This window comes from Schistocerca piceifrons, chromosome 3, assembly GCF_021461385.2.
Source record: "Schistocerca piceifrons isolate TAMUIC-IGC-003096 chromosome 3, iqSchPice1.1, whole genome shotgun sequence".
NCBI classification, from domain to species: Eukaryota; Metazoa; Arthropoda; class Insecta; order Orthoptera; family Acrididae; genus Schistocerca; species Schistocerca piceifrons.
In genome coordinates, this window is record NC_060140.1 from 16,224,126 (window position 1) to 16,296,214 (window position 72,089).

Sequence of the window (72,089 nt, forward strand, 5' to 3'; positions counted from 1 at the left end):
ATAGAATGTAAGAGGAGGTAGTCGTCTTGTACTTAAGTCGGCATTGTGCCTTTTGTATTTAATTCCGACGCAATATCTGTATTTCATCTACAGTAAGAAGGTCGAAGTGATATAGTAAATCTGAAGTGAGGCATCGGAATCTAAAACAGGTCTCACAGGAAAGATTCAACACATTGACAGTAAGAAGGGTCAGTCCTCTTATACTTCAGTCTGCATTGAGCGTTTTGTATTTAATTCCGATGCAATCTCTGTGTTTATCGTCAATAAAAACGTCCAAGGTATGCAGTAAACCTGAAGAGAAGCATCGGAATCTAAGTCTCGTCTCTCAGGAAAGGTTCAAAACATAGACAGTAAGAAGTGTCAGCCATCTTGTACTTAAGTCGGCATTGTTCCTTTTGTATTTAATTCCGATGCAATTTCTGTGTTTCATCGTCAATTACAAGGTCCATGGGACACAGTAAACCTGAAGACAAGCATCGGAATCTAAAACTGGTCTCACAGGAGAGGTTCAAACATTGACAGTAAGAAGAGTCAGCCTTCTTGTTCTTAAGTCGGCATTGTGCCTTTTGTATTTAGTTCCAGGCAATTTCTGTGTTTCATCATCAATACGTGGGTCCAACGGATAGAGTAAACCTGAAGTGAAGCATCAAAATCTAAAACGGGTTTCACAGGAAAAGTTCAAATCAAAGACAGTAAGAAGAGTCAGTCTTCTTGTACTTAAGTCGGCGTTTTGCCTTTTGTATTTAATTGCGATGCAGTTTCTGTGTTTCATCGTCAATAAGAAGGTCCAAGTGATTCAGTAAACCTAAAGTGAAGCATCGCAATCTAAAACTGGTCTTACAGGAATGGTTCTAAAAATAGACAGTAAGTAGCGTCAGTCTTCTTGTACTTAAGTCGGCATTGTGCCTTTTGTATGTAATTCCGATACAATTTCTGTGTTTCATCGTCAATAAGAAGGTCCAAGGGACATAGTAAATCTGAAGTGAGGCATCCGAATCAAAAACAGGTCTCACAGGAAGGTTAAAAACATAGACAATAGGAAGAGTCAGTCTTCTTATACTTAGGTCGGCATTGTGCCTTTGTATTTAATTCCGATGCAGTTTTTGTGTTTCATCGTCAATAAGAATGTGCAACGGATACAGAAAAAATGAGGTGAAGCATCGATATCTTAAACTGGTCTGTTAGGAACGACTCAATTCATAGAATGTAAAAAGTGTTAGTCCTCTTGTACTTAAGTCGGCATTGTGCATTTTGTATTTAATTCCGATGCAAGGTCTGTGCTTCATCGCCAATACGAAGGTCCAAGCGATACAGTAAACCTGAAGCCAAGCATCGGAAACTAAGACTGGTCTCACAGGAAAAGTTCAAAACGTAGACAGTAAGAAGAGCCAGTCATCTTGTTCTTAAGTCGGCATTGTGCTTTTGTATTTAATTCCGATTCAAAGTCTGTGTCTCATCGTCAATTAGAAGGGCCAAGGGATACAGTAATCCTGAAGACAAGCATCGGAAACTAAAACCGGTCTCACAGGAGAGGTTCAAAACTTAGACAGTAAGAAGAGTCAGTCTTCTTGTACTTAAGTCGGCATTGTGGGTTTTGTATTTAATTTCGATGCAATATCTGGGTTTCATCGTCAAGAAGAAGGTCCAAGTGATACAGTAACCCTGAAGTGAAGCATCAGAATCTAAAACTGGTCTCACAGGGAAGGTTCGAAACATAGACAGTAAGAAGAGTCAGTCTTCTTGTACTTAAGTCGGCATTGTGGGTTTTGTATTTAATTTCGATGCAATATCTGGGTTTCATCGTCAAGAAGAAGGTCCAAGTGATACAGTAACCCTGAAGTGAAGTATCGGAAACTAAAACTGGTCTCACAGGTAAGGTTCAAAACATAGACAGCAAGAAGAGCCAGTCTTCTTGTTCTTAAGTCAGCATTCTGCCTTTTGTATTGAATTCCTACTCAATTTCTGTGTTTCATCGTCCATAAGAAGGTCCAAGGGATACAGTAAACCTGAAGTGAAGCATCGCAATCTATAACTAGTCTCACAGGAAAGGTTGAAAACATAGACAGTAAGAAGAGTCAGTCAACTTGTACTTAAATCGGCATTGTGCCTTTTGTATTTAATTCCGATGCAATTTCTGTGTTTCATCGTCTATAAGAAATCCCAGGGGATACGGTGAACCTGAGGTGAAGCATCGGAATCTAAAACTGGTCTCACTGGAAAGGATCAAAGCATAGACAGTAAGAAGAGTCAGTCTTCTTGTACTTAAGTCCGCATTGTGCCTTTGCAATAACTCCGATGCAATTCCTGTGTATCATCGTCAATAAGAAGGGCCAAGGGATACAGTAAACCTGAGGTGAAGCATCGGAATCTAAAACAGGTCTCACAGGAAATGTTCAAAACATATACAGTTCGAAGGGACACACTTCTTGTACTTAAGTTGGCATTGTGCCTTAATTCCGATGCAATTTCTGTGTTTTATCGTTAATAAGAAGGTCTAAGGGATACAGTGAAGCTGAAGTGAGGCACCGTTATCTAAACTGGTCTCAAAGGAAGGGCTCCAATCATAGAATGTAAGAATAGTAAGTCTTCTTGTACTTAAGTCTCCATTGTTGCTTTTGTACTTATTTCCGAGGCAATTTCTGTGTTTGTTCGTCAATATGTAGGTACATGGGATCATTAAACCAGAAGTGAAGAATCGGATCTAAAACTGGTCTCACAGGAAACGTTCAAAGCATAAACAGTATGAAGAGTCAGACCTCTTGTACTGAATTTGGCATTGTGCCTTTTGTATTTAATTCCCATGTAATTTCTGTGTTTCATCATCAATAAGATGGTCCAAGGAATACAGTAAACCTGAAGTGAAGTATCGGAATCTAAACTGGTCTCACAGGAAAGGTTCAAAACGTAGACAGTAAGGAGTGTCAGTTTTCATGTACATAAGTCGGCATTGTGCCTTTTGTATTTAATTCCGACCCAAATCCTGTGTTTCATCGTCAATAAGAAGGTCCAAGAGATACAGTAAACCTGAAGTGAAGTATCGGAATCTAAAACTGGTCTCACAGGAAAGGTTCAAAACATAGACAGTAAGTACTGTTAGTTTTCTTGTACTTAAGTCGGCATTGTGCCATTTGTATTTATTTCCTCTTCAATTTCTGTGTTTCGTCGTCCATAAGAAGGTCCAAGGTATACAATAAACCTGAAGTGAAGCGTCGGAATCTAAAACTGGTCTCACAGGAAAGGTTCAAATCATAGACAATAACTAGAGTCAGTCTTCTTGTACTTAAGTCGGCGATTTGCCTTTTGTATTTAAATCCGGTGCAATTTCTGTGTTTCATCGCCAATAAGAAGGTCCAAGCGATACAGTAAACCTGAAGTGAAGCATCGGAATCTAAAACTAGACTCTCAGGAAACGTTCAAAACTTAGACAGTAAGAAGAGTCGGTCTTCTTGTACTTAGGTCGTCATTGTGCCTTTTGTATTTAAGTCCCATGCAATTTCTGTGTTTCATCGCCATAAGAAGTTCCAAGGGATACAGTAAACCTGACATGAAGCATCGGAATGTAAAACTGGTCTCGCAGGAAAGGTTCAATTCATAGACGGTAAGTAGAGTCAGACATCTTGTACTTAAGTCGACATTGTATCTTTTGTATTTAATTCCGATGCAGTTTCTTTGTTTCTTCGTCAATAAGAAGGTCCAAGGGAGACAGTAAACCTGAAATGAAGCATCGGAATTTTAAACTGGTCTCACAGAACCGGTTCAAAACATAGACAGTAAGAAGAGTCACTCTTCTTGTACTTCAGTCGGCATTGAGCGTTTTGTATTTAATTACGGTGTAATTGCTGCGTTTCATCGTCAGTAAGTAGGTCCAAGGGATGCAGTAAGCCTGAAGAGAAGCATCGGAATCTAAGACCGGTCCCACAGGAAAGGTTCAAAACATGGACAGTAAGAAGAGTCAGTCATCTTGTACTTAAGTCCGCATCGTGCCATTTGTATTTAATTCCGATGAAATTTCTGTGATTCATCGTCTATAAGAAGGTCCAAGGAATGCAGTAAACCTGAAGAGAAGCCTCGGAATCTAAGACTGGTCTCACAGGAAAGGTTCAAAACAAAGACAGTAAGAAGAGTCAGTCTTCTTATACTTAATTCGGCAATGTGACTTTGTATTTAATTCCGATGCAATTTCTGTGATTCATCGTCTATAAGAAGGTCCAAGGGATACAAGAAAACCTGAGGTGAAGCATCGATTTGTAAAAGTGGTCTGACTGGGAATGTTTAAATCATACATTGTAAAGAGTGATAGTCCTCTTGTACTTTACACGGCATTTTGCCTTTTCTATTTATTTCCGATGCAATTTCTGTGTTTCATCATCAATAAGAAGGTCCATGGGATACAGTAAACCTAAAGTGAAGCATCGGAATCTAAAACTGGCTTAACAGGAAAGGCACAAAGCATAGACAGTAAGAAGACCCCGTCTTCTTGTACTTAAGCCAGCATTGTACCTTTTGTATTTCATTCCAATGCAATTTCTGTGTTTCATCGTCAATAAGACGGTCAAAGGGATACAGTAAACCTCGAGTGAAGCATCGGAATCTAAAACTGGTATCACAGGAAAGATTCAAAACATAGACAGTAAGAAGTGTGAGTCTTCTTGTACTTAAGTCGGCATTGTGCCTTTTGTATTTAATTGCGGTGCAATTTCTGGGTATCATCGTCAATAAGAAAGTCCAGGGGATACAGTAAACCTGAGGTAAAGCATCGGAATCTAAAACTGGTGTCACAGGAAAGGTTCAAATCATAGACAGTAAGGAGAGTCAGTCTTCTTGTACTTAAGTCGGCACTGTGCCTTTCGTATATAATTCATATTCAATTTCTGTGTGTCATCGTCCATAAGAACGTCCAAGAGATACAGTAAACCTGAAGTGAAGCAACGGAATCTAAAACTAGTCTCACAGGAAAGGTTCATATCATAGACAGTAAGAAGAGGCAGTCTTCTTGTACTTAAGTCGGCGTTTTACCTTTTGTATTTAATTCCGATGCAATTTCTGTGTTTCATCGTCAATAAGAAGGTCCAAGGGATACAGTAAACCTGAAGAGAAGCATCGGAGTCTTGAACTAGTCTCACAGGAAAGGTTCAAAACATATACAATTAGGAGGGTCAGTTTTCTTGAACATATGTCGGTATTGTGGCTTTGTATTTATTTACGATGCAATTTCAGGGTTCCATCGTCAATAAGAACGTCCAAGGGATACAGTAAACCTGAAGTGAAGCATCGCAATCTAAATCTGGTCTCACAGGAATGGTTCAAAGCATAGACAGTAAGTAGTGCCAGTTTTCTTGCACTTAAGTCGGCATTGTGCCTTTTGTATTCAATTTCGATGCAATTTCTGTGTTTCATCGTCAATTAGAAGGTCCAAGGGAAACAGTAAACCTGAGGTGAGCATCGATATCTAAAACTGGTCTCACAGGAAAGGCTCAAAACATAGAATGTAAGAAGAGTTAGTCCTCTTGTACTTAAGTCGGCATTGTTCCTTTTGTATTTAATTCCGATGCATATCTGTGTTTCGTCGTGAATAAGAAGTTGCAAGGGATGCAGTAAAGCTGAAGAGAAGCATCGGAATCTAAGACTGGTCTCACATTAAAGGTTCAAACAAAGACAGTAAGGAGAGTCACTCAACTTGCACTTAAGTCGGCATTGTGCCTTTTGTATTTAATTCCGATGCAATTTCTGTGTTTCATCGTCAATAAGAAGGTCCAAGGTATACATTACACCTAAAGTTAAGCATCGCTATCTAAAACTAGTCTCACAGGAAAGGTTCAAATCATAGACAGTACGAAGAGTCAGTCATCTTGTTCTTAAGTCGGCATTGTGCCTTTCGTATTTAATTCCGATGCAAATTCTGTGTTTAATCGACAATAAGGAGGTCCAGGGGATACAGTGAACCTCAAGTGAAGCATCGGAATCTAAAACTGGTCTCACAGGAAAGGTTCAAACATAGACAGTAAGAAGAGTCAGTCTGCTTGTACTTAAGTCGGCATAGTGCGTTTTGTAATTAATTCCAATGCAATTTCTGTGTTACATCGTCAATAAGAAGGTCCAAGTGATAAAGCAAACCTGAGGTGAAGCATCGATATCTAAAACTGGTCTGACAGAAAAGGTTCATATAATAGAATGTAAGAGGAGCTAGCCCTCTTGGACTTAAGTCGGCATTCGCCTTCTGTATTTAATTCCGATGCAATTGCTGTGTTTCATCGTCAATAAGAAGGTCCAAAGGATACAGTAAACCTGAAGTGAATCATCGGAATCTAAAAATGGTCTCACAGGATAGCTTCAAAATATAGACTGTAAGAAGAGTGAGTCGTCTTGTACTTAAGTGGGCATTGTGCGTTTTGTATTTACTTCCGATGCAATTTCTGTGTTTCATCCTCAATAAGAAGGTCCAAGTGATATAGTAAATCTGAAGTGAGGCATCGGAATCTAAAACAGGTCTCACAGGACGTTTCAAATCATAGACAGTAAGAAGAGTCAGTCTTCTTGTACTTAAGTCGCCATTGTGCCTTTGTATATAATTCCGATGCAATTTCTGTATTTCATCGTCAATAAGCATGTGCAACGGATACAGTAAACCTGAAGTGAAGCATCGATAACTAAAACTGGTCTCTTAGCAAAGGCGCAAATCATAGAATGTAAGATGTGTTAGTCCACTTGTACTTATATCGGCATTGTGCCTTTGGATTTAATTCCGATGCAAGGTGTGTGTTTCATCGCCAATAACAAAGTCCAAGCGATACAGTAAACCTGAGGTGAAAACTGGTCTCTTAGGAAAGGCGCAAATCATTAGATGTAAGAAGTGGTAGACCTCATGAACTTATATCGGCATTGTTCCTTTTGTATTTAATTCCGATGCAATTTCTGTGTTTCATCGTCAATTACATAGTCCAAGGTATACAGTAAACCTGAAGAAGTGCATCGGAATCTAAAACTGGTCTCACAGGAGAGGTTCAAAACATAGACAGTAAGAAGAGTCAGTCCTCTTGTACTTAAGTGGGCATTGTGCGTTTTGTATTTAATTCCGATGCAATATCTGTGTTTCTTCGTCAATAAGAATGTCCAAGGGATACAGTCAACCTGAAGTGAGGCATCGTAATCTAAAACTGGTCTTACAGGAATGGTTCAAAACATAGACAGTAAGTACAGTCAGTCTTCTTGTACTTAAGTCGGCATTGTGCCATTTGTATGTAATTCCGATGCAATTTCTGTGTTTCATCGTCAATACGTAGGTCCAAGGGAAATAGTAAATCTGAAGTGAGGCATCAGAATCTAAAACTGGTCTCACAGGAAGGTTCAAAACATTGACAGTAAGAAGAGTCAGTCATCTTATACTTAAGTCGCCATTGTGCCTTTGTATTTAATTCCGATGCAAATTTTGTGTTTCATCGTCAATAAGAATGTGCAACGGATACAGTAAAAATGAGGTGAAGCATCGATATCTAAAACTGGTCTCTTAGGAAAGGCTCAAAACATAGAATGTAAAAAGTGTTAGTGCTCTTGTACTTAAGACGGCATTGTGCCATTTGTATTTCGTTCCGAAGCATTTTCATTGTTTCGTCGTCAATACGAAGGTCGAAGGGATACAGTAAACCTGAAGAGAGGCATCGGAATCTAAAACTGGTCTCACAGGAAAGGTACAAAACATAGACAGTAAGAAGAGTCAGTCATCTTGTACTTAAGTCCGCATTGTGCCTTTTGATTTTATTTCCGATGCAATTTCTGTGTTTCATTGTCACTAAGAAGGTCCAAGGGATATAGTAAAATTGAAGTGAAGCATTGGAATCTAAAACTGGTCTCACAGGAAAGGTTCAAAACATAGACAGTAAGAAGAGTCAGTCATCTTGTACTTAAGTCCGCATTGTGCCTTTGCATATAATTCCGATCCAATTGCTGTGTATCATCGTCAATAAGTAGGGCCAAGGGATACAGTAAACCTGAGGTGAAGCATCGGAATCTAAAACAGGTCTCACAGGTAATGTTCAAAATAAATACAGTTCGAAGGGACACTCTTCTTGTACTTAAGTTGGCATTGTGCCTTTTGTATTTAATTGCGGTGCAATTTCTGTGTTTCATCGTCAATAAGAAGGTCCAAGGGATACAGTAAACCTGAAGTGAGGCATCGATATTTAAACTGGTCTCAAAGGAAAGGCTCAAATCATAGAATGTACGAATAGGAAGTCTTCTTGTACTTAAGTCTGCATTGTGGCTTTTGTGTTTATTTCCGATGCAATTTCTGTGTTTGTTCGTCAATAGGTAGGTACATGGGATACAGTAAACCTGAATTGAATAATCGGTATCTAAAACTGGTCTCGCAGGAAAGGTTCAATTCATAGACGGTAAGTAGAGTCAGACATCTCGTACTTAAGTTGGCATTGAATCTTTTGTATTTAATTCCAATGCAATTTCTGTGTTTCATCGTCAATAAGAAGGTCCGAGGGATACAGTTACCCTGATGTGAAGCATCAGAATTTTAAAACTGGTGTCACAGGAAATGTTCAAAGCATAGGCAGAAAGAAGAGTCAGTCTTCTTGTGCTTAAGTCGGCATTGTGCCTTACGTATTTAATTCCGATGCAATATCTGTGTATCATCGTCAATATGAAGGGCCAAGGGATACAGTAAACTGAGGTGAAGCATCGGAATCTAAAACTGGTCTCACAGGTCAGGTTCAAAACATAGACAGTAAGAAGAGTCAGTCTTCTTGTACTTAAGTCGGCATTCCGCCTTTTGTAATTAATTCCAATTCAATTTCTGTGTCTCATCGTCAATAAGAAGGTCCAAGGGATACAGTGAACCTAAAGAGAAATATCGGAACCTAAACCTGGTCCCACAGGAAAGGTCCCAATCTTAGACAGTAAGAAGAGTCAGTGTTCTTGTACTTAAGTTGGCATTGTGCCTTTTGTATTTAATTCCGGTGCAATTTCTGTGTTTCATCGTCAATAAGAATGTTCGAGGGATAAGGTAAACCTGAGGTGAAGAATCGATATCTAAAACTGGTCTCACAGGAAAGGCTCAGAACATAGACAGTAAGAAGAGCCCGTCTTCTTGTGCTTATGTCGGCATTGTGCCTTTTGGATTTAATTCCGATTCAATATGTGTGTTTCATCGTCAATAAGAAGGTCTAAGGGTTAGAGTAAACCTGAAGTGTAGCATCGGATTTTAAAACTGGTCCCACTGGAAAGGTTCAAATAACAGACAGTAAGAAGAGTCAGACCCCTTGTACTTAAGTATGCATTGTGCGTTTTGTATTTAATTCCAATGCAATTTCTGTGTTACATCGCCAATAAGAAGGTCCAAGGGATACAGCAAACCAGAGGTGAAGCATCGATATCTAAAACTGGTCTCACAGAAAAGGTTCAAATCATGGAATGCCAGAAGAGTTAGTCCTCTTGTACTTTGTCGGCTTTGTATCCTTTGTATTTAATTCCGATGCAAATTCAGTGTTTCATCGTCAATAAGAAGGTCCAAGGGATACAGTAAACCTGAAGTGAATCATCGGAATCTAAAAGTTGTCTCACAGGAAAGGTTCAAAGCTTAGACAGTAAGAAGAGTCAGTCCTCATGTACTTAAGTGGGCATTGTGCGTTTTGTATTTAATTCCGATGCAATTTCTGTGTTTCTTCGTCAATAAGAATGTCCAAGGGATACAGTCAACCTGAAGTGAGGCATCGTAATCTAAAACTGGTCTTACAGGAATGGTTCAAAACGTAGACAGTAAGTAGAGTCAGTCTTCTTGTACTTAAGTCGGCATTGTGCCTTTTGTATGTAATTCCGATGAAAGTTCTGTGTTTCATCGTCAATACGTAGGTCCAAGGGAAATAGTAAATCTGAAGTGAGGCATCAGAATCTAAAACTGGTCTCACAGGAAGGTTCGAAACATAGACAGTAAGAAGAGTCAGTCTTCTTATCCTTAAGACGGCATTATGCCTTTGTGTTTAATTCCGATGCAATTTCTTTGTTTCATCGTCAATAAGAATGTACAACGGAAACAGTAAACCAGAGGTGAAGCTTCGATATCTAAAACTGGTCTCTTAGGAAAGGCTCAAATCATAGAATTCTGTGTTAGTGCTCTTGTACTTAAGACGGCATTGTGCCATTTGTGTTTCATTCCGAAGCAATTTCAGTGTTTCATCGTCAATACAAAGGTCGAAGGGATACAGTAAACCTGAAGAGAGGCATCGGAATTTAAAACTAGTCTCACACGACAGGTACAAAACATAGACAGTAAGCAGAGTCAGTCTTCTTGTACTTAAGTCGGCATTGTGAATTTTGTATTTACTTCTGATGTAATATCTGTGTTTCATCGTCAATAAGAAGTACCAAGGGATACAGTAAACCTGAGGCGAAGCATCGGATTCTAAAACAGGTCTCACAGGAAATGTTCATAACATATTCATTTCGAAGGGACACTCTTCTTGTACTTAAGTTGGCATTGTGCCTTTTGTATTTAATTCCGATGCAATTTCTGTGTTTCATCGTCAATAAGAATGTCCAAGGGATACAGTAAACCTGAAGTGAGTCATCGATATTTAAACTGGTCTCAAAGGAAAGGCTCAAATCATAGAATGTAAGAATAGTAAGTCTTCTTGTACTTAAGTCTGCATTGTGACTTTTGTATTTATTTCCGATGCAATTTCTGTGTTTGTTCGTCAATAAGTAGGTACATGGGATACAGTAAACCTGAAGTGAAGTATCGGAATCTAAAACTGGTGTCACAGGAAAGGTTCAAAGCATAGACAGTAAGAAGAGTCCGACCTCTTGCACTGTGGTTGGCATTGTGCCTTTTGTATTTAATTCCGATGCAATTTCTGTGTTTCATCGTCAATAAGAAGGTCCAAGGGATACAGTGAACCTGAAGTGAAGTATCGGAATCTAAACTGGTCTCACAGGAAAGGTTCAAAACATAGACAGTAAGTATTGTCAGTTTTCTTGTACTTAAGTCGGCATTGTGCCTTTTGTATTTAATTCCGGTCTAATTTCTGTGTTTCATCGTCAATTAGAAGGTCCAAGGGATACAATAAACCTGAAGTGAAGCATCGGAATCTAAAACTGGTCTCACAGGAAAGGTTCAAATGATAGACAGTAACTAGAGTCAGTCTTCTTGTACTTAAGTCGGCGATTTTTCTATTTGTGTTTAATGTCGATGCAATTTCTGGGTTTCATCGTCAATAAGAAGGTCCGAGGGATACAGTAAACCTTTTGTGAAGTATCGGAATCTAAAAGGTGTCTCACAGGATAGGTTCAAAACATAGACAGTACGTAGTGTCAGTTTGCTTGTACTTAAGTCGGCATTGTGCCTTTTGTATTAAATTCCTATCCGATTTCTGTGTTTCATAGTGAATAAGAAAATCCAACGCATACGGTAAACCTGAAGTGAAGCATCCAAATCTAAAATTGGTCTCACAGGAAAGGTTCCGAACGGAGCCAGTAAGAAGAGTGGGTCTTCTTGCACGTAAGTCGGCACTGTGCCTTTTGTATTTATTTCTGATGCAACTTTTGTGTTTCATCGTCAATAATAAGGTCCTAGGGATACAGTATACCTGAAGAGAAGCATCGAAATCTAAAACTGGTCTCACAGGAAAGGTTCAAAACATCGACAGAGAGAAGAGTCAGTCTCCTTGTCCTTAAGATGGCATTGTGCCATTTGTATTTAATTCCGATGCAAATTCTGTGTTTCATCGTCAACAAGAAGGTCCAAGGGAAACAGTAAACCTGAAGAGAAGCAACGGATACTAAAACTGGTCTCACAGGAAAGGTACAAACGATAGACTGTAAGAAGGGTCAGTCTTCTTGTACTTCAGTAGGCATAATGCCTTTTGTATTTAATTCCGATGCAATTTCTGTGTTTCATTGTCAATAAGAAGGTTCAAGGGATACAGTAAACCTGAAGTGAAGCTTCGGAATCTAAAACTGGTCTCACAGGAAAGGTTCAAAACACAGACAGAGAGAAGAGTCAGTCTTCTTGTTCTTAAGTTGGCATTGTGCCATTTGTATTTAATTCCGATGCAATTTCTGTGTTTCATCGTCAATAAGAAAGTCCAAGGGATACGGCAAACCTGAGGTGAAGCATCGATATCTAAAACTGGTTTAACAGGAACGGCTCAAATCATAGAATGTAGTCAGAATTAGTCCTTTTGTTCGTAAGTCGGCATTGTGCCTTTTGTATTTAATTCCGATTCAATTTCTGTGTTTCATCACCAATAAGATGGTCCAAGGGATACATTAAACCTGAAGTGAAGCATAGGAAAGTAAAACTCGTCTCACAGTCAAGGTTCAAAACATAGACAGTAACAAGAGTCAGTCTTCATGTACTTAAGCCCGCATTGTGCCTTTTGTATTTAATTCCGATGCAATCTCTGTGTTTCATCGTCAATAAGAAGGTCCAAGGGATACAGTAAACCTGATGTGAAGCATCGGAATCCAAAACTGGTCTCACAGGAAGGTTCAAATAAGAGACAGAAAAAAGATTCAGTCTTCTTGTACTTAATTCCAAATTGTGCCCTTTTTATTTATTTCCGATGCAAGTTCTGTGTTTCGTCGTCAATAAGAAGGTCCAAGGGATACAGTGAACCAGAAGTGAAGCATCGAAATCTAAATCTGGTTTCGAAAGAAAGGAATAAACCATAGACAGTAAGAAGAATCAGTCTTCTTGTAGTGAAGTCGGCATTGTGCCTTTTGTATTTAATCCGATATAATTTAGGTGTTTCATCGTCAATAAGAAGGTCCAAGGGATAAAGTAATCCTGAAGTGAAGCATCGGATTCTAAAACTGTTTTCACAGGAAATTTTCAGAACAGAGATAGTAAGAAGAGTCAGTCTTCATGTACTTACGTCCGCATTGTGCCTTTTGTATTTAATTCCGATGCAATTTATGTGTTTCATCGTCAATAAGAAGGTCCAAGAGATACAGTAAACCTGAAGTGAAGCATCGGAATCTAAAACTGGTCTCACAGTAAAGGTTGAAAGCATAGACAGTATGAAGAGCCGGTCTTCTTGTACTTAAGTCGGCATTGTGCCTTTTGTATTTAATTCCTATTCAATTTCTGTGTTTCATCATAAATAAGAAGGTCCAAGGGATACATTAAACTTGAAGTGAAGCATCGGAATCTAAAACTGGTGTCACAGGAAATTTTAAAAGCATACACAGTAAGAAGAGTCAGTCTTCATGTACTTAAATCGGCATTGAGCCTTTTGAATTTCATTTCAATGCAATTTCCGGGTTTCATCGCCAATAAGAAGGTCCAAGGGATACAGTAAACCTGAAGTGAAGCTCCCGAATCTAAAACTGCTCTCACATTAAAGGTTCAAACTTCGACGTTAAGAAGAGTCACTCTTCATGTACTTAAGTCGGCATTCTGCCTTTTGTATTTCATTTCGATGCAATTTCTGTGCTTGATCGTCAATATGAAGGTCCAAGGGATACAGTAAAGCTGAAGTGAAGCATCAGAACCTAAAACTGGTCCCATTGGAAGGTTCAAAACAGAGACTGATACAAGATTCAGTCTTTTTGTCCTTAAGTTGGCATTGTGCCATTTGTATCAAAAATCACGATGCAAATTCTGTGTTTCATCGTCAATAACAAGGTCTAAGGGAAACAGTAAACCTGAAGAGAAGCAACGGAAACTAAAACTGGTCTCACGGGAAAGGTACAAACGATAGACAGTAAGAAGGGTCAGTCTTCTTGTACTTAAGTAGGCATAATGCCTTTTGTATTTAATTCCGATGCAATTTCTGTGTTTCATCGTCAATAAGAAGGTTCAAGGGATACAGTAAACCTGAAGTGAAGCTTCGGAATCTAAATCTGGTCTCACAGGAAAGGTTCAAAGCACAAACACTAAGAAGAGTCGGTCTTGTTTTACTTAAGTCAGCATTGTGCCTTTTGTATTTAATTCTGATGCAATTTCTGTGTTTCATCGTCAATATGAAAGTCCAAGGGATACGGCAAACCTGAGGTGAAGCATCGATATCTAAAACTGGTTTAACAGGAACGGCTCAAATCATAGAATGTAGTCAGAGTTAGTCGTTTTGTTCGTAAGTCGGCATTGTGCCTTTTGTATTTAATTTCGATTCAATTTCTGTGTTTCATCGTCAATAAGATGGTCCAAGGGATACATTAAACCTGAAGTGAAGCATAGGAAAGTAAAACTGGTCTCACAGGCAAAGGTTCAAAACATAGACAGTAAGAAGAGTCAGCCTTCATGTACTTAAGTCCGCATTGTGCCTTTTGTATTTAATTCCGATGCAATCTCTGTGTTTCATCGTCAATAAGAAGGTCCAAGGGATACAGTAAACCTGAAGTGTAGCATCGGATTGTAAAACTGTTCTCACAGGAAAGGTTCAGAACAGAGACAGTAAGAAGAGTCAGTCTTCAAGTACTTAAGTCCGCATTGTGCCTTTTGTATTTAACTCTGATGCAATTTCTGTGTTTCATCGGCAATAAGAACGTCCAAGGGATAGAGTAAAATTGAAGTGAAGAATCGAAATCTAAAACTGGTCTCACAGGGAAGATTCAAAACATAGACAGAGAAAAGAGTCAGTCTTCTTGTTCTTAAGTGGGCATTGTGCCATTTGTATTTAATTCCGATGCAATTTCTGTGTTTCATCGTCAATAAGAAGGTCCAAGGGATAGAGTAAACCTGAAGTGAAGCATCGGAATCTAAAACTGGTCTCACAGGATAGGTTCAAATATAGACGTTAAGAAGAGTCAGTCTTCATGTACTTAAGTCGGCATTGTGCCTTTTGTATTTCATTTCTTTGCAATATCTGTGTTTCATCGTCAATAAGAAGGCCCAAGTGATACAGTAAACCTGAAGTGAAGCATCGGAATCCAAAACTGGTCTCACACGAAGGTTCAAAACAGAGACAGAAAAAAGGTTCAGTCTTCTTGTACTTAAGTTGGCATTGTGCCATTTGTATTTAATTCCGATGCAATATCTGTGTTTCATCGTCAATAAGAACCCCAAGTGACACAGTAAACCTGAAGTGAAACATCGGAATCCATAACTGGTCTCACAGGAAGGTTCAAAACAGAGACAGAAAAACGATTCAGTCTTCTTGTTCTTAAGTTGGCATTGTGCCATTTGTATTTAATTCCGATGCACTTTCTGTGTTTCATCGTCAATAAGAAGGTCCAAGGGATAGAGTAAACCTGAAGTGAAGCATCGGAATCTAAATCTGGTCTCACAGGAAAGGTACAAAAAGATAGACTGTAAGTAGAGTCAGTCTTCTTCTACTTAAGTAGGCATTGTGCCTTTTGTATTTAATTCCGATGCGATTTCTGTGTTTCATCGTCAATAAGAAGGTCCAAGGCATAACAGTAAACCAGAAGTGAAGCATCGCAATCTAAAACTGTTCTCACACAAAGGTTCAGAACAGAGACAGTTAGAAGAGTCAGTCTTCGTGTACATAAGTCGGAATTGTGCCTTTTGTAATTAACTCCGATGCAACTTTTGTGCTTCATAGTCAATTACAAGGTCCAAGTGATACAGTACACCCGAAGTGAAGCATCGGAATCCAAAATTGCTCTTACAGAAAGGGTTGAAAACATAGACTGTAAGAAGAGTCAGTCCTCTTGTACTTAATTCCGAATTGTGCCTTTTGTATTTATTTCCGATGCAATTTCTGTGTTTCGTCGTCAATAAGAAGGACCAAGGGATACAGTGAACCAGAAGTGAAGCATCGAAATCTAAATCTGGTTTCGAAAGAGAGGAATAAACCATAGACAGTAAGAAGAATCAGTCTTCTTGTAGTTAAGTCGGCATTGTGCCTTTTGTATTTAATCCGATACAATTTAGGTGTTTCATCGTCAATAAGAAAGTCCAAGGGATACATTAATCCTGAAGTGAAGCATCGGATTTTAAAACTGTTCTCACAGGAAAGGTTCAGAACAGAGACAGTAAGAAGAGTCAGTCTTCATGTACTTAAGTCCGCATTGTGCCTTTTGTATTTAATTCCGATGCAATTTCTGTATTTCATCGCCAATAAGAACGTCCAAGGGATACAGTAAAATTGAAGTGAAGCATCAGAATCTAAGACTGGTCTCACAGGAAAGGTTCTAAACATAGACAGTATGAAAAGCCCGTCTACTTGTACTTAAGTCGGCATTGTGCCTTTTGTATTTAATTTCGATTCAATTTCTGTGTTTCATCATAAATAATAAGGTCCACGGGATACATTAAACCTGAAGTGAAGCATCGGAATCTAAAACTGGTGTCACAGGAAATTTTCAAAGCATAGGCAGTAAGAAGAGTCAGCCTTCATGAACTTAAGTCGACATTGGGCCTTTTGTATATTATTTCAATGCAATTTCTGTGTTTTATCGCCAATAAGAGGGTCCAATGGATACAGTAAACCTGAAGTCAAGCATCCTAATCTAAAACTGCTCTCACATTAAATGTTCAAACTTCGACGTTAAGAAGAGACAGTCTTCATGTACTTAAGTCGACATTCTGCATTTTGTATTTCATTTCGATGCAATTTCTGTCCTTGATCGTCAATATGAAGGTCCAAGTGATACAGTAAACCTGAAGTGAAGCAGCAGAACCTAAAACTGATCCCATTGGAAGGTTCAAAACAGAGACAGATAAAAGATTCAGTCTTTTTGTCCTTAAGTTGGCATTGCGCCATTTGTATCAAAAATCCCGATGCAAATTCTGTGTTTCATCGTCAATAAGAAGGTCCAACGGATACAGTAAACCTGAAGTGAAGCATCGGAATCTAAATCTGGTCTCACAGGAAAGGTTCAAAACACAAACACTAAGGAGAGTCGGTCTTGCTTTACTTAAGTCAGCATTGTGCCTTTTGTATTTATTTCCGATGCAATTTCTGTGTTTCATCGCTAATTAGAACGTAAAAGGAATACAGTAAACTTGAAGTGAAGCATCAGAAACTAAAACTGGTCTCACAGGCAAGGTTCAAACATAGACAGTAAGAAGAGTCTGTCTTCAGGTACTTAAGTCCGCATTGTGCCCTTTGTATTTAATTCCGATGCAATTTCTGTGTTTCATCGTCAATAAGAAGGTCCAAGGGATACAGTAAACCTGAAGCGAAGCATCGGAATCTAAAAGTGTACTCACAGGAGAGGTTCAGAACAGACACAGTAAGAAGAGTCAGTCTTCTGGTACTTAAGTCGGCATTGTGCCTGTTGTATTTCATTCCGATGAGCCTTTTGTGTTTCATCGTCAATAAGAAGGTCCAAGAGATACAGTAAACCTGAAGTGAAGAATCGAAATCTAAAACTGGTCTCACAGGGAAGGTTCAAAACATAGACAGAGAGAAGAGTCAGTCTTCTTGTTCTTAAGTTAGCATTGTGCCATTTGTTTTTAATTCCGATGCAATTTCTGTGTTTCATCGTCAATAAGAAGGTCCAAGGGATACGGTAAACCTGAAGTGAAGCATCGGTATCTAAAACTGGTCTCACAGTAAAGGTTCAAAACATAGATAGTAAGAGGAGTTTGTCTTTATGTACTTAAGTCCGCATTGTGACTTTTGTATTTAATTCCGATGCAATGTCTGTGTTTCATCGCCAATAAGAACGTCCAAGGGAGACAGTAAACCTGAAGTGGACCATCGGAATCTAAAACTGGTCTCACAGGAAAGGTTCAAAACATAGACAGTATGAAGAGCCCGTCTTCTTGTACTTAAGTCAGCATTGTGCCTTTTGTATTTAATTCCGATTCAATTTCTGAGTTTCATCGTCAATAGGAAGGTCCATGGGATACAGTAAACCTGAAGTGAAGCATCGGAATCTAAAACTGGTCTCACAGGAGAGGTTCAAACATAGACGTTAAGAAGAATTAGTCTTCATGAACTTAAGTCGGCATTGTGCCTTTTGTATTTCATTTCAATGCAATTTCTGTGTTTTATCGCCAATAAGAAGGTCCAAGGGATACAGTAAACTTGAAGTGAAGCATCCGAATCTAAAACTGCTCTCACAGGAAAGGTTCAATCTTAAACGTTAAGATGGGTTAGTCTTTATGTACTTAAGTCGGCATTGTGCCTTTTCTATTTCATTTCGATGCAATTTCTGTGCTTCATCGTCAATAAGAAAGTCCAAGGGTTACAGTAAACCTGAAGTTAAGCATCAGAATCTAAAACTGGTCTCACAGGAAGGTTCAACACAGAGACAGATAAAAGATTCAGTCTTCTTGTGATTAAGTTGGCATTGTGCCATTAGTATCAAAAATCCCGATGCAAAATCTGTGTTTCATCGTCAACAAGATGGTCCAAAGGTTACAGTAAACCTGAAACGAAGCATCGGAAACTAAAACTGGCCTCACAGGAAAGGTTCAAAACACAGACAGTAAGAACAGTCGGTCTTGTTTTACTTAAGACAGCATAGTGCCTTTTGTATTCAATTCCGATGGAATTTCTGTGTTTCATCGTCAACAAGCAGGTCCTAGGGATACTGTGAACATGATTTGTGGCATCGATATCTAAAATTGGTCTCACCAGAAAGGCTCAAATCATAGAATGAAGCAGAGTTAGTCCTCTTGTACTTCAGTCGGCACTGTGCCTTTTGTATTTAATTCCGATGCAATTTCTGTGTTTCATCGCTAATAAGAACGTCCAAGGGATACACTAAACCTGAAGTGAAGCATCGGAATCTAAAACTGGTCCCACGGGAAAGTTTAAAAACATAGACAGCATGAAGAGCCCGTCTTCTCATACTTAAGTCGGCATTGTGCCTTTTGTATTTAATTCCGATTCAATTTCTGTGTTTCATCGTCAATAAGAAGGTCCAAGGGATACATTAAACCTGAAGTGAAGCATCGGAAACTAAAACTGGTCTCACAGGCAAGGTTCAAAACATAGACAGTAAGGAGAGTCAGTCTTCATGTACTTAAGTCCGCATTGTGCATTTTGTATTTAATTCCGATGCAATTTCGGTGTTTCATCGTCAATAAGAAGGGTCAAGGGATACAGTAAACCTGAAGTGAAGCATCGGAATCTAAATCTGGTCTCAAACGAAAGGTTCAAAACACAGACACTAAGAAGAGTCGGTCTTGTTTTACTTAAGTCAGCATTGTGCCTTTTGTATTTAACTCCGATGCAATTTCTGAGTTTCATCTTCAATAAGAAAGTCCAAGGGATACGGTAAACCTGAGGTGAAGCATCGATATCTAAAACTGGTTTAACAGGAACGGCTCAAATCATAGAATGTAGTCAGAGTTTGGCCTCTTGCTGGTAAGTCGGCATTGTGCCTTTTGTATTTAATTCCGAAGCAATTTCTGTGTTTCTTCGCTAATAAGAACGTCCAAGGGATACACTAAACCTGAAGTGAAGCATCGGAATCTAAAACTGGTCCCACGGGAAAGGTTAAAAACATAGATAGCATGAAGAGCCCGTCTTCTTGTACTTAAGTCGGCATTGTGCCTTTTGTATTTAATTCCGATTCAATTTCTGTGTTTCATCGTCAATAAGAAGGTCCAAGGGATACAATAAAAACCTGAAGTGAAGCATCGGAAACTAAAACTGGTCTCACAGGCAAGGTTCAAACATAGACAGTAAGAAGAGTCAGTCTTCTGGTACTTAAGTCGGCATTGTGCCTGTTGTATTTAATTCCGATGAACATTTTGCGTTTCATCGTCAATAAGAAGGTCCAAGAGATACAGTAAACCTGAAGTGAAGAATCTGAATCTGTAACTGGTCTCACAGGCAAGGTTCAAAACATAGGCAGAGAGACGAGTCAGTCTCCTTGTTCATAAGTTGGCATTGTGCCATTTGTATTTAATTCCGAGGCAAATTCTGTGTTTCATCGTCAATAAGAAGGTCCAAGGGATACAGTAAACCTGAAGTGAAGCATCGGAATCCAAAAGTGGTTTCTCAGTAAAGGTTCAAAACATAGACAGTAAGAAGAGTCAGTCTTCTTGTACTTAAGTCAGCATTGTGCCTTTTGTATATAATTCCGGTGCAATATCTGTGTTTCATTTTCAATAAGAAGGTCCAAGGGATACAGTAACCTTGAAGTGAAGCATCCGGATGTAAAACTGCTCTCACAGGAAAGGTTCAAACTTAGACGTTAAGAAGGGTTAGTCTTTATGTACTTAAGTCGGCATTGAGCCTTTTGTGTTTCATTTCGATGCAATTTCTATGCTTCATCGTCAATAAGAAGGTCCAAGGGACACAGTAAACCTGAAGTGAAAAATCAGAATCTAAAACTGGTCTCACAGGAAGGTACAAAACAGAAGCAGATAAAAGATTCAGTCTTCTTGTCCTAAAGTTGGCATTGTGCCATTAGTATCAAAAATCCCGATGCAAATTCTGTGTTTCATCGTCAACAAGAAGGTCCAAGGGATACAGTAAACCTGAGGTGAGGCATCGATATCTAAAATTGATCTCACAGGAAAGGCTCAAGTCATAGAACGTTAGCAGTGTGAGTCCTCTTCTACTTACGTCGGCATTGTTCGTTTTGTATTTAATTCCGATGCAATTTCGGTGTTTCATCGCCAAAAAGAAGGACCAAGGTATACAGTAAACCTGAAGTAAAGCGTCGGAATCTAAAACTGATCTTACATGAAAGGATCAAAACATAGACAGTATGAAGAGCCCGTCTTCTTGTACTTAAGTCGGCATTGTGCCATTTGTATTTAATTCCGATGCAATTTCTGTGTTTCATCGTCAATAAGAAGGTCTAAGGGATACGTTAAACCTGAAGTGAGCATCGTAATCTAAAACTGGTCTCACAGGCAAGGTTCAAAACGTAGACAGTAAGAAGATTCTGTCTTCATGTACTTAAGTCCGCATGGTGCCATTTGTATTTAATTCCGATGCAATTTTTGTGTTTCATCGTAAATAAGAAGGTCCAAGGGATACAGTATACGTGAAGTGAAGCATCGGAACCTAAAACTGGTCTCACAGGCAAGGCTCAAACATAGACAGTAAAAGAGTCAGTCTTCATGTACTTAAGTCCGCATTGTGCCTTTTGTATTAAATGCCGATGCAATTTCTGTGTTTCATCGTCTATAAGAAGGTCCAAGAGATACAGTAAACCTGAAGTGAAGCATCGGAATCCAAAAGTGTTCTCACAGAAGCGGTTCAGAACAGACACAGTAAGAAGAGTCAGTCTTCTTGTACTTAAGTCGGATTTGTACATTTTGTATTTAATTCCGATGCAATTTCTGTCTTTCTTCGTCAATAAGAAGGTACAAGGGTACAGTAAACCTGAAGTGAAGCATCGGAATGTAAAAGTGGTATCACAGGAATGGTTCAAATCATACAATGTAAGAAGAGTCAGTCGTCTTGTACTTAAGTCGGCATAGGGCCTTTTGTATTTAATTCCGATGCAATTTCTGTGTTTCATCGTCATTAAGAAGGTCCCAGGGATACAGTAAACCTGAAGTGAAGCATCGGAATCTAAACCTGTTCTCACAGGACGTTTTCGAAACATTGACAGTAAGAAGAGTCAGTCTTTTTGTACTTAAGTCAGCATTGTGACTTTTACATTTAATTCCGATGCAATTCCTGTGTTTCATCGTCAATAACAAGGTCCAAGGGATGCAGTACACCTGACGTGAAGAATCGGAATCTAAAAATGGGCTCCCAGGAATGGTTCAAATCATAGATGTATGAAGGGTCAGTACACTTGTACTTATGTCGGCATTGTGCCTTTTGTATTTAATTTCGAAGCACTTTCTGTGTTTCATCGTCAATAAGAAGGTCCAAGGGATACAGTAAACCTGAAGTGAAGCATCGGAATCTAAAGGTGGTATCACAGGAAAGGTTCAAATCATACAATGTAAGAACAGTCAGTCCTCTTGTACTTAAGTCGGCATTGGGCCTTTTGTATTTAATTCCGATGCAATTTCTGTGTTTCATCGTCAATAAGAAGGTCCAAGGGACACAGTAAACTTGAAGTGAAGCATCCGAATCTAAAACTTCCCTCACTGGAAAGGTTCAAACTTAGACGTTAAGAAGGGTTAGTCTTTATGTACTTATGTCGGCATTGTGCCTTTTGTATTTCATTTCGATGCAATTTCTGTGCTTCATCGTCAATAAGAAGGTCCAAGGGATACAGTAAACCTGAAGTGAAGCATCAGAACCTAAAACTGGTCTCACAGGAATGTTCAAAACAGAGACAGATAAAAGATTCAGTCTTCTTGGCCTTAAGTTGGCATTGTGCAATTAGTATCAAAAATCTCGATGCAAATTCTGTGTTTCATCGTCAATAAGAAGGTCCAAGGGATACAGTAAACCTGAAGTGAAGCAACGGAATCTAAAACTGTTCTCACAGGAAAGTTTCAGATCGGAGACAGTAAGAGGAGTCAGTCTTCTTGTACTTAAATCGGCATTGTGCCTTTTGTATTTATTTCCGATGCACCTTTTGTGTTTCATCGTCAATATGAAGGTCCATGAGATACAGTAAACCTGAAGTGAATAATCGAAATCTAAAACCGGTCTCACAGAGAAGGTGCAAAACATAGGCTGAGAGAAGAGTCAGTCTTCTTGTTCTTAAGTTGGCTTTGTGCCATTTGTATTTAATTCCGATGCAAATTCTGTGTCTCATCGTCAAAAGGAAGGACCATGGGATACAGTAAACATGAAGTAAAGCATCGGAATCTAAACCTGGTCTTACAGGAAAGGTTCAAAACATAGACGGTATAAAGAGCCCGACTTCTTGTACTTAGGTCGGCAATGTGAGTTTTGTACTTAAACGCGATTCAATATCGGTGTTTCATCGTCAATAAGAAGGTCCAGGAGATACAGTAAACCTGACGTGAAGCATCAGAACCTAAAACTAGTCTCACAGGAAGATTCAAAACAGAGACAGATAAAAGATTCAGTCTTCTTGTCCTTAAGTTGGCATTGTGCCATTAGTATGAAAAATCTCGATGCGAATTCTGTGTTTCATCGTCAACAAGAAGGTCCAAGGGATACAGTAAACCTGAGGTGAGGCATCGATATCTAAAATTGCTCTCACAGGAAACGCTCAAGTCATAGAATGTTAGCAGTGTGAGTCCTCTTGTACTTGTGCATTTTGTATTTAATTCCGATGCAATTTCTGTGGTTCATCGCCAAAAAGAAGGACCAAGGGATACAGTAATACAGAAGTAAAGCAACGGAATCTAAAAGTAATCTTACAGGAAAGGTTCAAAACATAGACAGTAAAAAGAGCCCGCCTTCTTGTACTTAAGTCGGCACTGTGCCTTTTGTATCTAATTCCAATGCAATTTCTGTGTTTCATCGTCAATAACTAGATCCAAGGGATACAGTAAACCTGAAGTGAAGGATCGAAATCTAAAACTGTTCTCACAAGAAAAGTTCAGAACGGAGCCAGTAAGAAGAGTCAGTCTTCTTGTACTTAGGTCGGCATTGTGCCTTTTGTATTTAATTCCGATGCAATTTCTGTGTTTCATCGTCTATAAGAAGTTTCAGGGGATACAGTAAACCCGACGTGAAGCATCGGAAACTAAATCTGGTCTCACAGGAAAGGATTAAAACACAGACAGTATGAAGAATCGGTCTTGTTTGACTTAAGACAGCATTGTGACTTTTGTATTTAATTCCGATGAAATTTCTGTGTTTCATCATCAATAAGAAGGTCCAAGTATTACTGTAAACCTGATTTGAGGCATCGATATCTTAAACTGGTCTCACTAGAAAGGCTCAAATCATAGAATGTAAGCAGAGTTAGTCCTCTTGTACTTAAGTCGGCATTGTGCCTTTTGTATTTAATTCCGATGCATATTCTGTGTTTCATCGTCAGTAAGAAGGTCCAAGGAATACAGTAAACCTGAAGTGAAGCATCGGAATCTAAAACTGGTCTCACAGTAAAGGTTCAAAACATAGACAGTAAGAAGAGTCTGTCCTCTTGTACTTAAGTCGGCATTGTGCCATTTGTATTTAATTCCGATGCAATTTCTGTGTTTCATCATTAATAAGAAGGTCCAAGTGATACTGTAAAGATGATTTGAGGCATCGATATCTAAAACTGGTCTCGCTAGAAAGGCTCAAATCTTAGAATGTAAGCAGAGTTAGTCCTCTTGTACTTAAGTTGGCATTGTGCCTTTTGAATTTAATTCCGATGCAATTTTTGTTTCTCATCGTCAAAAAGAAGGACCATGGATACAGTAAACTTGAAGTAAAGCATCGGAATCTAAAACTGGTCTTACAGGAAAGGTTCAAAACATAGATGTATGAATGGTTAGTACACTTGTACATAAGGCGGCATTGTGCCTTTTGTATTTAATTCCGAAGCAATTTCTGTGTTTATTCGTCAATAAGAAGGTCGAAGGGATACAGTAAACCTGAAGTGAAGCATCGGAATCTAAAAGTGGTATGACAGGAAAGGCTCAAATCATACAATCTAAGAAGAGTCAGTCCTCTTGTACTTAAGTCGGCATTGGGATTTTGTATTTAATTCCGATGCAATTTCTGTGTTTCATCGTCATTAAGAAGGTCCAAGGGATACAGTAATCCTGAAGTGAAGCATCGGAATCCAAAAGTGGTCTCTCTGTAAAGGTTCAAAACATAGACAGTAAGAAGAGTCAGTCTTCTTGTACTTAATTCAGCATTGTGCCGTTTGTATATAAATCCGATGCAACATCTGTGTTTCATGGTCAATAAGAAGGTCCAAGGGATACAGTAAACCTGAAGTGAAGCATTGGAATAAAAAACTGGTCTCACAGGAAATTTTCGAAACATAGTCAGTAAGAAGAGTCAGTCTTTTTGTACTTAAGTCGGCATTGTGATTTTTGTATTTAATTCCGAAGCATTTTCTGTGTTTCATCGTCAATAAGAAGGTCCAAGGGATACAGTAAACCTGAAGTGAAACTTCGGAATCTAAAAGTGGTATCACAGGAAAGGTTCAAATCATACAATGGAAGAAGTGTAAGGCCTCTTGTACTTAAGTCGGCATTAGGCCTTTTGTATTTAATTCCGATGCAATTTCTGTGTTTCATCGTCAATAAGAGGGTCCAGGGGATACAGTAAACCTGACGTGAAGCATCAGAACCTAAAACTAGTCTCACAGGAAGATTCAAAACAGAGACAGATAAAAGATTCAGCCTTCTTGTCCTGAAGTTGGCATTGTGCCATTAGTATCAAAAATCGCGATGCAATTTCTGTTTTTCATCGCCAAAAAGAAGGACCATGGGATACAGTAATACAGAAGTAAAGCAACGGAATCTAAAAGTAATCTTACAGGAAAGGTTCAAAACATAGACAGTAAAAAGAGCCCGTCTCCTTGTACTTAGGTCGGCACTGTGCCTTTTGTATCTAATTCCAATGCAATTTCTGTGTTTCATCGTCAATAACTAGATCCAAGGGATACAGTAAACCTGAAGTGAAGGATCGAAATCTAAAACTGTTCTCACAAGAAAAGATCAGAGCGGAGCCAGTAAGAAGAGTCATTCTTCTTGTACTTAAGTCGGCATTGTGCCTTTTGTATTTAATTCCGATGCAATTTCTGTGTTTCATCATCCATAATAAGGTCCAGGGGATACAGTAAACCTGAAGAGAAGCATCGGAAACTAAAACTGGTCACACAGGAAAGGTATAAATGATAGACTGAAAGAAGAGTAAGTCTTCTTGTACGTAAGTAGGTATTGTGTCTTTTGTATTTAATTCCGATGCAATTTCTGTGTTTCATCGTCTATAAGAAGTTTCAGGGGATACAGTAAACCTGAAGTGAAGCATCGGAATCTAAATCTGGTCTCACAGGAAAGGATCAACACACAGACAGTATGGAGAATCGGTCTTGTTTTACTTAAGACATCATTGTGACTTTTGTATTTAATTCCGATGAAATTTGTGTGTTTCATCATCAATAAGAAGGTCCAAGTGATACTGTAAACCTGATTTGAGGCATCGATATCTTAAACTGGTCTCACTAGAAAGGCTCAAATCATAGAATGTAAGCAGAGTTAGTCCTCTTGTACTTAAGTCGGCATTGTGCCTTTTGTATTTAATTCCGATGCATTTTCTGTGCTTCATCGTCAGTAAGAAGGTCCAAGGAATACAGTAAACCTGAAGTGAAGCATCGGAATCTAAAACTGGTCTCACAATAAAGGTTCAAAACATAGACAGTAAGAAGAGTCTGTCTTCCTCTACTTAAGTCGGCATTGTACCAATTGTATTTAATTCCGATGCAATTTCTGTGTTTCATCATCAATAAGACGGTCCAAGTGATACTGTAAAACTGATTTGAGGCATCGATATCTTAGACAGGTCTCACTAGAAAGGCTGAAATCATAGAATGTAAGCAGAGTTAGTCCTCTTGTACTTAAGTCGGCATTGTGCCTTTTGTATTTAATTTCAATGCAATTTCTGTGTTTCATCGTCATTAAGAAGGTCCAAGGGATACAGTAAACCTGAAGTGAAGCATCGGAATCTAAAAGTGGTCTCTCAGTAACGGTTCAAAACATAGACAGTAAGAAGAGTCAGTCTTCTTGTACTTAAGTCATCATTGTGCCGTTTGTATATAATTCCGATGCAATATCTGTGTTTCATGGTCAATAAGAAGGTCCAAGGGATACAATAAACCTGAAGTGAAGCATCGGAATCTAAAACTGGCCGCACAGGAAATTTTCGAAACATAGACAGTAAGAAGAGTCGTTCTTTTTGGACTTAAGTCGGCATTGTGACTTTTAGATTTAATTCCGATGCAATTCCTGTGTTTCATCGTCAATAAGAAGGTCCAAGGGATGCAGTACACCTGACGTGAAGAATCGGAATCTAAAACTGGTCTCACAGGAAATTTTCGAAACATAGACAGTAAGAAGAGTCAGTCTTTTTGTACTTAAGTCGGCATTGTGACTTTTGGATTTAATTCCGATGCAATTTCTGTGTTTCATCGTCATTAAGAAGGTCCAAGGGATACAGCAAACCTGAAGTGAAGCAACGGGATCTAAAACTGTTCTCACAGGAAAGTTTCAGATCGGAGACAGTAAGAGGAGTCAGTCTTCTTGTACTTAAATCGGCATTGTGCCTTTTGTATTTAATTCCGATGCACCTTTTGTGTTTCATCGTCAATATGAAGGTCCATGAGATACAGTAAACCTGATGTGAATAATCGAAATCTAAAACTGGGCTCACAGAGAAGGTTCAAAACATAGGCTGAGAGAAGACTCAGTCTTCTTGTTCTTAAGTTGGCATTGTGCCATTTGTATTTTATTCCGATGCAAATTCTGTGTTTCATCGTCAATAAGAAGGTCCAAGGAATACAGTAAACCTGAAGTGAGGCATCGGAATCTAAAACTGGTCTCACAGTAAAGGTTCAAAACATAGACAGTAAGAAGAGTCTGTCTTCTTGTACTTAAGTCGGCATTGTGCCATTTGTATTTAATTCCGATGCAATTTCTGTGTTTCATCATTAATAAGAAGGTCCAAGTGATACTGTAAAGATGATTTGAGGCATCGATATCTTAAACTGGTCTCACTAGAAAGGCTCAAATCATAGAATGTAAGCAGAGTTAGTCCTCTTGTACTTAAGTTGGCATTGTGCCTTTTTTATTTAATTCCGATGCAATTTCTGTTTCTCATCGTCAAAAAGAAGGACCATGGATACAGTAAACTTGAAGTAAAGCATCGGAATCTAAAACTGGTCTTACAGGAAAGGTTCAAAACATAGACAGTATAAAGAGCCCGTATTCTTGTACTTAGGTCGGCATTGTGCGTTTTGTACTTAAACGCGATTCAATATCGGTGTTTCATTGTCAATAAGAAGGTCCAAGGGATGCAGTACATCTGACGTAAAGAATCGGAATCTAAAACTGGTCTCCCAGGAATGGTTCAAATCATAGATGTATGAATGGTTAGTACACTTGTACTTAAGGCGGCATTGTGCCTTTTGTATTTAATTCCGAAGCAATTTCTGTGTTTCATCGTCAATAAGAAGGTCGAAGGGATACAGTAAACCTGAAGTGAAGCATCGGAATCCAAAAGTGATCTCTCAGTAAAGGTTCAAATCATAGACAGTAAGAAGAGTCAGTCTTCTTGTACTCAAGTCAGCGTTGTGCCGTTTGTATATAAATCCGATGCAACATCTGTGTTTCATGGTCAATAAGAATGTCCAAGGGATACAGTAAACCTGAAGTGAAGCATTGGAATCTAAAACTGGTCACACAGGAAATTTTCGAAACATAGACAGTAAGAAGAGTCAGTCTTTTTGTGCTTAAGTCGGCATTGTGACTTTTAGATTTAATTCCGATGCAATTCCTGTGTTTCATCGTCAATAAGAAGGTCCAAGGGATACAGTAAACCTGAAGTGAAGCATCGGAATCTAAAAGTGGTATCACAGGAAAGGTTTCAAATCATACAATCTAAGAAGAGTCAGTCCTCTTGTACTTAAGTCGGCATTGGACTTTTGTATTTAATTCCGATGCAATTTCTGTGTTTCATCGTCATTAAGAAGGTCCAAGGGATACAGTAAACCTGAAGTGAAGCATCGGAATCCAAAAGTGATCTCTCAGTAAAGGTTCAAAACATAGACAGTAAGAAGAGTCAGTCTTCTTGTACTCAAGTCAGCATTGTGCCGTTTGTATATAAATCCGATGCAACATCTGTGTTTCATGGTCAATAAGAAGGTCCAAGGGATACAGTAAACCTGAAGTGAAGCATTGGAATCTAAAACTGGTCACACAGGAAATTTTCGAAACATAGACAGTAAGAAGAGTCAGTCTTTTTGTGCTTAAGTCGGCATTGTGACTTTTAGATTTAATTCCGATGCAATTCCTGTGTTTCATCGTCAATAAGAAGGTCCAAGGGATGCAGTACACCTGACGTGAAGAATCGGAATCTAAAACTGGTCTCCCAGGAATGGTTCCAATCATAGATGTATGAAGGGTCAGTACACTTGTACTTAAGTTGGCATTGTGCCTTTTGTGTTTATTTCCGAAGCAATTTCTGTGTTTCATCGTCAATAAGAAGGTCCAAGAGATACATTAATCCTGAAGTGAAGCATCGGAAACTAAAACTAGTCTCACAAGGTTCAAAACATAGACAGTAAGAAGAGTCAGTCTTCATGTACTTAAGTCCACATTGTGCCTTTTGTGTTTAATGGCGATGCAATTTCTGTGTTTCATCGTCAATAAGAAGGTCCAAGGAATACAGAAAACCTGAAGTGAAGCATCGGAATCTAAAACTGGTCTCACAGTAAAGGTTCAAAACATAGACAGTAACAAGAGTGTGTCTTCTTGTACTTAATTCGTCATTGTTCTATTTGTATTTAATTCCGATGCAATTTCTGTGTTTCATCATTAATAAGAAGGTCCAAGTGATACTGTAAAGATGATTTGAGAAATCGATATCTTAAACTGGTCTCACTAGAAAGGCTCAAATCATACAATGTAAGCAGAGTTAGTCCTCTTGTACTTAAGTAGGCACATTGCTTTTTGTATTTAATTCCGATGCAATTTCTGTATCTCATCGTCAAAAAGAAGGACCATGGGATACAGTAAACTTGAAGTAAAGCATCGGAATCTAAAACTGGTCTTACAGGAAAGGTTCAAATCATAGACAGTACAAAGAGCCCGTCTTCTTGTACTTAAGTCGGCATTGTGCGTTTTGTACTTAAATGTGATTCAACATCGGTGTTTCATCGTCTATAAGAAGGTCCAAGGGATACAGTAATCCTGACCTGAAGCATCGGAATCTAAGACTGGTCTCACAGGAATAGTTTAAGTCATTGAATGTAAGAAGAGTCAGTCCTCCTGTACTTAAGTCGGCACTGTGCCTTTTGTATTTAATTCCGATGCAATTTCTGTGTTTCATCGTCATTAAGAAGGTCCAAGGGATCAGTAAACCTGAAGTGAAGCATCGGAATCCAAAAGTGGTCTGTCAGTAAAGGTTCAAAACATAGACAGTACGAAGAGTCAGTCTTCTTGTACTTAAGTCAGCATTGTTCCGTTTGTATATAATTCCGATGCAATATCTGTGTTTCATGGTCAATAAGAAGTTCCAAGGGATACAGTAAACCTGAAAGTGATGCATCGGAATCTAAAGCTGGTCTCACAGGAAATTTTCGAAACATAGACAGTAAGAAGAGTCAGTGTTTTTGTACTTAAGTCGGGATTGCGACTTTTAGATTTAATTCCGATGCAATTCCTGTGTTTCATCGTCAATAAGAAGGTACAAGGGATGCAGTACACCTGACATGAAGAATCGGACTCTAAAACTGGTCTCCCAGGAATGGTTCAAATCATAGATGTATGAAGGGTCAGTACACTTGTACTTAAGTCGGCATTGTGCCTTTTGTATTTAATTCCGAAGCAATTTCTGTGTTTCTTCGTCAATAAGAAGGTGCAAGGGATACAGTAAACCTGAAGTGAAGCATCGGAATCTAAAAGTGGTATCACAGGAGAGGTTCAAATCATACAATGTAAGAAGAGTCAGTCCTCTTGTACTTAAGTCTGCATTGGGCCTTTTGTATTTCATTCCGATGCAATTTCTGTGTCTCATCGTCAAAACGAAGGACCATGGGATACAGTAAACATGAAGTAAAGCATCGGAATCTAAAACAGGTCTTACAGGAAAGGTTCAAAACATAGACAGAGAGAAGAGTCAGTCTCCTTGTTCTTAAGTTGGCATTGTGCCATTAGTATTTAATTCCGATTCAAATTCTGCGTCTCATCGTCAATAAGAAGGTCCATGGGATACAGTAAACCTACGGTGAATCATCGATATCTAAAACTGGTCGCACAAGAAGGGCTCAAATCATAGAATGTAAGAAGACATTGTCCTCTTGTACTTAAGTCGGCATTGTGCCATTTGTATTTAATTCCGATAAAATTTCTGTGTTGCATCGTCAATAAAAAGGTCCAAGGGATACAGAAAACCTGAAGTGAAAAATCGAAATCTAAAACTGGTCTCACTGGGAAGGTTCAAATCATAGACAGAGAGCAGAGTCAGTCTTCTTGTTCTTAAGTTGGCATTGTGCCATTTGTATTTAATTCCGATGCAAATTCTGTGTTTCGTGGTCAATAAGAAGGTCCAAGGGATACAGTAAACCTGAAGTGAAGCATCTGGATCTAAAACTGGTCTCACAGTAAATGTTCAAAACATAGACAGTAAGAAGAATCAGTCTTCATGTACTTAAGTCCGCATTGTGCCTTTTGTATTTAATTCCGATGCAATTTCTGTGTTTCATCGCCAATAAGAACGTCCAAGGGATACAGAAAACCTGAAGTGAAGCATCGGAATCTAAAGCTGGTCTCACAGGAAAGGTTCAAATATAGACAGTATGAAGAGCCCGTCTTCTTGTACTTAAGTCGGCATTGTGCCTTTTGTATTTAATTCCGTTTCAATATCTGTGTTTCATCGTCAATAAGAAGGTCCAAGGGATACAGTAAACCTGAAGTGAAGCTTCGGAATCTAAAACTGCTCTCACAGGAGAGGTTCAGAGCAGACACAGTAAGAAGAGTCAGTCTTCTTGTACTTAAGTCGGCATTGTGATTTTGTATTAAATTCCGATGCACCTTTTGTGTTTCATCGTCAATAAGCAGGTACAAGAGATACAGTAAACCTGAAATGAAGAATCGAAATCTAAAACAGGTCTCTCAGGGAAGTGAAGCATTGGAATCTAAAACTGGTCTCACAGGAAATTTTCGAAACATAGACAGTAAGAAGAGTCAGTCTTTTTGTACTTAAGTCGTCATTGTGCCTTTTGTATTTAATTCCGAAGCATTTTCTGTGTTTCATCGTCAGTAAGAAGGTCCAAGGGATACAGTAAATCTGAAGTGAAGCATCGGAATCTAAAAGTGGTATCACAGGAAAGGTTCAAATCATACAATGTAAGAAGAGTCAGTCCTCTTGTACTTAAGTCGGCATTAGGCCTTTTGTATTTAATTCCGATGCAATTTCTGTGTTTCATCGTCAATAAGAAGGTCCAGGGGATACAGTAAACCTGACGTGAAGCATCAGAACCTAAAACTAGTCTCACAGGAAGATTCAAAACAGAGACAGATAAAAGATTCAGTCTACTTGTCCTTAAGTTGGCATTGTGCCATTAGTATCAAAAATCTCGATGCGAATTCTGTGTTTCATCGTCAACAAGAAGGTCCAAGGGATACAGTAAACCTGAGGTGAGGCATCGATATCTAAAATTGCTTTCACAGGAAAGGCTCAAGTCATAGAATGTTAGCAGTGTGAGTCCTCTTATACTTGTGCATTTTGTATTTAATTCCGATGCAATTTCTGTGTTTCATCGCCAAAAAGAAGGACCAAGGGATACAGTAATACAGAAGTAAAGCAACGGAATCTAAAAGTAATCTTACTGGAAAGGTTCAAAACATAGACAGTAAAAAGAGCCCGTCTTCTTGTACTTAAGTCGGCACTGTGCCTTTTGTATCTTATTCCAATGCAATTTCTGTGTTTCATCGTCAATAACTAGATCCAAGGGATACAGTAAACCTGAAGTGAAGCATCGGAATCTAAAACTGGTATCACAGGAAAAGTTCAAATCATACAATGTAAGAAGAGTGAGCCCTCTTGTACTTAAGTCTTCATTGGGCTTTTGAATTTAATTCCGATGCAATTTCTGTGTTTTATCGTCAATAAGAAGGTCCAAGGGATACAGTAAACCTGAAGTGAAGCATCGGAATCTAAACCTGGTCTCACAGTAAAGGTTCAAAACATAGACGGTAAGAAGAGTCAGTCTCCTTGTTCTTAAGTTGGCATTGTGCCATTAGTATTTAATTCCGATGCAAATTCTGTGTTTCATCGTCAATAAGAAGGTCAATGGGATACTTTAAACCTGAGGTGAATCATCGATATCTAAAACTGGTCTCACAGGAAGGGCTCAAATCATAGAATAAAACAAGAGTTTGTCCTCTTGTACTTAAGTCGGCATTGTGCCATTTGTATTTAATTCCGATAAAATTTCTGTGTTTCATCGTCAATAGAAAGGTCCAAGGGATACAGTAAACCTGAAGAGAAGCATCGGAAACTAAAACTGGTCTCAGAGGAACGTTACAAACGGTCGACGGTAAGAAGAGTCAGTCTACTTGTACGTAAGTAGGCATTGTGCCTTTTGTTTTTAATTCCGATGCAATATCATTGTTTCATCGTCAATTAGAATGTTCAAGGGATACAGTAAACCTGATGTGAAGCATCGGAATCTAAATCTGGTCCCACCGGAAAGGTTCAAAGCACATACAGTAAGAAGAGTCGGTCTTGTTTTACATTAGACAGCATTGTGCCTTTTGTATTTAATTCCGATGCAATTTCTGTGTTTCATCGTCAATAAGAAGGTCTAAGGGATACATTAAACCTGAAGTGAAGCATCGGAATCTAAAACTGGTCTCACAGGCAAGGTTCAAAGCATAACAGTAAGAAGAGTCAGTCTTCATGTACTTAAGTCCGCATTGTGCCATTTTTATTTAATTTCGATGCAATTTCTGTGTTTCATCGTTAATAAGATGGTCCAAGGGATACAGTAAACCTGAAGTGAAGCATCGGAATCTAAAACTGTTCTCACAGGAAAGGTTCAGAACAGGCACAGTAAGAAGAGTCAGTCTTTTTGTATTTAAGTCGGCATTGTGCCTTTAGTATTTAATTCCGATGCACCTCATGTGTTTCATCGTCAATAAGAAGGTCCAAGGGGTACAGTAAACCTGAAGTGAAGCATCGGGATCTAAAACTGGTCTCACAGTAAAGGTTCAAAACATAGGCAGTAAGAAGAATCAGTCTTCATGTACTTAAGTCCGCATTGTGCCTTTTGTATCTAATTCCGATGCAATTTCTGTGTTTCATCGGCAATAAGAACGTCCAAGGGATACAGAAAACCTGAAGTGAAGCATCGGAATCTAAAACTGGTCTCACAGGAAAGGTTCAAAACATAGACACTAAGAAGAGCCCGTCTTCTTGCACTTAAGTCGGCATTGTGACTTTTGTATTTAATTCAGATTCAATTTCTGTGTTTCATCGTCAATAAGAAGGTCCAAGGGATACATTAAACCTGAAGTGAAGCATCGGAAACCAAAACTAGTCTCACAGGCAAGGTTCAAAGCATAGACAGTAAGAAGAGTGAGTCTTCATGTACTTAAGTCCACATTGTGCCTTTTGCATTTAATGCCGATGCAATTTCTATGTTTCTTCGTCAATAAGAAGGTCCAAGGGAAACAGTAAACCTGAATTGAAGCATCGGAATCTAAAACTGTTCTCACAGGAAAGGTTCAAACATAGACGTTAAGAAGAGTCAGTCTTCATGTACTTAAGTCGGCATTGTGCCTTTTGTATTTCATTTCGATGCAATTTCTGTGTTTCATCGTCAATAAGAAGGCCCAAGTTATACAGTATACCTGAAGTGAAGGACCGGAAACCGATACTGGTCTCACAGGAAGGTTCAAAAAGAGACAGAAAAAGGATTCACTCTTCTTGTCCTTACGTTGGCATTGTACCATTTGTATTAAATTCAGATGCAAATTCTGTGTTTCATCGTCAATAAGAAGATTAAATGGATACAGTAAATCCAAAGTGAAGCATCGGAATCTAAATCTGGTCCCACAGTATATGTCAAGACATAGACAGTAAGAAGAGTCAGTCTTCTTTTACTTAAGTCGGATTTGTGCCTTTTGTATATAATTCCGATGCAATATCTGTGTTTCATGGTCAATAAGAAGGTCCAAAGGATACAGTAAACCTGAGGTGAAGCATCGATACCTAAAACCGGTCACACAGGAAAGGATCAAATCATAGAATGCAAGCTGAGTTAGTCCTCTTGTACTTAAGTTGCCATTGTGCCTTTTGTATTAAATTCCGATGCAATATCTGTGTTTCATCGCCAAAAAGAAGGGCCAAGGGATACAGTAAACCTGAAGTATAGCTTCGAAATCTAAAACTGGTCTTACAGAAAGGTTCAAACCATAGACAGTATGAAGAGCCCGTCTTCTTGTACTTAAGTCGGTATTGTGTCTTTTGTATTTAATTCCGATTCAATTTCTGTGTTTCATCGTCATTAAGAAGGTCCGAAGGATACAGTAAACCTGAAGTGGAGCATCGGAATCTAAAACTGTTCTCACAGGAAAGGTTCAGGACGGAGACAGTAAGAAGAGTCAGTCTTCTTGTACTTAAGTCGGCATTGTGCCTTGTCTATTTAATTTAGTTGCAACTTCGTGTTTCATCGTCAATAAGAAGGTCCAAGGGTTACAGTAAACCTGAAGTGAAGCATCGAAGTCTAAAACTGGTCTCACAGGAAAGGTTCAAGACATAGACAGAGAGAAGAGTCAGTCATCTTGTTCTTAAGTTGGCATTATGCCATTTGTATTTAATTCCGAAGCAAATTCTGTGTTTCATGGTCAATAAGAAGGTGCAAGAGATACAGTAAACCTGAAGTGAAGCATCGGAATCTAAAACTGGTCTCACATTGAAGGTTCAAAACACAGACAATAAGAAGAGTCAGTCTTCTTGTACTTAAGTCGGCATTGTGCCTTTTCTATATAAATTCCGATGCAAATTCTGTGTTTCATCGTCAATAAGAGGGGCCAAGCGTAACAGTAAACCTGAAGTGAAGCATCGGAATCTAAAACGGGACGCACAGGAAAGTTTCAAAACATAGACACTACGAAGAGTCAGCCTTCTTGTACTTCAGTCGGCATTGTGCCTTTTGTATTTAATTCCGATGCATTTTCTGTGTTTCATCGTCAATAAGAGTGTCCAAGGGATACACTAAACCTGAAGTGAAGCATCGGAATCTAAAGCTGGTCTCACTGGAAAAGTCCAAAACATAGGCAGTAAGACGAATCAGTCTTCCTGTACTTATGTCGGCATTGTGCCTTTTGTATTTAGTTGTTATGCAATTTCTGTGTTTCATCGTCAATATGAAGGTCTAAGGGATATTCTAAACCTGAAGTGATGCATCGGAATGTAAAACTGGTCTCACAGGAAAAGCTCTAATCATAGAATGTAAGAAGTGTTAGTCCTCTAGTACTTAGGTCGGCATTGTGCCTTTTGCATTTAATTCCGATGCAATTTCTGTGTTTGATCGTCAATAAGAAGGTCCAAGGGATACAGTAAACCTGAAGTGAAGCATCGGAATCTAAATCTGGTCTCACCGGAAAGGTTCAAAGCACATACAGTAAGAAGAGTCGGTCTTGTTTTACATTAGACAGCATTGTGTCTTTTGTATTTAATTCCGATGCAATTTCTGTGTTTCATCGTCAACAAGAAAGTCCAAGGGATCCGGTAAACCTGAGGTGAAGCATCGATATGTAAAACTGGTTTCACAGGAACGGCTCAAATCATAGAATGTAAGCAGAGTTTGTCCTCTTGTACTTAAGTCGGCATTGTGCCTTTTGTATTTAATTCCGATGCAATTACTGTGTTTCATCGCCAATAAGAACGTCCAAGGGATACAGTAAACCTGAAGTGAAGCATCGGAATCTAAAACTGGTCTCACAGTAAAAGTTCAAATCATAGACAGTATGAAGAGCCCGTCTTCTTGTACTTAAGTCGGCATTGTGCATTTTGTATTTAACTCTGATTCAATTTCTGTGTTTCATCGTCAATAAGAAGGTCCAAGCGATACATTAATCCTGATGTGAAGCATCGGAAACTAAAACTAGTCTCACAAGGTTCAAAACATAGACAGTAAGAAGAGTCAGTCTTCCTGTACTTAAGTCGGCATTGTGACTTTTGTATTTAATTCCGATGCAATTTCTGTGTTTCATCATGAATAAGAACGTCCAAGAGATACTGTAAACTTGACTTGAGGCAACGATATCTTAAACTGGTCTTACTAGAAAGGCTCAAATCATAGAATGTAAGCAGAGTTAGTCCTCTTGTACTTAAATCGGCATTGTACCTTATGTATTTAATTCCGATGCAATTCCTGTGTTTCATCTTTAAAAAGAAGGACCAAGGGATACAGTAAACTTGAAGTAAAACATCGGTATCTAAAACTGGTCTTGCAGGAAAGGTTCAAAACATAGACAGTATGAAGAGCCCGTCTTCTTGTACTTAAGTCGGCATTGTGCCTTTTGTATTTACACGTGATTCAATTACGGTGTTTCATCGTCTATAAGAAGGACCAAGGGATACAGTAAACCTGACGTGAAGCATCGGAATCTAAGACTCATCTCACAGGAATAGATTAAGTCATTGAATGTAAGAAGAGTCAGTCCTCTTCCACTTAAGTCGGCATTGTGCCGTTTGTATTTAATTCCGATGCAATTTCTGTGTTTCATCATCAATAAGAAGGTCCAAGGGATACTGTAAACCTGACTTGAGGCATCGATATCTTAAACTGGTGTCACTAGAAAGGCTCAAATCATAGAATGTATGCAGAGTTAGTCCTCTTGTACTTAAATCGGCATTGTCCTTTTTGTATTTAATGCCGATGCAGCTTTTGTGTTTCATCGTCAATAAGAAGGTCCTAGGGACAAAGTATACCTGAAGTGAAGCATCGGAATCTAAAACTGGTCTCACATTGAAGGTTCAAAACACAGACAGTAAGAAGAGTCAGTCTTCTTGTACTTAAGTCGGCATTGTGCCTTTTGTATATAATTCCCATGCAATTTCTGTGTTTCATCGTCAATAAGAAGGTCCAAGGGATACGGTAAACCTGAAGTGAAGCATCGGAATCTAAAAGTGGTATCACAGGAAAGGATCAAAACATAGACAGTATAAAGAGCCCGTCTTCTTGTACTTAGGTCGGCATTGTGCGTTTTGTACTTAAACGCGATTCAATATCGGTGTTTCATCGTCTATAAGAAGGTCCAAGGGATGCAGTACACCTGACGTGAAGAATCGGAATCTAAAACTGGTCTTACAGGAATGGTTCAAATCATAGATGTATGAAGGGTCAGTACACTTGTGCTTAAGTCGGCATTGTGTCTTTTGTATTTAATTCCGAAGCAATTTCTGTGTTTCATCGTCAATAGGAAGGTCCAAGGGACACAGTAAACCTAAAGGGAAGCATCGGAATCTAAAACTGTTCTCACAAGAAAAGTTCAGAACGGAGCCAGTATGAAGAGTCAGTCTTCTTGTACTTAAGTCGGCATTGTGCTTTTTATATTTAATTCCGTTGCAATTTCAGTGTTTCATCATCAACAATATGGTCCAAGGCATACAGTAAACCTGAAGTGAAGCAGCGGAATCTAAATCTGGTCTCACAGGAAAGGATCAAAGCACAGACAGTATGAAGGGTCGGTCTTGTTTTACTTAAGACAGCATTGTGCCTTTTGTATTTAATTCCGATGCAATTTCTGTGTTTCATCGTCAATCAGAAAGCCCAATGGATCCGGTAAACCTGCAGTGAAGCATCGATATCTAAAACATGGACTCACAGGAACGGCTCAAATCATAGAATGTAAGCAGAGTTAGTCCTCATGTACTTAACTCGTCATTGTGCCTTTTGTATTTAATTCCAATGCAATTTCAGTGTTTCATCGCCAATAAGAACGCCCAAGCGATACAGTAAACCAGAAGTGAAGCATTGGAACCTAAAACTGGTCTCACAGAAAAGGTTCAAACCATAGACAGTATGAAGAGCCCGTCTTCTTGTACTTAAGTCGGCATTGTGCCTTTTGTATTTAATTCCGATTCAATTTCTGTGTTTCATCGTCAATAAGAAGGTCTAAGGGATACATTAAACCTGAAGTGAAGCATCGGAATCTAAAACTTGTCTCACAGGCAAGGTTCAAAGCTTTGGCTGAGAGAAGAGTCAGTCTTCTTGTCCTTAAGGTGGCATTGTGCCATTTGTATTTAATTCCGATGCAAATTCTGTGTTTCATCATCAATAAGAAGGTCCAAGGAATACAGTAAACCAGAAGTGAAGCATCGGAATCTAAAACTGGTCTCACAGTAAAGGTTCAAAACATAGACAGTAAGAAGAGTCAGTCTCCTTCTTCTTAAGTTGGCATTGTGCCATTAGTATTTAATTCCGATGCAAATTCTGTGTTTCATCGTCAATAAGAAGGTCCATGGGATACAGTAAACCTGAGGTGAATCATCGATATCTAAAACTGGTCGCACAGGAAAAGCTCAAATCATAGAATGTAAGAAGACTCTGTCCTCTTGTTCTTAAGTTGGCATTGTGCCATTTGTATTTAATTCCGATGCAATTTCTGTGTTTCATCATGAATAAGTAGGTCCTAGGGATACTGTAAACATGAATTGAGGCAACGATATCTTAAACTGGTCTCACTAGAATGGCTCATATCATAGAATGTAAGCAGAGTTAGTCCTCTTGTACTTAAATCGGCATTGTGCCTTATGTATTTAATTCCGATGCAATTGCTGTGTTTCATCGTTAAAAAGAAGGACCAAGGGATACAGTAAACTTGAAGTAAAACATCGGAATCATAAACTGGTCTTGCAGGAAAGGTTCAAAACATAGACAGTATGAAGAGCCCGTCTTCTTGTACTTAAATCGGCATTGTGCCTTTTGTATTTAATGCCGATGCAACTTTTGTGTTTCATCGTCAATAAGAATGTCCTAGAGACAAAGTATACCTGAAGTGAAGCATCGAAATCTAAAACTGGTCACACAGGAAAGGTTCAAACCGTAGACAGAGAGAAGAGTCAGTCTTCCTGTTCTTAAGTTGGCAGTGTGCCACTTGTATTTTATTCCGACGAAAATTCTGTGTTTCATCGTCAATAAGAAGGTCCAAGGGATACAGTAAACCTGAGGTAAATCATCGATATCTAAAACTGGTCGCACAGGAAAAGCTCAAATCATAGAATGTAAGAAGACTTTGTCCTCTTGTACTTAAGTCGGCATTGTGCCATTTGTATTTAATTCCGATAAAATTTGTGTGTTGCATCGTCAATAAATAGGTCCAAGGGATAGAGAAAACCTGAAGTGAAGAATCGAAATCTAAAACTGGTCTCCCTAGGAAGGTTCAAATCATAGACAGAGAGGAGAGTCAGTCTTCTTGTTCTTAAGTTGGCATTGTGCCATTTGTATTTAATTCCGATGCAATTTCTGTGTTTCATCATGAATAAGAAGGTCCAAGGGATACTGTAAACCTGACTTGAGGCAACGATATCTTAAACTGGTCTCACTAGAATGGCTCATATCGTAGAATGTAAGCAGAGTTAGTCCTCTTGTACTTAAATCGGCATTGTGCCTTATGTATTTAATTCCGATGCAATTCCTGTGTTTCATCGTTAAAAAGAAGGATCAAGGGATACAGTAAACTTGAAGTAAAACATCGGAATCTTAAACTGGTCTTGCAGGAAAGGTTCAAAACATAGACAGTATGAAAAGCATGTCTTCTTGTACTTATATCGGCATTGTGCCTTTTGTATTTAATGCCGATGCAACTTTTGTGTTTCGTCGTCAATAAGAAGGTCCTAGAGATTAAGTATACCTGAAGTGAAGCATCGAAATTCAAAACTGGTCACACAGGAAAGGTTCAAAACATAGACAGAGAGAAGAGTCAGTCTTCCTGTACTTAAGTTGGCATTGTGCCATTTGTATTTTATTCCGATGCAAATTCTGTGTTTCATCGTCAATAAGAAGATCCAAGGGATACAGTAAACCTGAAGTGAAGCACCGGAATCTAAAACTGGTATCACAGGAAAAGTTCAAATCATACAATGTAAGAAGAGTGAGTCCTCTTGTACTTAAGCCTTCATTGGGCCTTTTGTATTTAATTCCGATGCAAGTTCTGTGTTTTATCGTCAATAAGAAGGTCCAAGGATACAGTAAACCTGAAGTGAAGCATCTGAATCTAAAACTGGTCTCACAGTAAAGGTTCAAAACATAGACAGTCAGAAGAGTCAGTCTCCTTGTTCTTAAGTTGGCATTGTGCCATTAGTATTTAATTCCGATGCAAATTCTGTGTTTCATCGTCAAAAAGAAGGTCAATGGGATACAGTAAACCTGAGGTGAATCAACGATATCTAAAACTGGTCTCACAGGAAAGGCTCAAATCATAGAATGTAACAAGACTTTGTCCTCTTGTACTTAAGTCGGCATTGTGCCATTTGTATTTAATTCCGATAAAATTTCTGTGTTTCATCGTCAATAAAAAGGTCCAAGGGATACAGTAAACCTGAAGAGAAGCATCGGAAACTACAACTGGTCTCAGAGGAAATGTACAAATGATAGACTGTAAGAAGAGTCAGTCTACTTGTACGTAAGTAGGCATAGTGCCTTTTGTTTTTAATTCCGATGCAATATCTGTGTTTCATCGTCAATTAGAAGGTTCAAGGGATACAGTAAACCTGATGTGAAGCATCGGAATCTAAATCTGGTCTCATCGGAAAGGTTCAAAGAACGTACAGTAAGAAGAGTCGGTCTTGTTTTACATTAGACAGCATTGTGCCTTTTGTATTTAATTCCGATGCAATTTCTGTGTTTCATCGTCAATAAGAAAGTCCTAGGGATCCGGTAAACCTGAGGTGAAGCATCGATATGTAAAACTGGTTTCACAGGAACGGCTCAAATCATAGAATGTAAGCAGAGTTTGTCCTCATGCACTTAAGTCGGCATTGTGCCTTTTGTATTTAATTCCGATGCAATTACTGTGTTTCATCGCCAATAAGAACGTCCAAGGGATACAGTAAACCTGAAGTGAAGCATCGGAATCTAAAACTGGTCTCACAGGAAAAGTTCAAATCATAGACAGTATGAAGAGCCCGTCTTCTTGTACTTACGTCGGCATTGTGCACTTTGTATTTAATTCCGATTCAATTTCAGTGTTACATCGTCAATAAGAAGCTCTAAGGGATACATTAAACCTGAAGTGAAGCATCGGAATCTAAAACTGGTCTCACACACAAGGTTTAAAACATAGACAGTAAGAAGAGTCAGACTTCATGTACTTAGGTCCGCATTGTGCCATTTGTATTTAATTCCGATGCAATTTATGTGTTTCATCGTTAATAAGAAGGTCCAAGGGATACAGTAAACCTGAAGTGAAGCATCGGAATCTAAAACTGTTCTCACAGGAATGGTTCACAACAGACACAGTAAGAAGAGTCAGTCTTCTTGTACTTAAGTCGGCATTGTGCCTTTTGTATTTAATTCCGATGAACCTCTTGTGCTTCATCGTCAATAAGAAGGTCCAAGAGATACAGTAAACCTGAAGTGAAGAATCGAAACCTAAAACTGGTCTTACAGGGAAGGTTCGAAACATAGACTGAGACAAGAGTCAGTCTTCTTGTTCTTAAGTTGGCATTGGGCCTTTAGTATTTAATACCGGTGCAAATTCTGTGTTTCATGGTCAATAAGAAGGTCCAAGGGATACAGTAAACCTTAAGTGAAGCATCGGAATCTATAACTGTTCTCACAGGAAAGGTTCAAACATAGACGTTAAGAAGAGTCAGTCTTCATGTACTTAAGTCGGCATTGTGCCTTTTGTATTTCATTTCGATGCAAATTCTGTGTTTCATCGTCAATAAGAAGGCCCAAGTTATACAGTAAACCTGAAGTGAAGCATCGGAATCCGATACTGGTCTCACAGGAAGGTTCAAAACAGAGACAGAAAATGGATTCACCCTTCTTGACCTTAAGTTGGCATTGTACCATTTGTATTAAATTCCGTTGCAAATTCTGTGTTTCATCGTCAATAAGAAGGTCCAAGGGATACAGTAAACCTGAGGTGAAGCATCGGAATCTAAAACTGGTCTCACAGGAAAGGTTCAAAACACAGACAGTAAGAAGGGTCGGTCTTTTTCTACTTAAGACAGCATTGAGCCTTTTGTATTTAATTCCGATGCAATTTCTGTGTTTCATCATCAATAAGAAGGTCCAAGGGATACTGTAAACCTGACTTGAGGCATCGATACCTTAAACTGGTCTCACTAGAAAGGCTCAAATCATAGAATGTAAGCAGAGTTAGTCGTCTTGTACTTATGTCGGCATTGTGCCTTTTCTATATAAATTCCGATGCAAATTCTGTGTTTCATCGTCAATAAGAGGGGCCAAGCGTAACAGTAAACCTGAAGTGAAGCATCGGAATCTAAAATGGGGCTCACAGGAAATTTTCAAAACATAGACACTACGATGAGTCAGCCTTCTTGTACTTCAGTCGGCATTGTGCCTTTTGTATTTAATTCCGATGCAATTTCTGTGTTTGATCGTCAATAAGAAGGTCCAAGGGATACAGTGAACCTGAAGTGAAGCATCGGAATCTAAATCTGGTCTCACCGGAAAGGTTCAAAGCACATACAGTAAGAAGAGTCGGTCTTGTTTTACATTAGACAGCATTGTGCCTTTTGTATTTAATTCCGATGCAATTTCTGTGTTTCATCGTCAACAAGAAAGTCCAAGGGATCCGGTAAACCTGAGGTGAAGCATCGATATGTAAAACTGGTTTCACAGGAACGGCTCAAATCATAGAATGTAAGCAGAGTTTGTCCTCTTGTACTTAAGTCGGCATTGTGCCTTTTGTATTTAATTCCGATGCAATTACTGTGTTTCATCGCCAATAAGAACGTCCAAGGGATACAGTAAACCTGAAGTGAAGCATCGGAATCTAAAACTGGTCTCACAGGAAAAGTTCAAATCATAGACAGTATGAAGAGCCCGTCTTCTTGTACTTAAGTCGGCATTGTGCATTTTGTATTTAATTCTGATTCAATTTCTGTGTTTCATCGTCAATAAGAAGGTCCAAGCGATACATTAATCCTGATGTGAAGCATCGGAAACTGAAACTAGTCTCACAAGGTTAAAAACATAGACAGTAAGAAGAGTCAGTCTTCATGTACTTAAGTCCACATTGTGCCTTTTGTGTTTAATGCCGATGCAATTTCTGTGTTTCATCGTCAATAAGAAGGTCCAAGGGATACAGTAAACCTGAAGTGAAGCTTGGGAATCTAAAACTGTCCTCACAGGAAAGGTTCAGAACAGACACAGTAAGAAGAGTCAGTCTTCTAGTACTTAAGTCGGGATTGTGACTTTTGTATTTAATTCCGATGCAATTTCTGTGTTTCATCGTGAATAAGAACGTCCAAGGGATACTGTAAACTTGACTTGAGGCAACGATATCTTAAACTGGTCTTACTAGAAAGGCTCAAATCATAGAATGTAAGCAGAGTTAGTCCTCTTGTACTTAAATCGGCATTGTGCCTTATGTATTTAATTCCGATGCAATTCCTGTGTTTCATCGTTAAAAAGAAGGACCAAGGGATACAGTAAACTTGAAGTAAAACATCGGTATCTAAAACTGGTCTTGCAGGAAAGGTTCAAAACATAGACAGTATGAAGAGCCCGTCTTCTTGTACTTAAGTCGGCATTGTGCCTTTTGTATTTACACGTGATTCAATTACGGTGTTTCATCGTCTATAAGAAGGACCAAGGGATACAGTAAACCTGACGTGAAGCATCGGAATCTAAGACTCATCTCACAGGAATAGATTAAGTCATTGAATGTAAGAAGAGTCAGTCCTCTTCTACTTAAGTCGGCATTGTGCCGTTTGTATTTAATTCCGATGCAATTTCTGTGTTTCATCATCAATAAGAAGGTCCAAGGGATACTGTAAACCTGACTTGAGGCATCGATATCTTAAACTGGTGTCACTAGAAAGGCTCAAATCATAGAATGTATGCAGAGTTAGTCCTCTTGTACTTAAATCGGCATTGTCCTTTTTGTATTTAATGCCGATGCAGCTTTTGTGTTTCATCGTCAACAAGAAGGTCCTAGGGACAAAGTATACCTGAAGTGAAGCATCGAAATCTAAAACTGGTCACACTGGAAAGGTTCAAAACATAGACAGAGAGAAGAGTCAGTCTTCTTGTTCTTAAGTTGACATTGGGCCATTTGTAATTCTGTGTTTCATCGTCAATAAGAAGGTCCAATGGATACAGTAAATCCAAAGTGAAGCATCGGAACCTAAATCTGGTCCCACAGTAAAGGTCAAAACGTAGACAGTAAGAAGAGTCAGTCTTCTTGTACTTAAGTCGGAATTGTGCCTTTTGTATATAATTCCGATGCAATATTTGTGTTTCATGGTCAATAAGAAGGTCCAAAGGATACAGTAAACCTGAGGTGAAGCATCGATACCTAAAACCGGTAACACAGGAAAGGCTCAAATCATAGAATGCAAGCCGAGTTAGTCTTCTTGTACTTAAGTTGCCATTGTGCCTTTTGTATTAAATTCCGATGCAATATCTGTGTTTCATCGCCAAAAAGAAGGACCAAGGGATACAGTAAACCTGAAGTATAGTTTCGAAATCTAAAACTGGTGTTACAGAAAGGTTCAAAACATAGACAATATGAAGAGCCCGTCTTCTCGTACTTAAGTCTGTATTGTGCCTTTTGTATTTAATTCCGATTCAATTTCTGTGTTTCATCGTCATTAAGAAGGTCCGAGGGATACAGTAAACCTGAAGTGGGGCATCGGAATCTAAAACTGTTCTCACAGGAAGGGTTCAGGACGGAGACAGTAAGAAGAGTCAGTCTTCTTGTGCTTAAGTCGGCATTGTGCCTTGTCTATTTAATTTAGCTGCAACTTCGTGTTTCATCCTCAATAAGAAGGTCCAAGGGTTACAGTAAACCTGAAGTGAAGCATCGAAGTCTAAAACTGGTCTCACAGGAAAGGTTCAAAACATAGACAGAGAGAAGAGTCAGTCTTCTTGTTCTTAAGTTGGCATTGTGCCATTTGTATTTAATTCCGATGCAAATTCTGTGTTTCATGGTCAATAAGAAGGTGCAAGAGATACAGTAAACCTGAAGTGAAGCATCGGAATCTGAAACTGGTCTCACATTGAAGGTTCAAAACACAGACAGTTAGAAGAGTCGGTCTTCTTGTACGTAAGTCGGCATTGTGCCTTTTGTATATAATTCCGATGCAATTTCTGTGTTTCATCGTCAATAAGAAGGTCCAAGGGATACGGTAAACCTGAAGTGAAGCATCGGAATCTAAAAGTGGTATCACAGGAGAGGTTCGAATCATACAAAGTAAGAAGAGTCAGTCCTCTTGTACTTAAGTCTGCATTGGGTTTTTTTTGTATTTAATTCCGATGCAATTTCTGTGTTTCATCGTCAATAGGAAGGTACAAGGGACACAGTAAACCTGAAGTGAAGCATCGGAATCTAAAACTGGTCTCACATTGAAGGTTCAAAACACAGACAGTAAGAAGAGTCAGTCTTCTTGTACTTAAGTCGGCATTGTGCTTTTTATATTTAATTCCGTTGCAATTTCAGTGTTTCATCATCAACAATATGGTCCAAGGCATACAGTAAACCTGAAGTGATGCAGCGGAATCTAAATCTAGTCTCACAGGAAAGGATCAAAGCACAGACAGTATGAAGGGTCGGTCTTGTTTTACTTAAGACAGCATTGTGCCTTTTGTATTTAATTCCGATGCAATTTCTGTGTTTCATCGTCAATCAGAAAGTCCAATGGATCCGGTAAACCTGCTGTGAAGCATCGATATCTAAAACATGGACTCACAGGAACTGCTCAAATCATAGAATGTAAGCAGAGTTAGTTCTCATGTACTTAACTCGTCATTGTGCCTTTTGTATTTAATTCCAATGCAATTTCAGTGTTTCATCGCCAATAAGAACGCCCAAGCGATACAGTAAACCTGAAGTGAAGCATCGGAACCTAAAACTGGTCTCACAGAAAAGGTTCAATCCATAGACAGTATGAAGAGCCCGTCTTCTTGTACTTAAGTCGGCATTGTGCCTTTTGTATTTAATTCCGATTCAATTTCTGTGTTTCATCGTCAATAAGAAGGTCTAAGGGATACATTAAACCTGAAGTGAAGCATCGGAATCTAAAACTTGTCTCACAGGCAAGGTTCAAAGCTTTGGCTGAGAGAAGAGTCAGTCTTCTTGTCCTTAAGTTGGCATTGTGCCATTTGTATTTAATTCCGATGCAAATTCTGTGTTTCATCATCAATAAGAAGGTCCATGGAATACAGTAAACCAGAAGTGAAGCATCGGAATCTAAAACTGGTCTCACAGTAAAGGTTCAAAACATAGACAGTTTGAAGAGTCTGTCTTCTTGTACTTAAGTCGGCATTGTGCCTTTTGTATTTAATTCCGATGCAATTTCTGTGTTTCATCATCAATAAGAAGGTCCAAGTGATACTGTAAATCGGATTTGAGGCATCAATATCTTAAACTGGTCTGACTAGAAAGGCTCAAATCAAAGAATGTAAGCAGAGTTAGTCCTCTTGTACTTAAGTCGGCATTGTGCCTTTTGTATTTAATTCCGATGCAATTTCTGTGTCTCATCGTCAAAAAGAAGGACCATGGGATACAGTAAACCTGAAGTAAAGCATCGGAATCTAAAACTGGTCTTACAGGAAAGGTTCAAAACATAGACAGTATAAAGAGCCCATCTTCTTGTACTTAAGTCGGCATTGTGCGTTTTGTACTTAAACGCGTTTCAATATCGGTGTTTCATCGTCATTAAGAAGGTCCAAGGTATACAGTAAACCTGAAGTGAAGCATCGGAATCTAAAACTGTTCTCACAGGAAAGTTTCGGATCGGAGACAGTAAGAGGAGTCATTTTCTTGTACTTAAATCGGCAATGTGCCTTTTGTATTTAATTCCGATGCAACTTTTGTGTTTCATCGTCAATAAGAAGGTCCTAGGGACAAAGTATACCTGAAGTGAAACATCATAATCTAAAACTGGTCACACAGGAAAGGTTCAAAACGTAGACAGAGAGAAGAGTCAGTCTTCCTGTTCTTAAGTTGGCAGTGTGCCACTTGTATTTTATTCCGATGAAAATTCTGTGTTTCATCGTCAATAAGAAGGTCCAAGGAATACAGTGAACCTGAAGTGAAGCATCGGAATCTAAATCTGGTATCACAGGAAAGGTTCAAATCATACAATGTAAGAAGAGTCAGTCCTCTTTTACTTAAGTCTGCATCGGGCCTTTTGTATTTTATTCCGATGCAATTTCTGTGTTTTATCGTCAATAAGAGCGTCCAAGGGATACAGTAAACCCAAAGATAAGCATCGGAATCTAAAACTGGTCTCACAGTAAAGGTTCAAAACATAGACAGTAAGAAGAGTCACTCTCCTTGTTCTTAAGTTGGCATTGTGCCATTAATATTTAATTCCGATTGAAATTCTGTGTTTCATCGTCAATAAGAAGGTCCATGGGATACAGTAAACCTGAGGTGAATCATCGATATCTAAAACTGGTCGCACAGGAAAAGCTCAAATCATAGAATGTAAGAAGACTTTGTCCTCTTGTTCTTAAGTTGGCATTGTGCCATTTGTATTTAATTCCGATGCAATTTCTGTGTTTCATCATGAATAAGTAGGTCCAAGGGATACTGTAAACCTGACTTGAGGCAACGATATCTTAAACTGGTCTCACTAGAATGGCTCATATCATAGAATGTAAGCAGAGTTAGTGCTCTTGTACTTAAATCGGCATTGTGCCTTATGTATTTAATTCCGATGCAATTCCTGTGTTTCATCGTTAAAAAGAAGGTCCAAGGGATACAGTAAACTTGAAGTAAAACATCGGAATCATAAACTGGTCTTGCAGGAAAGGTTCAAAACATAGACAGTATGAAGAGCCCGTCTTCTTGTACTTAAATCGGCATTGTGCGTTTTGTATTTAATGCCGATGCAACTTTTAAGTTTCATCGTCAATAAGAAGGTCCTAGAGACAAAGTATACCTGAAGTGAAGCATCGAAATCTAAAACTGGTCACACAGGAAAGGTTCAAAACATAGACAGAGAGAAGAGTCAGTCTTCCTGTACTTAAGTTGGCATTGTGCCATTTGTATTTTATTCCGATGCAAATTCTGTGTTTCATCGTCAATAAGAAGGTACAAGGGATGCAGTACACCTGACGTGAAGAATCGGAATCTAAAACTGGTCTCCCAGGAGTGGTTCAAATCATGGACGTATGTAGGGTCAGTACACTTGTACTTAAGTCGGCATTGTGCCTTTTGTATATAATTCCGATGCAATTTCTGTGTTTCATCGTCAATAAGAAGGTCCAAGGGATACGGTAAAGCTGAAGTGAAGCATCGGAATCTAAAAGTGGTATCACAGGAGAGGTTCAAATCATACAAAGTAAGAAGAGTCAGTCCTCTTGTACTTAAGTCTGCATGGGCCTTTTGTATTTAATTCCGATGCAATTTCTGTGTCTCATCGTCAAAAAGGAGGACCATGGGATACAGTAAACATGAAGTAAAGCATCGGAATCTAAAACTGTTCTCACAGGAAAGTTTCGGATCGGAGACTGTAAGAGGAGTCAGTCTTCTGGTACTTAAATCGGCAATGTGCCTTTTGTATTTAATTCCGATGCAACTTTTGTGTTTCATCGTCAATAAGAAGGTCCTAGGGACAAAGTATACCTAAAGTGAAGCATCATAATCTGAAACTGGTCACACAGGAAAGGTTCAAACCGTAGACAGAGAGAAGAGTCAGTCTTCCTGTTCTTAAGTTGGCAGTGTGCCACTTGTATTTTATTCCGACGAAAATTCTGTGTTTCATCGTCAATAAGAAGGTCCAAGGGATACAGTAATCCTGAGGTAAATCATCGATATCTAAAACTGGTCGCACAGGAAAAGCTCAAATCATAGAATGTAAGAAGACTTTGTCCTCTTGTACTTAAGTCGGCATTGTGCCATTTGTATTTAATTCCGATAAAATTTGTGTGTTGCATCGTCAATAAATAGGTCCAAGGGATACAGAAAACCTGAAGTGAAGAATCGAAATCTAAAACTGGTCTCCCTAGGAAGGTTCAAATCATAGACAGAGAGGAGAGTCAGTCTTCTTGTTCTTAAGTTTGCATTGTGCCATTTGTATTTAATTCCGATGCAATTTCTGTGTTTCATCATGAATAAGAATTTCCAAGGGATACTGTAAACCTGACTTGAGGCAACGATATCTTAAACTGGTCTCACTAGAATGGCTCATATCGTAGAATGTAAGCAGAGTTAGTTCTCTTGTACTTAAATCGGCATTGTGCCTTATGTATTTAATTCCGATGCAATTCCTGTGTTTCATCGTTAAAAAGAAGGACCAAGGGATACAGTAAACTTGAAGTAAAACATCGGAATCTTAAACTGGTCTTGCAGGAAAGGTTCAAAACATAGACAGTATGAAAAGCATGTCTTCTTGTACTTAAATCGGCATTTTGCCTTTTGTATTTAATGCCGATGCAACTTTTGTGTTTCGTCGTCAATAAGAAGGTCCTAGAGATAAAGTATACCTGAAGTGAAGCATCGAAATTCAAAACTGGTCACACAGGAAAGGTTCAAAACATAGACAGAGAGAAGAGTCAGTCTTCCTGTACTTAAGTTGGCATTGTGCCATTTGTATTTTATTCCGATGCAAATTCTGTGTTTCATCGTCAATAAGAAGATCCAAGGGATACAGTAAACCTAAAGTGAAGCATCGGAATCTAAAACTGGTAACACAGGAAAAGTTCAAATCATACAATGTAAGAAGAGTGAGTCCTCTTGTACTTAAGCCTTCATTGGGCCTTTTGTATTTAATTCCGATGCAAGTTCTGTGTTTTATCGTCAATAAGAAGGTCCAAGGATACAGTAAACCTGAAGTGAAGCATCTGAATCTAAAACTGGTCTCACAGTAAAGGTTCAAAACATAGACAGTCAGAAGAGTCAGTCTCCTTGTTCTTAAGTTGGCATTGTGCCATTAGTATTTAATTCCGATGCAAATTCTGTGTTTCATCGTCAAAAAGGTCAATGGGATACAGTAAACCTGAGGTAAATCAACGATATCTAAAACTGGTCTCACAGGAAAGGCTCAAATCATAGAATGTAACAAGACTTTGTCCTCTTGTACTTAAGTCGGCATTGTGCCATTTGTATTTAATTCCGATAAAATTTCTGTGTTTCATCGTCAATAAAAGGGTCCGAGGGATACAGTAAACCTGAAGAGAAGCATCAGAAACTACAACTGGTCTCAGAGGAAAGGTACAAATGATAGACTGTAAGAAGAGTCGGTCTACTTGTACGTAAGTAGGCATTGTGCCTTTTGTTTTTAATTCCGATACAATATCTGTGTTTCATCGTCAATTAGAAGGTTCAAGGGATACAGTAAACCTGATGTGAAGCATCGGAATCTTAATCTGGTCTCACCGGAAATGTTCAAAGCACGTACAGTAAGAAGAGTCGGTCTTGTTTTACATTAGACAGCATTGTGCCTTTTGCATTTAATTCCGATGCAATTTCTGTGTTTCATCGTCAATAAGAAAGTCCTAGGGATCCGGTAAACCTGAGGTGAAGCATCGATAGGTAAAACTGGTTTCACAGGAACGGCTCAAATCATAGAATGTAAGCAGAGTTTATCCTCATGTACTTAAGTCGGCATTGTGCCTTTTGTATTTAATTCCGATGCAATTACTGTGTTTCATCGACAATAAGAACGTCCAAGGGATACAGTAAACCTGAAGTGAAACATCGGAATCTAAAACTGGTCTCACAGGAAAAGTTCAAATCATAGACAGTATGAAGAGCCCGTCTTCTTGTACTTACGTCGGCATTGTGCACTTTGTATTTAATTCCGATTCAATTTCAGTGTTTCATCGTCAATAAGAAGGTCTAAGGGATACATTAAACCTGAAGTGAAGCATCGGAATCTAAAACTGGTCTCACACACAAGGTTTAAAACATAGACAGTAAGAAGAGTCAGACTTCATGTACTTAAGTCCGCATTGTGCCATTTGTACTTAATTCCGATGCAATTTCTGTGTTTCATCGTTAATAAGAAGGTCAAAGGGATACAGTAAACCTGAAGTGAAGCATCGGAATCTAAAACTGTTCTCACAGGAAAGGTTCAGAACAGACACAGTAAGAAGAGTCAGTCTTCTTGTACTTAAGTCGGCATTGTGCCTTTTGTATTTAATTCCGATGAACCTCTTGTGTTTCATCGTCAATAAGAAGGTCCAAGAGATACAGTAAACCTGAAGTGAAGAATCGAAATCTAAAACTGGTCTTACAGGGAAGGTTCAAAACATAGACTGAGAGAAGAGTCAGTCTTCTTGTTCTTAAGTTGGCATTGGGCCATTAGTATTTAATACCGGTGCAAATTCTGTGTTTCATGGTCAATAAGAAGGTCCAAGGGATACAGTAAACCTGAAGTGAAGCATTGGAATCTATAACTGTTCTCACTGGAAAGGTTCAAACATAGACGTTAAGAAGAGTCAGTCTTCATGTACTTAAGTCGGCATTGTGCCTTTTGTATTTCATTTCGATGCAAATTCTGTGTTTCATCGTCCATAAGAAGGCCCAAGGTATACAGTAAACCTGAAGTGAAGCATCGGAATCCGATACTGCTCTCACAGGAAGGTTCAAAACAGAGACAGAAAAAGGATTCACCCTTCTTGACCTTAAGTTGGCATTGTACCATTTGTATTAAATTCCGATGCAAATTCTGTGTTTCATCGTCAATAAGAAGGTCCAAGGGATACAGTAAACCTGAGGTGAAGCATCGGAATCTAAAACTGGTCTCACAGGAAAGGTTCAAAACACAGACAGTAAGAAGGGTCGGTCTTTTTCTACTTAAGACAGCATTGAGCCTTTTGTATTTAATTCCGATGCAATTTCTGTGTTTCATCATCAATAAGAAGGTCCAAGGGATACTGTAAACCTGACTTGAGGCATCGATACCTTAAACTGGTCTCACTAGAAAGGCTCAAATCATAGAATGTAAGCAGAGTTAGTCGTCTTGTACTTAAGTCGGCATTGTGCCTTTTGTATTTAATTCCGATGCAATTTCTGCGTTTCATCGTCCATAAGAAGGACCAAGGGATACAGTAAACTTGAAGTAAAGCATCGGAATCTAAAACTGGTCTTGCAGGATAGGTTCAAAACATAGACAGTATGAAGAGCCCGTCTTCTTGTACTTAAGTCGGCATTGTGCCTTTTGTATTTAAACGCGATTCAATTTCGGTGTTTCATCGTCTATAAGAAGGTCCAAGGGATACAGTAAACCTGAATAGAAGCATCGGAATCTAAGACTGATCTCACAGTAAAGGTTCAAAACATAGACAGTAATAAGAGTCAGTCTTCTTGTACTTAAGTCGACATTGTGCCTTTTGTATATAATTCCGATGCAATATCTGTGTTTCATCGTCCGTAAGAAGGACCAAGTGATACAGTAAACCTGAAGTGAAGCATCGGAATCTAAAACTGGTCTCACTGGAAATTTTCTAAACATAGACAGTAAGAAGAGTCAGTCTTCTTGTACTTAAGTCGGCAGTGTATCTTTTAGTATTAATTCCGATGCAATATCCGTGTTTCATCGTCAATAAGAGGGTCCAAGGGATACAGTGAACCTGAAGTGGAGCATCGGAATCTAAAACTGTTCTCACAGGAAAGGTTCAAAACATAGACAGTAAGAAGAGTCAGTGTTCCTGTACATAAGTCGGCATGTGCCTTTTGTAATTTATTCCGATGCCATTTCTGTGTTTGAGCGTCAATAAGAAGGTCCAAGGTATACAGTAAACCTGAAGGGAAGCATCGGATTCGAAATCTGGTCTCACAGGAAAGGTTCAAAACATAGACAGAGAGAAGAGTCAGTCTTCTTGTCCTTAAGTTGGCATTGGGCCATTTGTAATTCATTCAGATGCAAATTCTGTGTTTCATCGTCAATAAGAAGGTCCAATGGATACAGTAAATCCAAAGTGAAGCATCGGAATCTAAATCTGGTCCCACAGTATAGGTCAAAACATAGACAGTAAGAAGAGTCAGTCTTCTTGTATTTAAGTCGGAATTGTGCCTTTTGTATATAATTCCGATGCAATATCTGTGTTTCATGGTCAATAAGAAGGTCCAAAGGATACAGTAAACCTGAGATGAAGTATCGATATCTAAAACCGGCCACACAGGAAAGGCTCAAATCATAGAATGCAAGCCGAGTTAGTCCTCTTGTACTTAAGTTGCCTTTGTGCCTTTTGTATTAAATTCCGATGCAATATCTGTGTTTCATCGCCAAAAAGAAGGACCAAGGGATACAGTAAACCTGAAGTATAGCTTCGAAATCTAAAACTGGTCTTACAGAAAGGTTCAAAAAATAGACAGTATGAAGAGCCCGTCTACTTGTACTTAAGTCGGTATTGTGCCTTTTGTATTTAATTCCGATCCAATTTCTGTGTTTCATCGTCATTTAGAAGGTCCGAGGGATACAGTAAACCTGAAGTGGAGCATCGGAATCTAAAACTGTTCTCACAGGAAAGGTTCAGGACGGAGACAGTAAGAAGAGTCAGTCTTCTTGTACTTAAGTCGGCATTGTGCATTGTCTATTTAGTTCAGTTGCAACTTCGCGTTTCATCGCCAATAAGAAGGTCCAAGGGTTACAGTAAACCTGAAGTGAAGCATCGAAGTCTAAAACTGGTCTCACAAGTAAGGTTCAAAATATAGACAGAGAGAAGAGTCAGTCTTCTTGTTCTTAAGTTGGCATTGTGCCATTTGTATTTAATTCCGATGCAAATTCTGTGTTTCATGGTCAAGAAGAAGGTGCAAGAGATACAGTAAACCTGATGTGAAGCATCGGAATCTAAAACTGGTCTCACATTGGAGGTTCAAAACACAGACAGTAAGAAGAGTCAGTCTTCTTGTACTTAAGACGGCATTATGCCTTTTCTATATAAATTCCGATGCAAATTCTGTGTTTCATCGCCAATAAGAGGGTCCAAGGGTAACAGTAAACCTGAAGTGAAGCATCGGAATCTAAAACGGGTCTCACAGGAAATTTTTAAAACATACACACTACGAAGAGTCAGCCTTCTTGTACTTCAGTCGGCACTGCGCCATTTGTATTTAATTCCGATGCATTTTCTGTGTTTCATCGTCAATAAGAATGTCCAATGGATACACTAAACCTGAAGTGAAGCATCGGAATCAAAATCTGGTCTCACTGGAAAAGTCCCAAACATAGGCAGTAAGACGAATCAGTCTTCCTGTACTTATGTCGGCATTGAGCCTTTTGTATTTAGTTGTTATGCAATTTCTGTGTTTCATCGTCAATAAGAAGGTCTAAGGGATACACTAAACCTGAAGAGATGCATCGGAATGTAAAACTGGTCTCACAGGAAAAGCTCTAATCATAGAATGTAAGAAGTGTTAGTCCTGTAGTACTTAGGTCGGCATTGTGCCTTTTGTATTTAATTCCGATGCCATTTCTGTGTTTGATCGTCAATAAGAAGGTCCCAGGGATACAGTAAACCTGAAGTGAAGCATCGGAATCTAAAACTGGTCTCACGTCAAAGGTTAAAAACGTAGACAGTAAGAAGAGTCAGTCCTCTTGTACTTAAGTAGGCATTCTGCCTTTTGTATATAATTCCTATGCAATATCTGTGTTTCATCGTCAATAGGAAGGTCCAAGAGATACAGTAAACCAGATGTGAAGCATCGGAATCTCAAGCTGGTCTCACAGGAATGGTTCAAATCATAGATGTAACTAGAGTCAGTACACTTGTACTTAGGTCGACATTGTGCCTTGTGTATTTAAATCTGATGCAATATCTGTGTTTCATCGTCAATAGGAAGGTTCAATGGGTACAGTAAACCTGAAGTGAAATATCGGAATCTATAACTGGTATCACAGGAAAGCTTCAAATCATAGAATGTAAGAAGAGTCAGTCCTCTTGTACTTAAGTCTGCATTGTGCCTTTTGTATTTAATTCCGATGCAATTTCTGTGTGTTATCGTCAACAAGAAGGTCCAAGGGATTCAGTAAACCTGAAGTGAAGCTTCGGAATCTAAAACTGGTCTCACAGGAAAAGTTCACATCACAGGCAGTAAGAGGAGTCAGTCTTCCTGTACTTATGTCGGCATTGTGCCGTTTGTATTTCATTTCGATGCGATTTCTGTGTTTCATCGTCAATAAGAAGGTCCAAGGGATACAGAAAACCTGACGTGAAGCATCGGAATGTAAGACTAATCTCACAGGAATAGTTTAAGTCACTGAATGTAAGAAGAGTCAGTCCTCTTGTACTTAAGTCGGCATTGTGCCTTTTGTATCTAATTCCCATGCAATTTCTGAGTTACATCGTCAATAAGAAGGTCCAAGGGATACAGTAAAACTGAAGTGAAGCATCGGAATCTAAAACTGTTCTCACAGGAAAGGTTTAGAACAGACACAGTAAGAAGAGTCAGCCTTCTTGTACTTAAGTCGGCATTGTACCTTTTGTATTTAATTCCGATGCACCTTTTGTGTTTCATCGCCAATACCAACGTCCAAGGGATACAGTAAGCCTGAAGTGAAGAATCGAAATCTAAAACTCGTCTCACAGGAAATGTTCAAAACATAGACAGAGAGAAGAGTCAGTCTTCTTGTGCTTAAGTTGGCATTGTGCCATTTGTATTTAATTCCGATGCAAATTCTGTGTTTCATCGTCAATAAGAATCTCCAAGGGATACAGTAAACCTGAAGTGAAGCATCGGAATCTAAAACTGGTCTCACAGTAAAGGTTCAAATCTTAGACAGAAGAGTCAGTCTTCATGTACTTAAGTCGGCGTTGTGCCTTTTGTATATAATTCCGATGCAATTTCTGTGTTTCATCGTCAATAAGAAGGTCCAAGGGATACAGAAAAACCTGACGTGAAGCGTCGGAATCTAAAACTGGTCTCACAGGAATGGTTCAAATCATAGATGTAACTAGAGTCAGTACACTTGTGCTTAAGTCGGCATTGCGACTTTTGTATTTAAATCCAATGCAATTTCTGTGTTTCATCGTCAATAAGAATGTCCAAGGAGTACAGTAAACCTGAAGTGAAACATCGGAATCTAAAACTGGTATCACAGGAAAGGTTCAAATCATATAATGTAAGAAGAGTCAGTCCTCTTGTACGTACGTCGGCATTGTGCCTTTTGTATATAATTCCGATGCAATTTCTGTGTTTTATCGTCAATAAGAACGTCGAAGGAATACAGTAAACCTGAAGTGAAGCTTCGGAATCTAAAACTGGTCTCACAGGAAAGTTTCAAACATAGATGTTAAGAAGAGTCGGTCTTGTTTTACTTAAGACAGCATTGTGCCTTTCGTATTTAATTCCGATGCAATTACTGTGTTTCATCGCCAAAACGAAGGACCAAGGGGTACAGTAAACCTGAAGTAAAGCATCGGAATCTAAAACTGGTCTTACTGGAAAGGTTCAAAACGTAGACAGTATGAAGAGCCCGTCTTCTTGTACTTAAGTCGGCATTGCGCCTTTTGTATTTAATTCCGATGCAATATCTGTGTTTCATCGTCATATAGAAGTTCCAAGGGGTACAGTAAATCTAAAGTGAAGCATAGGAAACTAACACTGGGATCACAGGAAAGGTTCAAATCATAGACAGAGAGAAGAGTCGGTCCTCTTGTACTTAAGTCGTCATTGTGCCTTTTGTATTTAATTCCGATGCAATTTCTGTGTTTCATCGTCAATAAGTAGGTCCAAGGGATACAGTAAACCTTAAGTAAAGCATCGAAATCTAAAACTGGTTTCACAGGCAATGTTCATAACATAGACAGTAAGAAGAGTCAGTCTTCATGTACTTAAGTCAGCATTGTGCCTTTTGGATTTAATTCCGATGCAATTTCTGTGTTTCATAGTCAATATGAAGGTCCAAGGTTTACAGTAAACCTGAAGTGAAGCATCGGAATCTAAAACTGTTATCACAGGATAGGTTCAAATTATAGAATGTAAGATGAGTCAGTCGTCTTGTACTTAACTCGTCATTGTGCCTTTTGTATTTAATTCCGATGCAGTATCTGTGTTTCATCGTCTATAAGAAGGTTGAAGGGATACAGCAAACCTGAAGTGAAGCATCGGAATCTAAAGCTGGTCTCACAGGAAAGGTTCAAATCATAGGCAGTAAGAGCAGTCAGTCTTCCTGTACTTATGTCGGCATTGAGCCTTTTGTATTTAATTGCGATGCAATTTCTGTGTTTCATCGTCAATAAGAAGGTCTAAGGGATACACTAAACCTGAAGTGAAGCATCGGAATCTAAAACTGGTCTCACAGGAAAGTTTCAAACATAGACATTAAGAAGAGTCAGTCTTCCTGTACTTATGTCGGCATTGTGCCATTTGTATTTCATTTCGATGCGATTTCTGTGTTTCATCGTCAATAAGAAGGTCCAAGGGGTACAGTAATCCTGAAGTAAAGGATCAGAATCTAAAACTGGTCTCACAGGTAAGGTTCAAATCATAGACCGTAAGAAGTGTCGTCTTCTTGTACTTAAGTCAGCATTGTGCCTTTTGTGTTTAATTCCGATGTTTTTTTTGTGTTTCATCGTCAATAAGAATGGCCTAGGGATACAGTAAACCTGAAGTAAAGCATCAGAATCTAAAACTGGGCTCACACGAAAAGCTCAAAACATAGACAGAAGAAGAGTCAGTCCTCTTGTTCTTAGGTCGGCATTGTGTGTTTTGTATTTAAATCCGGAGCCATTACTGTGTTTCATCGTCAATGCGAAGGTCCAAGGAATACAGTAAACCTGAAGTGATGCATCGGAATCTAAAACTGGTCTCACATTAAAAGCTGTAATCATAGAACGTAAGAAGTGTTAGTCCTCTAGTACTTAGGTCCGCATTGTGATTTTTGTATTTAATTCCGATGCAATTTCTGTGTTTCATCGTCAATAAGAAGGTCCAAGGGATACAGGAAAACCTGAAAAGAAGCGTCGGATTCTAAATCTGGTCTCACAGGAAAAGTAAAATGCATAGACAGTAAGAAGAGGCACTCCTCTTGTACTTAAGTCGGCGTTGTGTCTCTGGTAATTAATTCCGATGCAATTTGTGTGTTTCATCGCCAATAAGAAGGCCCAAGGGATACAGTAAGCCTGATGTGAAGTATAGGAATTTAAAACTGGTCCACAGGAACGGTTCAAAGCATATACATTAAGAAGAGGTCATCCTCTTGTACCTAAGTCGGCATTGTTCCTTTTGTATTTAATTCCGATGCACCTTTTGTGTTTCATCGTCAATAAGAAGGTCCCAGGGATACAGTAAACCTGAAGTGAAGAATCGAAATCTAAAACTGGTCTCACAGGAAAGGTTCAAAACATAGACAGAGAGAAGAGTCAGTCTTCTTGTTCTTAAGTTGGCATTGTGCCATTTGTATTTAATTCCGATGCAAATTCTGTGTTTCATCGTCAATAAGAAGGTCCAAGGGATACAGTAAACCTGAAGTGAAGCATCGGAATCTAAAACTGGTCTCACATTAAAGGTTCAAAACATAGACAGTAAAAAGAGTCAGTCTTCTTGTACTTAAGTCGGCATTGTGCCTTTTGTATAGAATTCCGATGCAATATATGTGTTTCATCGTCAATAGGAAGGTCCAAGAGATACAGTAAAGCTGATGTGAAGCATCGGAATCTAAAGCTGGTCTCACTGGAATGGTTTAAATCATAGACGTAAGAAGAGTCAGTACTCCTGTACTGAAGTCGGCATTGTGCCTTTTGTATGTAATTCCGATGCAATTTCTGTGTTTCATCGTCATATAGAAGTTCCAAGGGGTACAGTAAATCTAAAGTGAAGCATAGGAAACTAAAACTGGGATCACAGGAAAGGTTGAAATCATAGACAGAGGGAAGAGTCGGTCCTCTTGTACTTAAGTCGTCCTTGTGCCTTTTGTATTTAATTCCGATGCAATTTCTGTGTTTCATCGTCAATAAGTAAGTCCAAGGGATACGTTATACCTGAGGTGAAGCATCGGAATCTAAAACTGGTTTCACAGGCAAGGTTCATGACATAGACAGTAAGAAGGGTCAGTCTTCATGTACTTAAGTCAGCATTGTGCCTTTTGGATTCAATTCCGATGCTATTTCTGTGTTTCATCGTCATATAGAAGTTCCAAGGGGTACAGTAAATCTAAAGTGAAGCATAGGAAACTAAAACTGGGATCACAGGAAAGGTTGAAATCATAGACAGAGAGAAGAGTCAGTCCTCTTGTACTTAAGTCGTCCTTGTGCTTTTGGATTTAATTCCGATGCAATTTCTGTGTTTCATCGTCAATAAGTTGGTCCAAGGGATACATTATACCTGAAGTAAAGCATCGGAATCTAAAACTGGTCTCACAGGCAAGGTTCATAACATAGACAGTAAGAAGAGTCAGTCTTCATGTACTTAAGTCAGCATTGTGCCTTTTGGATTTAATTCCGATGCAATTTCTGTGTTTCATAGTCAATATGAACGTCCAAGGTTTTCAGTAAATCTGAAGTGAAGCATCGGAATCTAAAACTGGTATCACAGGAAAGGTTCAAATCATAGAATGTAAGAAGAGTCAGTCGTCTTGTACTTAAGTCGTCATTGTGCCTTTTGTACTTAATTCCGATGCAGTATCTGTGTTTCATCGTCTATAAGATGGTCCAAGGGATACAGCAAACCTGAAGTGAAGCATCGGAATCTAAAGCTGGTCTCACAGGAAAAGTTCACATCACAGGCAGTAAGAGGAGTCAGTCTTCCTGTACTTATGTCGGCATTGAGCCTTTTGTATTTAATTGCGATACAATTTCTGTGTTTCATCGTCAATAAGAAGGTCTAAGGGATACATTAAACCTGAAGTGAAGCATCGGAATCTAAAACTGGTCTCACAGGGAAGTTTCAAACATAGACACTAAGAAGAGTCAGTCTTCCTGTACTTAAGTCGGCATTGTGCCATTTGTATTTCATTTCGATGCGATTTGTGTGTTTCATCGTCAATAACAAGGTCCAAGGGATACGGTAAACCTGAAATAAAGGATCGGAATGTAAAACTGGTCTCACAGGTAAGGTACAAATCAGAGACAGTAAGAAGAGGCAGTCTTCTTGTACTTAAGTCGGCATTGTGCCTTTGGTATTTAATTCCGATGCATTTTCTCTGTTTCATCGTCAATAAGAGGGTTCAAGGGCTACAGTAAACCTCAAGTGAAGCATCGGATTTCAAAACTGGTCTCACAGAAAAGGTTGAAATCATAGACTGTAAGAAGTGTCAGTCTTCTTGTACTTAAGTTAGCATTGTGCCTTTTGTGTTTAATTCCGATGCAATTTTTGTGTTTCATCGTCAATAAGAAGGGCCTAGGGATACAGTAAAATTGAAGGAAAGCATCTGAATCTAAAACTGGGCTCACAGGAAAGCCTCAAAACATAGACAGTAAGAAGAGTCAGTCCTCTTGTTCTTAAGTCGGCATTTTGTGTTTTGAATTAAATCCGGAGCCATTACTGTGTTTCATCGTCGATGCGAAGGTCCAAGGGATACAGTAAACCTGAAGTGATGCATCGGAATCTAAAACTGGTCTCACATTAAAAGCTCTAATCATAGAATATAAGAAGTGTTAGTCCTCTAGTACGTAGGTAGGCATTGTGATTTTTGTATTTAATTCCGATGCAATTTCTGTGTTCGATCGTCAATAAGAAGGCCAAGGGACACAGTAAACCTGAAAAGAAGCATCGGATCTTAAATCTGGTCTCACAGGAAAGGTACAATGCATAGACAGTAAGAAGATGCACTCCTCCTGTACTTAAGTTGGCATTGTGCCTCTGGTAATTAATTCCGATGCAATTTGTGTGTTTCATCGCCAATAAGAAGGCCCAAGGGATGCAGTAAACCTGATGTGAAGTATCGGAATCTAAAACTGGTCTCACAGGAACGGTTCAAACCATATACATTAAGAAGAGCTCATCTTCTTGTACTTAAGTCGGCATTGTGCCTTTTGTATTTAAACGCCATTCAATTTCGGTGGTTCATCGTCAATAAGAAGGTCAAGGTGTACAGTAAACCTGACGTGAAGCATCGGAATCTAATACTAATCTCACAGGAATAGTTTAAGTCACTGAATGTAAGAAGAGTCAGTCCTCTTGTACTTAAGTCGGCATTGTGCCTTTTGTATTTAATACCGATGCACCTTTTGTGTTTCATCGTCAATAAGAAGGTCCAAGGGATACAGTAAACCTGAAGTGAAGCATCGGAATCTAAAACTGGTCTCACAGGAAAGTTTCAAACATAGACATTAAGAAGAGTCAGTCTTCCTGTACTTAAGTCGGCATTGTGCCATTTGTATTTCATTTCGATGCAAATTCTGTGTTTCATCGTCAATAAGAAGGACCAAAGGATACAGTAACCCTGAAGTGAAGCATCGGAATCTAAAACTGGTCTCACGTTAAAGGTTCAAAACATAGACAGTAAGAAGAGTAACTCTTCTTCTACTTAAGTCGGCATTGTGCCTTTTGTATATAATTCCGATGCAATATCTGTGTTTCTCCGTCAATAGGGAGGTCCAAGAGATACAGAAAACCTGAGGTGAAGCATGGTAATCTAAGGCTGGTCTCACAGGAATTCTTTTAATTCATAGACGTAAGTAGAGTCAGTACTCCTGTACTGAAGTCGGCATTGTGCCTTTTGAATTTAATTCCGATGCAATTTCTGTGTTTCATCGTCATATAGAAGTTCCAAGGAGTACAGTAAATCTAAAGTGAAGCATAGGAAACTAAAACTGGGATCACAGGAAAGGTTCAAATCATAGACAGAGAGAAGAGTCGGTCCTCTTGTACTTAAGTCGTCATTGTGCCTTTTGTATTTAATTCCGATGCTATTTCTGTGTTTCATCGTCAATAAGTAGGTCTAAGGGATACAGTAAACCTGAAGTAAAGCATCGGAATCTAAAACTGGTCTCACAGGCAAGGTTCATAACATAGACTGTAGGAAGAGTCAGTCTTCATGTACTTAAGTCAGCATTGTGCCTTTTGGATTTAATTCCGATGCAATTTCTGTGTTTCATAGTCAATATGATGGTCCAAGGTTTACAGTTAACCTAAAGTGAAATATCGGAATCTAAAACTGGTATCACAGGAAAGGTTCAAATCATAGAATGTAAGAAGAGTCAGTCGTCTTGTACTGAAGTCGTCATTGTGCCTTTTGTATTTAATTCCGATGCAGTATCTGCGTTTCATCGTCTATAAGAAGGTCCAAGGGAGACAGCAAACCTGAAGTGAAGCATCGGAATCTAAAGCTTGTCTCACAGGAGAAGTTCAAATCTCAGGCAGTTAGAGGAGTCAGTCTTCCTGTACTTATTTCGGCATTGAGCCTTTTGTATTTAATTGCGATGCAATTTCTGTGTTTCATCGTCAATAAGAAGGTCTAAGGGATACACTAAACCTGAAGTGAAGCATCGGAATCTAAAACTGGTCTCACAGGAAAGTTTCAAACATAGACATTAAGAAGAGTCAGTCTTCCTGTACTTAAGTCGGCATTGTGCCATTTGTATTTCTTTTCGATGCAAACTCTGTGTTTCATCGTCAATAAGAAGGACCAAGGGATACAGCAAACCTGAAGTGAAGCATCGGAATCTAAAACTGGTCTCACGTTAAAGGTTCAAAACATAGACAGCAAGAAGAGTCAGTCTTCTTCTACTTAAGTCGGCATTGTGCCTTTTGTATATAATTCCGATGCAATATCTGTGTTTCATCGTCAATAGGAAGGTCCAAGAAATACAGTAAACCTGATGTGAAGCATGGGAATCTAAGGCTGATCTCACAGGAATGGTTTAATTCATAGACGTAAGTAGAGTCAGTACTCCTGTACTGAAGTCGGCATTGTGCCTTTTGTATTTCATTCCGATGCAATTTCTGTGTTTCATCGTCAAATAGAAGTTCCAAGGGGTAGAGTAAATCTAAAGTGAAGCACAGGAAACTAAAACTGGGATCACAGGAAAGGTTCAAATCATAGACAGAGAGAAGAGTCGGTCCTCTTGTACCTAAGTCGTCATTGTGCCTTTTGTATTTAATTCCGATGCAATTTCAGTGTTTCATCGTCAATATGTAGGTCTAAGAGATACAGTAAACCTGAAGTAAAGCATCGGAATCTAAAACTGGTATCACAGGAAAGGTTCAAATCATTGAATGTAAGAACAGTCAGTCGTCTTGTACTTAAGTCGTCATTGTGCCTTTTGTATTTAATTCCGATGCAGTATCTGCGTTTCGTCGTCTATAAGAAGGTCCAATGGAGACAGCAAACCTGAAGTGAAGCAACGGAATCTAAAGCTGGTCTCACAGGAAAAGTTCAAATCACAGGTAGTAAGAGGAGTCAGTCTTCCTGTACTTATTTCGGCATTGAGCCTTTTGTATTTAATTGCGATGCAATTTCTGTGTTTCATCGTCAATAAGAAGGTCTAAGGGATACACTAAACCTGAAGTGAAGCATCGGAATCTAAAACTGGTCTCACAGGAAAGTTTCAAACATTGACATTAAGAAGAGGCAGTCTTCCTGTACTTAAGTCGGCATTGTGCCATTTGTATTTCATTTCGATGCGATTTCTGTGTTTCATCGTCAATAAGAAGGTCCAAGGGATACAGTAAACCTGATGTAAAGGATGGGAATCTAAAACTGGTCTCACAGGTAAGGTACAAATCAGAGACAGTAAGAAGAGTCAGTCTTCTTGTACTTAAGTCGGCATTGTGCGTTTTGTATTTGTTTCCGATGCATTTTCTGTGTTTCATCGTCAATAAGAGGGTCCAAGGGCTACAGTAAACGTGAAGTGAAGCATCGGATTTCAAAACTGGTCTCACAGGAAAGGTTCAAATCATAGACCGTAAGAAGTGTCAGTCTTCTTGTACTTAAGTCAGCATTGTGCCTTTTGTGTTTAATTCCGATGCAATTTTTGTGTTTCATCGTCAATAAGAAGGGCCTAGGGATACAGTAAACCTGAAGTAAAGTATCGGAATCTAAAACTGGGCTCACAGGGAAGGTTCAAAACATAGACAGAGAGAAGAGTCAGTCTTCTTGTTCTTAAGTTGGCATTGTGCCATTTGTATTTATTTCCGATGCAAATTCTATGTTTCATCGTCATTTAGGGGGACCAAGGGATACGGTAAACCTGAAGTGAAGCATTGGAATCTAATACTGGTCTCACGTTAAAGGTTCAAAACATAGACAGTAAGAAGAGTCACTCTTCTTGTACTTAAGTCGGCATTGTGCCTTTTGTATATAATTCCTATGCAATATCTGTATTTCATCGTCAATGGGAAGGTCCAAGAGATACAGTAAACCTGATGTGAAGCATCGGCATCTAAAGCTGGTCGCCCAGGAATGGTTTAAATCATAGACGTAAGAAGAGTCAGTACTCCTGTACTGATGTCGGCATTGTGCCTTTTGTATTTAATTCCGATGCAATTTCTGTGTTTCATCGTCATATAGAAGTTCCAAGGGGTACAGTAAATCTAAAGTGAAGCATAGGAAACTAAAACTGGGATCACAGGAAAGGTTCAAATCATTGACAGAGAGAAGAGCCGGTCCTCTTGTACTTAAGTCGTCATTGTGCCTTTTGTATTTAATTCCGATGCAATTTCTGTGTTTCATCGTCAATAAGTAGGTCCAAGGGATACAGTAAACCTGAAGTGAAGTATCGGAATCTAAAACTGGTCTCACGTCAAAGGTTAAAAACGTAGACAGTAAGAAGAGTCAGTCCTCTTGTACTTAAGTAGGCACATTGCCTTTTGTATTTAATTCCGATGCAATTTCTTTGTTTCATCGACATTAAGAAGGTCCAAGGGATACAGTAAACCTGAAGTGAAGCATCGGAATCCAAAAGTGGTCTCTCAGTAAAGGTTCAAAACATAGACAGTAAGAAGAGTCAGTCTTCATGTACTTAAGTCAGCATTGTGCCTTTTGGATTTAATTCCGATGCAATTTCTGTGTTTCATAGTCAATTTGAAGGTCCAAGGTTTACAGTAAACCTGAAGTGAAGCATCGGAATCTAAAACTGGTATCACAGGAAAGGTTCCAATCATTGAATGTAATAAGAGTCAGTCGTCTTGTACTTAAGTCGGCATTGAGCCTTTTGTATTTAATTGCGATGCAATTTCTGTGTTTCATCGTCAATACGAACGTCTAAGGGATACATTAAACCAGAAGTGAAGCATCGGAATCTAAAACTGGTCTCACAGGAAAGTTTCAAACATAGACATTAAGAAGAGTCAGTCTTCCTGTACTTAAGTCGGCATTGTGCCATTTGTATTTCATTTCGATGCGATTTCTGTGTTTCATCGTCAATAAGAAGGTCCAGGGGATACAGTAAACCTGAAATAAAGGATCTGAATCTAAAACTGGTCTCACAAGTAAGGTACAAATCAGAGACACTAAGAAGGGTCAGTCTTCTTGTACTTAAGTCGGCATTGTGCCTTTTGTATTTAATTCCGATGCATTATCTGTGTTTCATCGTCAATAAGAGGGTGGAAGGGCTACAGTAAACCTGAAGTGAAGCATCGGATTTCAAAACTGGTCTCACAGGAAAGGTTCAAATCATAGACCGTGAGATGTGTCAGTCTTCTTGTACTTAAGTCAGCATTGTGATTTTTGTATTTAATTCCGATGCAATTTCTGTGTTTGATCGTCAATAAGAAGGTCCAAGGGATACAGTAAACCTGAAAAGAAGCATGGGATTCTAAATCTGGTCTCACAGAAAAGGTACAATGCATAGACAGTAAGAAGAGGCACTCCTCTTGTACTTAAGTCGGCATTGTCCCTCTGGTAATTAATTCCGATTAAATTTGTGTGTTTCATCGCCAATAAGAAGGCCCAAGGGATACAGTAATCCTGATGTGAAGTATCGGTATCTAAAACTGGTCTCACAGGAACGGTTCAAAGCATATACATTAAGAAGAGCTCATCTTCTTGTTCTTAAGTCAGCATTGTTGCTTTTGTATTTAAACGCCATTCAATTTCATTGTTTCATCGTCAATAAGAAGGTCCAAGGTGTACAGTAAACCTGACGTGAAGCATCGGAATCTAAGACTAATCTCACAGGAATAGTTTAAGTCACTGAATGTAAGAAGAGTCTGTCCACTTGTACTTAAGTCGGCATTGTGCCTTTTGTATTTAATTCCGATGCACGTTTTGTGTTTCATCGTCAATAAGTAGGTCCAAGGGATACAGTAACCCTGAAGTGAAGAATCGAAATCTAAAACTGGTCTCACAGGAAAGGTTCAAAACAGAGAGGAGAGTCAGTCTTCATGTTCCTAAGTTGGCATTGTGCCTTTTGTATTTATTTCCGATGCAAATTCTGTGTTTCATCGTCAATAGGAAGGACCAAGGATACAGTAAACCTGAAGTGAAGCATCGGAATCTAAAACTGGTCTCATGTTAAAGGTTCAAAACACAGACAGTAAGAAGAGTCACTCTTCTTGTACTTAAGTCGGCATTGTGCGTTTTGTATATAATTCCGATGCAATATCTGTGGTTTATCGTCAATAGGAAGGTCCAAGAGATACAGTAAACCTGATGTGAAGCATCGGAATCTATAGCTGGTCTCACAGGAATGGTTTAAACCATAGACGTAAGAAGAGTCAGTACTCCTGTACTGAAGTCGGCAATGTGCCTTTTGTATTTAATTCCGATGCAATATCTGTGTTTCATCGTCATATAGAAGTTCCAAGGGGTACAGTAAATCTAAAGTGAAGGATTGGAAACTAAAACTGGGATCACAGGAAAGGTTCCAATCATAGACAGAGAGAAGAGCCGGTCCTCTTGTACTTAAGTTGTCGTTGTGCCTTTTGTATGTAATTCCAATGCAAATTCTGTGCTTCATCGTCAATAAGTAGGACCAAGGGATACATTATACCTGAAGTGAAGCATCGGAATCTAAAACTGGTCTCACAGGCAAGGTTCATAACATCGACAGTAAGAAGAGTCATTCTTCATGTACTTAAGTCAGCATTGTGAATTTTGTATTTAATTCCGATGCAATTTCTGTGCTTCATCGTCAATAAGAAGGTCCAAGGTATACAGTAAACCTGAAGTAAAGCATCGGAATCTAATACTGGTCTCACAGGCAAGGTTCATATCATAGACTGTAAGAAGAGTCAGTCCTCATGTACTTAAGTCAGTATTGTGCCTTTTGGATTTAATTCCAATGCAATTTCTGTGTTTCATCGTCAATATGAAGGTCCAAGGTTTACAGTAAACCTGAAGTGAAGCATCGGAATCTAAAACTGGTATCACAGGAAAGGTTCAAATCATAGAATGTAATAAGAGTCTGTCGTCTTGTACTTAAGTCGTCATTGTCCCTTTTGTATTTAATTCCGATGCAGTGTCTGTGTTTCATCGTCTATAAGAAGGTCCAAGGGATACAGGAAACCTGAAGTGAAGCATCGGAATCTAAAGCTGGTCTCACAGGAAAAGTTCAAATCTCAGGCAGTAAGAGGAGTCAGTCTTCCTGTACTTATTTCGGCATTGAGCCTTTTGTAATTAATTACGATGCAATTTCTGTGTTATCGTCAATAAGAAGGTCTAAGGGATACACTAAACCTGAAGTGAAGCATCGGAATCTAAAACTGGTCTCACAGGAAAGTTTCAAACATAGACATTATGAAGAGTCAGTCTTCCTGTACTGAAGTCGGCATTGTGCCATTTGTATTTCATTTCGATGCGATTTCTGTGTTTCATCGTCAATAAGAAGGTCCAAGGTATACAGTAAACCTGAAGTAAAGGATGGGAATCTAAAACTGGTCTCACAGGCAAGGAACAAATCAGAGACAGTAAGAAGAGTCAGTCTTCTTCTACTTAAGTCGGCATTGTGCCTTTTGTATCAATTCCGATGCAATTTCTGTGTTTCATCGTCAATAAGAGGGTCCAAGGGCTACAGTAAACCTGAAGTGAAGCATCGGATTTCAAAACTGGTCTCACAGGAAAGGTTCAAATCATAGACCGTAAGAAGTGTCAGTCTTCTTGTACTTAAGTCAGCATTGGGCCTTTTGTGTTTAATTCCGATGCAATTTTTGTGTTTCATCGTCAATAAGAAGGTCCAAGATGTACAGTAAACCTGACGTGAAGCATCGGAATCTAAGACTAATCTCACAGGAATAGTTTAAGTCACTGAATGTAAGAAGAGTCAGTCCTCTTGTACTTAAGTCGGCATTGTGCCTTTTGTATTTAATACCGATGCACCTTTTGTGTTTCATCGTCAATAAGAAGGTCCAAGGGATACAATAACCCTGAAGTGAAGAATCGAAATCTAAAACTGGTCTCACAGGGAAGGTTCAAAACATAGACAGAGAGAAGAGTCAGTCTTCTTGCTCTTAAGTTGGCATTGTGCCATTTGTATTTATTTCCGATGCAAATTCTGTGTTTCATCGTCATTTAGAGGGACCAAGGATTGGAAACTAAAACTGGGATCACAGGAAAGGTGCAAATCATAGACAGAGAGAAGAGCCGGTCCCCTTGTACTTAAGTCGTCATTGTGCCTTTTGTATTTAATTACGATGCAATTTCTGTGTTTCATCGTCAATAAGTAGGTCCAAGGGATACAGTAAACCTGAAGTGAAGTATCGGAATCTAAAACTGGTCTCACGTCAAAGGTTAAAAACGTAGACAGTAAGAAGAGTCAGTCCTCTTGTACTTAAGTAGCCACATTGCCTTTTGTATTTAATTCCGATGCAATTTCTTTGTTTCATCGACATTAAGAAGGTCCAAGGGATACAGTAGACCTGAAGTGAAGCATCGGAATCCAAAAGTGGTCTCTCAGTAAATGTTCAAAACATAGACAGTAAGAAGAGTCAGTCTTCATGTACTTAAGTCAGCATTGTGCCTTTTGGATTTAATTCCGATTCAATTTCTGTGTTTCATAGTCAATTTGAAGGTTCAAGGTTTACAGTAAACCTGAAGTGAAGCATCGGAATCTAAAACTGGTATCACAGGAAAGGTTCAAATCATTGAATGTAATAAAAGTCAGTCGTCTTGTACTTAAGTCGGCATTGAGCCTTTTGTATTTAATTGCGATGCAATTTCTGTGTTTCATCGTCAATACGAAGGTCTAAGGGATACATTAAGCCTGAAGTGAAGCATCGGAATCTAAAACTGGTCTCACAGGAAAGTTTCAAACATAGACATTTAGAAGAGTCAGTCTTCCTGTACTTAAGTCGGCATTGTGCCGTTTGTATTTCATTTCGATGCGATTTCTGTGTTTCATCGTCAATAAGAAGGTCCAAGGGAAACAGTAAACCTGAAATAAAGGATCTGAATCTAAAACTGGTCTCACAAGTAAGGTACAAATCAGAGACACTAAGAAGGGTCAGTCTTCTTGTACTTAAGTCGGCATTGTGCCTTTTGTATTTAATTCCGATGCATTATCTGTGTTTCATCGTCAATAAGAGGGTGGAAGGGCTACAGTAAACCTGAAGCATCGGATTTCAAAACTGGTCTCACAGGAAAGGTTCAAATCATAGACCGTGAGATGTGTCAGTCTTCTAGTACTAAGTCAGCATTGTGCCTTTTGAGTTTAATTGCGATGCAATTTTTGTGTTTCATCGTCATTAAGAAGGGCCTAGGGATACAGTAAACCTGAAGTAAAGCATCGGAATCTAAAACTGGGCTCACAGAAAAGGCTCAAAACATAGACAGTAAGAAGAGTCAGTCCTCTTGCTCTTAAGTCGGCATTGTGTGTTTTGTATTTAAATCCGGTGCCATTTCTGTGTTTCATCGTCAATGCGAAGGTCCAAGGGATACAGTAAACCTGAAGTGATGCATCGGAATCTAAAACTGGTCTCAATTAAAAGCTCTAATCCTAGAATGTAAGAAGTGTTAGTCCTCTAGTACTTAGGTAGGCATTGTGATTTTTGTATTTCATTCCGATGCAATTTCTGTGTTTGATCGTCAATAAGAAGGTCCAAGGGATACAGTAAACCTGAAAAGAAGCATCGGATTCCAAATCTGGTCTCACAGAAAAGGTACAATGCATAGACAGTAAGAAGAGGCACTCCTCTTGTACTTAAGTCGGCATTGTGCCTCTGGTAATTAATTCCAATTAAATTTGTGTGTTTCATCGCCAATAAGAAGGCCCAAGGGATACAGTAATCCTGATGTGAAGTATCGGTATCTAAAACTGGTCTCACAGGAACGGTTCAAAGCATATACATTAAGAAGAGCTCATCTTCTTGTTCTTAAGTCAGCATTGTTGCTTTTGTATTTAAACGCCATTCAATTTCATTGTTTCATCGTCAATAAGAAGGTCCAAGGTGTACAGTAAACCTGACGTGAAGCATCGGAATCTAAGACTAATCTCACAGGAATAGTTTAAGTCACTGAATGTAAGAAGAGTCAGTCCTCTTGTACTTAAGTCGGCATTGTGCCTTTTGTATTTAATTCCGATGCGCCTTTTGTGTTTCATCGTCAATAAGAAGGTCCAAGGGATACAGTAACCCTGAAGTGAAGAATCGAAATCTAAAACTGGTCTCACAGGAAAGGTTCAAAACATAGACAGAGAGGAGAGTCAGTCTTCTTGTTCTTAAGTTGGCATTGTGCATTTTGTATTTATTTCCGATGCAAATTCTGTGATTCATCGTCAATAGGAAGGACCAAGGGAAACTGTAAACCTGAAGTGAAGCATCGGAATCTAAAACTGGTCTCACGTTAAAGGTTCAAAACATAGACAGTAAGAAGAGTCACTCTTCTTGTACTTAAGTCGGCATTGTGCCTTTTGTATATAATTCCGATGCAATATCTGTGTTTTATCGTCAATAGGAAGGTCCAAGAGATACAGCAATCCTGATGTGAACCATCGGAATCTAAAGCTGGTCTCACAGGAATGGTTTAAATCATAGACGTAAGAAGAGTCAGTACTCCTGTACTGAAGTCGGCATTGTGCCTTTTGTATTTAATTCCGATGCAATTTCTGTGTTTCATCGTCATATAGAAGTTCCAAGGGGTACAGTAAATCTAAAGTGAAGGATTGGAAACTAAAACTGCGATCACAGGAAAGGTTCCAATCATAGACAGAGAGAAGAGCCGGTCCTCTTGTACTTAAGTCGTCGTTGTGCCTTTTGTATTTAATTCCGATGCAAATTCTGTGCTTCATCGTCAATAAGTAGGACCAAGGGATACATTATACCTGAAGTGAAGCATCGGAATCTAAAACTGGTCTCACAGGCAAGGTTCATAACATAGACAGTAAGAAGAGTCATTCTTCATGTACTTAAGTCAGCATTGTGAATTTTGTATTTAATTCCGATGCAATTTCTGTGCTTCATCGTCAATAAGAAGGTCCAAGGGATACAGTAAACCTGAAATTAAGGATCTGAATCTAAAACTGGTCTCACAAGTAAGGTACAAATCAGGGACACTAAGAAGGGTCAGTCTTCTTGTACTTAAGTCGGCATTGTGCCTTTTGTATTAAATTCCGATGCATTATCTGTGTTTCATCGTCAATAAGAGGGTGGAAGGGCTACAGTAAACCTGAAGTGAAGCATCGGATTTCAAAACTGGTCACACAGGAAAGGTTCAAATCATAGACCGTGAGATGTGTCAGTC